This window comes from Lucilia cuprina, chromosome 2 (genome assembly GCF_022045245.1).
Source record: "Lucilia cuprina isolate Lc7/37 chromosome 2, ASM2204524v1, whole genome shotgun sequence".
Lineage (NCBI taxonomy): Eukaryota > Metazoa > Arthropoda > Insecta > Diptera > Calliphoridae > Lucilia > Lucilia cuprina.
Window position 1 is genome coordinate 25,984,696 of NC_060950.1, and position 72,089 is coordinate 26,056,784.

Here is a 72,089-nt window from a genome sequence, read left to right on the forward strand (position 1 = left end):
CGATTGCAGTAACCTTGAAGTGTTTGTAGAGATTTCAACTTTGTAATATTCAATATTGGACTTATTGAAACATATTCATAGTCTTGCCACAACTAACTAGACTAATTAGGATTACGGTGGCACTCGACTTAATACAGCTCTTCAGAAAGACTCTTGTGATTACTCAATCTTTTACTTATGGAAACGTATTGCCGCAATTAGAAATAGAACTAGTCTAATTGAAATTCTGGACTTACTCCAAATTTAATGATACTCAACCTACTACAGTTCTTTAGTATGACTGTAAGTTCTCCAGAGATCCATGAAGTGCGAGGAGTAGGACCTGGCTACAGTCGCAAGATGTGTAGTACAAAGTTTGAACTAATTAGGATTATAGTGACACTCAACAGCTCTTAGGAAGACTGCGAGATAATTACAGACCAAATCCAAGGGTCACCTACAAATGTCTGTTATGATTTAAACTTTGCGATACCTAATCTATTTTGCTTATAGAGACGTATTCGTTATTTTGTAGCAATTAAATAGTCATACTAAGTAATGCAATGTCATTAGACTTAGTATGACTGTATGGTCTTTAGAAATCCATCAAGTGCGAGGAGTACGACCTCGCGTTAGCCGCAAAAGGTGTAATACAACTTAGGAACTAATTCGGATTACAGTGACATTCGACTTAGTTAGTTAGTTTGAAAGGAGGATGTATACACATCCAATCCGAAGAAATACACCTACCTAGGCCTCTATCGGGCCTGTTGTGCGCTCCTTAATCGGTGCCACGGGTGGGAATCGAACCAACCACCTCCGGTCTACCAGGCTAGAACACTAACCACTAACCTACCGGAGGCCACATTCGACTTAATACAGATCTTTAACAAGGGTCACCTCAAAGTGCCTATAGTAATTTCAACTATGCGATTTTTACTTATAGCGACGTATTCGTACTTTTGCACAAAGGTCTAATATAGATTATGAACTAATTCCGGTTGCAGTGACACTAGACTTAACACATCATGACTATGGGATATCTATACCCAATCTTTTTTGCTTCTAGAGACATATTCGTAATTTTGCCGCAATTAAATAGTAAGTAGTCTAATTTATATTCTGGACTAATTCCGAATTCAATTCCGACACTCAGCTTACTACAGTCCTTATAACTGTGAGGACTCTAGAGATTTATCAAGTGCGAGGAGTAAGACCTCTATAACGCTCCATTTTGAACATATTCCTCTGGTTACGAACCTGCTAAAAACATACTTTTATTTATGCAAAAAAAATTCCAACCGTTAAAAAATTGCACAATTAACACAGAATCTGATTAAATAAAAACAAATAAAGTGGTTTGTAAATAAATTATATGAAAATATTAAATATATTTTTTCACAAATAACACAATTTTTTTGTAAAATTTTTTAATAAAGTTTTTTTTTCTAGCTGAATAAAAAAAAAGAATTAACAAAAATAATTAAATTTTTACAAGCATTAATTAAAAACTTAAATCTACTTAGAAAGAAAAACCCAACACCTGTTTTAAATCTCAAACTCTCAGTAACAAAAAGCAGACTGAGTAGTAAAAGTAGCCGTATAAAATCCAATCCAATCAAACCCCTTTATGCTCTTCTTTGCCATAAACAGGAAAAAAGCCTTAAGGTTTGAGAATTTCGTTGTGAACTTTTTTTATTTTTGTTTATTTTTTAGACATTCTCAAATGAACTCTTTTTTGTGTTGTAAGTTGTATGTAAATTTTTACAAATGTTCTTTTCAGCAAACATGACTACAAGTCTATCTTCTAGTCATATTTCTGGGGAATCTTCTTATTGTGTAGCCGTTTATTACCCTGTCCTTTTGTTGTTACTATTTAATTCTGAAAAGTTAAAATAATATTTTCATTAAAATTGCATTCATTTGAAAATCGTAAATTGTACTGTATGCTTTATAAACAGTGTGAGTAGGAAAGTTTTGTCAGTAAACGAGTGTTCGCTACATCAAACTATTATGAGACTACAGTTTCAGAATTTTCAATAATTCTATAAAACTTCTATTGGTAGACAATTTTTTTCGATAATATATATATTCTCGACTGGGCCTGTTTTTTTTTTGTGGAAAATGTTGGTGGAAAAACTTTGTATAAAGATAGTCCAATATCCAGAAACTCAGATGCGTAGTTCCATAAAAAGTACCTATTAGTACTGTGTATCTGATCTAATTTTTTTATAAAATAAAATTTTAATAATCCTATTCGGACACGTGGAATAATGGAAAGAAAATCATCTTGCTATCGATGAAGTTGCCCAATAGGACATCATTCCGTAGACACCATTCTAACCAGTGCTAGTGAGAAATAGTATTTCCAGAATAACATTACTTGCAAGATACTTGGATCTAATTTCGATGAATGCCTGACAATGGCAAAGAAAGGACTCCATAATTTAACTACCCTTTCCACATGCTCTACATTCGTTTGTAATCCTATGTGTCCATTCAGAATTCATCATACTTAGCTAAGATTTGCTTATTTTGAGAAGATTTCTCGTATTTCTCTTATCAGGGTCACAGCATAAGATCTTTATAGTTCTGCCCACCGTTTCATTATCCCAAAAGGTGTTCTGTCTCGTCCATTGTTATAATTCAGCTTTAGTTGCGTCGAATGGTTCGTTAGCCTAACTACATCGAGTTTCCTTCCTTTTAAAGCTGTTATATTCGTTCCTAGTTCTCATATGATGTAAATCTTATGTCTGGGAGAATATTCAGTGAAAGCTTATATTCCAATACGGTCTTAGATATCGCCCTAATTGTCTACTGGCTGTCGGTAAATATATTAAGACCTTCTGCCAGGAAGCTTGTGTTTTGATTAGGTAAACAGTGGTATATTTCTGTTTCTGACAACTGAGATAAAGTGGGCCTTTATCCCCAAATTTAGAGCCAGTCTGATATTTCGCTTGACCGAGACATTCTGACATATTCTGTGTCTGGTATCTTAAACTTCTTTTTACATACAAAATATTGAATGTAAATTATTTTCCATTTTTGAGAAATTTCTGTAAAATTTCCTTCTGATAGAAAATTTGCGTGAAATTTGCTTTTGATAGAAAATGTTCAACAAATTTCCTTGTGATAGGAAATTTTTCATAAAATACCTACTTGTTTGTAAGATGCTTACGATCAATAAGCTTTTTAAGTTTTCAGTAACATTGCTTTTTATAGGGAATTTCAAATAATTAGCTATTATAGGATATTTTCAAAAATTTATTTTTTTAGGTAATTTTCAATAGAATTCCTTTTTAAAGAAAATTTTTAAAAAATTTCTTAATTTTCAATAAATTCTTCTTAAAATTTGCTTTTTATACAAAATTTTCCATAAATTTCCTTTGTATAGGAAATTTTCCATAAATTTCTTTGTATAGAAAAATTTCAACAAATATCCTTTTTATATGAAATTTAATTTCCTTTTTATAGGGAATTTAAAATAAATTTCCTTTTAGAAAAATTTTCTTTTTTAGGAAATTTTAAATAAATTTCCTTTTTTAAGAAAATTTTTCATATATATACTTTTTAATAGGAAATTTTTCATGAATTTCCATTTTATGTGAAATTTCAATAATTTCCTTTTTATAGGAAATTTTCAATAAATTTCCATTTTATTTGAAATTTCAATAATTTCCTTTTTATAGGAAATTTTCAATAAATTTGTAGTTAATTTCTTCATTATGGGAAATTTCCCACACATTTATCTTTTATTAAAATATATATAAAGATTATCCATTAATTTTCTTTTTGTAGAAAATTTACCACATATTTTCCTTTTAAAGGGAATTTTTCATAAATTTTCCTTTTATAGAAAACTTTTAAAAAATATCCATTTTACAGTACTTTTTTGAAAAATTTCCATTTTACAGTACTTTTTTGATAAATTTCCTTTTGATAGGATATTTTTGATAAATTATCTTTTTATAGAAAATTTTTGATAAATTTCCCTTTAATAAGAAATGTTTAATAAATATTCATATTCATAAATTCCATTAAAGGAAATTTCCCACATATTTATTTTTTTATAAACATATATAATAAATTACCTTTTTATAAAAAATTTCTATAAATTTTCTTTTTACATAAGATTTTTCTTTAATTTTCTTTTTATACAAAATTTACCACATATATTCCTTTTATTGGGATTTTTTCATAAAATTTTCCTTTATAGGAAATTTTTGAAAATTTTAAATTTTATTGTACATTTTTGATAAATTTGTTTTTGATAGGATATTTTTGATAAATTTTATTTTCATAAAAAACTTTTGATAAATTTCCCTTTTAATAGAAAATTTTTGATAAATTTCTTTTTAATAGAAAATTTTTGATAAATTTCCATTTAAATAGAAAATTTTTGATAAATATTCATTTTAAAGAAAATTTCTTTTAGAAAAGTATGTATAATAAATTACCTTTTTATAAAAAATTTTCCATAAATTTCCTTTCTGCAGAAGATTTTTCGTTAATTTACCTTTAATAAAAAATTTACTACATATTTTCCTTTTATAGGAAATTTTGAAAAATTTCCATTTTATAGTACATTTTTGATAATTTTTATTTTTGATAGGACAAATTTTCCTTTTCATAGAAATATTTTTATAAATTTCCCTTTTTATAGAAAACTGTTTATAAATTTCTCTTTTATAGAAAATGTTTTTTATTGAAAATTTTTGATAAATTTTCCTTTTATAGGAAATGTTTAATAAATATCCCCTTTTGTTTTATAAATATCCTTTTTATAAAAAATTTTTTGATAAATTTTTTCTTTATAGAAAATTTAGAAATTTTTAAAATTTTTCAAAAATTTTATTTTAATAACAATTTCTTAAATTGTATTTTAATTTTCTTTTGGCAATTTTCTAATAAATTTCATATTTCTGAAAGTAATTAGAATTAGGAGCCCATTTAGTCGACCAAAACGTCACTTGTCATTTAAATCATTTCAAATGAATAATTGTTGAATGGTAGTTGAATTGAATTACCACTTAAAACTCTTAACAATTCAATATTCCTTGAACAGTACTTATATACTTCCTCTGTGTAGTTGTCTAATGTTACACAAAGTAGAAGAAATTCTTTTCTCAAAATAACAAATAAAAAGGTAAAAGTATAATTCATTTGTATCTTCTAAACTCTGCTAGTATTTTTCTATGCAAATAATGTTTTTCTTGCTTTTTTTTTTGCTCTGCTAATGCTAAAAGGAAAATTATAGACCTTCCTAACACAGACAACCCTTTAACATTTTTATTACAATTGTTGTTCTATTTTACTTTTAACCCTCTTTTACAATTACAAGTTGTAAATATAATTTTGTTTTTCTAAACTCTAAAAACGAACTTTTGCAATTGTATCTCATTGATGGCGCGCGGCAAGTCTTTTTGCATTTGTGTTGATGCCACATTAGCAATACATTAATTTATAATGATTTTTAATTGTTGTTCTAAGTTCTGTGTAAAATTTTCCACAAACTTTGGTAAGTCGATTACATAAAGAGTTGAGTTAGAATGCATGAGTCTCTGGTCCTTTTATACTTTTATTTAATTTAAGATTCATTTTTTTTATTTGGTTGTTGTAGAGTTATTGTTATTGTTTTAAAATAAAGTTTAACCAAGTGTATAATTTTCCTTAGAGATTTTCTTTTTCGAAAATCTTAAAAATAACATTAACATCAGCAAAAAAAAAAATACAGCAACAATAATACGAATATTATATAGTACTTATATAGAGAAAAGTACATTTGTTCTACATAAACTGCAAAAGTATTTAGTACCTTTTTCTTGTTGTTGTTGTTTTGGCTTAAGTGGATTTACTAATGGATTCAATAATTCATTTAAATTTATTTTCTTGTTTTCTTTATGTTTAAGCCTTTGAAATAATAGTAATAATAATTTTGATTTAAGACACTTTGAGCAAATGATGAAATGAACAGAAGTGAAATACAATTATTTCCTGGAATTATAAAGGACAGTTTGAATAAAGACTAACTATAGACTTATAGAGCATTATTTGAACTAAACACATCACCGATGTTCTAATATCATAATATGCCAAAATTGGAATTATCACTTTTATCCTTCTCAGCTGTCTATAAATATAGACCTGTCCTTATAGATGTTGGTAGAGAAATTTACGTATTCTTTAAAGTCATTCATGTAGAAATTAAAGGTTTTATTAGAAGGGGAGTTTGTATGGGGGCTACAAACGTGACCCGATCATTACGAAATTCGGTACTGTCATTTAAAGTTGTATTGACTAAATTGTTGACATAATATAACATAATTATGAGCTGAAAGGCCCTATTCAGGAGTTGTATGGACCGATTTTAACCATTTTCAATACGCTTCGTTCTTTCATCAAATTATCTTGAACCTTGAAAATTGTGACCAGTAACTTGCGCACAAGGTTTATATGCCAGACGGACGGACGGACATAGCTTAACCGACTCAGAAAACGTTTCTAATCCGATTGGTATTCTTTAAGGTGGATATAGGACGAATATTTTTGTAAGTTACAAACAGCAGCATAAACCCAATATACCCTCCCCACTAAAGTGGTGTAAGGTATAATAAGTATGAAAGTATAGTCGGGCATGGCCGACCATATGTAGTTAATTTTTACAGTAAAGCGTCTATTTCAAATTATTTATGTAAAATTTAATCGAGTTATTTTGACCTTTAAAGAAAAAGATTATCTATATTCTTTGTTTAATATATATGTAGTGTTTTTCAGTAAACAGTAACGTAACTTATTATTATTGTTGAAAGATTGGAAATGTTGAACTTCAATCCATAACTGAAAAACGCAATCATCGGTTAAAGTCCGCCTAAATTTGTTAAGAGTTTAATCTAACAGGAAGTTAAGCCTAGTTTAACTGAGTAGTATGAAACCCGCACTAAGTCATTTTCTGAATTGAAGTTTGTATGGGGGCTGTGGTCAAACGAGGGCTGATGATTAGGTTTTAATCATTTTTCATTGCGACCTGTTGCCGTTTAGTATACTTTAAGGTAGTTGTAGGCAGATGCGGTCAGATACAATATTCTCTTCCATTTCGTTTTGACAACTCCTACAAAATAATACTGCCCAATTTCCTAACATGATTGCCAATAACCCAGTTACCCATTACTACGAACGCTTAAAAACTCGAGTGTTTTTGGAAGGTAGTTTATCATAGTGGTATGATTTCCCTTTTCTCCGTGTATACGAGCCTGATCAATGTTCAGGTTATATAATTGAATTTGGACAAATGCCTTACAATAAGTAAATGCAAAGGCGTAGATTTACTTTTCACCCCCGATACCTGGCGAGTAAGTCAGCTATAAAGATACCTTAACGATTATAATTTATATAGACCGATATAGGCCCTATCCTGGAATATCTTAGCGGTACCCGGTATTCTTCGATTAACCCTGATATCCTTATTAGCACTAAGTTTGTGTTTCTTTTATAATACGTATATTATTGAGGAAATCACCATAAACTACGAGCGCTACATATGTATATTAAAATTAACATCAGATCACATGTGGTTGATCTTCGGATCTAATCAGCTAAACGGAAGTCAGTCGAATTCTGGGCGTGTATATAGTTGTGAACTCTTAAAGGCACATACTTTAAGAACTTCTGATCGGGACTTTGGCTAAAATTGGTAATTTCTGTTAAGTCCTTAAAAAATATTATAATATTTAATTTACCCCTGTATGTGGTGTGAACAGCCCACATACAGGAGTCTAAAACCCAACATTAGTTTCTAGACTTAGCCCCGTTAACTCCACCTACGGTTACCGTTTAACCGAAAGTTATTCTGTCGATTAAAATATTTTTTGTGTAAAAACTATCAATTTAATAGAGAGATAGAAAATAACCAGGCATTGTGATAATGGAGCCCATGGCCCTTACCATTATCTTAACCTCCGATTATCGTTTAACCGGTAGATATACTGCCGTTTAAAATAATGTTTGTATAAAAACTGATATCAGACATTAAGAAAATGAGGGTTACAGGTCTACAACATCTTGAGTGACAATATTTAACTAATAGTTACAATTTTGCTTTATCTTTCTCCGAAGTTATAATTATGTCCTTCTCGGAAACTTTTAGACCAAAATTCGAAACTCTTTTCACATTGTATACTGTGATCATAAATTATCCTAAAAATTCCTCAAAGTGCATATTTTATAAAACCATAAAAAAACAAAAAATTTAACTGGACATTGTTTATGGCAAAACAAGTGTTTACATATATGAAATTTTACACTCAATGAATTTTGTTAAAAATAAACCCCATTATTTATTTGAGGTTTAAATGGGTGCAGCGTCCAACAACGTGTGAGTGTGTGTCTGAGTAGAACGACCAAAAAAGGACAATTTTTATGAATCCGTATTTCTTTTTAGATCTTATTTGTACAAAAATAACAATAGACTTTCAATGAGCAAATTTGTCGTTTTTTTTTTGTGAAATTTTATTTTCATACTTCATTATTATGTGTGTTTTAATTATTTACAGTGAAATGAATTAAGTTGAACACATTTTTTTTGTTGTTGTATGAATGTGTTAAAATATATATATTTTTTTTTGCTATAAATGAGTTTGTGCAAATTTGTTTATACACATTTTCATAAATGAATGGTCAGAAAAACAATTATTCATAAGATAAATTTAAATAACCACAGGCCAAAAGGATCAGTTAATTTGCTTTAAAATACCCAAACACAGATTTATATCCACGCACACACACATAAACTTTATTTTATAGGTCAGTTACTTTAAGTGGGTGTAGTAGAGAACATTTTTTTAAAGAGTTTTTAAAGTTGGATTTTTAAATTTTTTAATATTCCGAAGTTTGAAATTTTAATTTCAGAATATTAAATGGAGTGTGTCTTATTATTTCTTTGACTCTTACCCTAATCGTTTTTCATTTAAAAACAACTTACACCCAGACAGTCTTATATTCTTCATGGCGTTCAATATGGCGTCTTCTAACTTGCAGCTATAATTGCAATTCAAAATATATTATATAAAATATTTATTCTTCTTCCTCCAGTCCACATTGCTAACATCATTATGATATTTGTAAAATACAACAACAATCATCCACATTCTCTAGTCAATATAATCAATAGTTTTCATAACAGCAACTTGCGCAAATATCATCAACAGTCAATCAAAGTTTAGCGCTTGCAAGTTCATTATTACCACCATTTTTCTTAGGATTTCGTCTTATACCTCCAGTTGTTGGTATTGTTGCTGTGGCTTCAGTGGATTCTGTGTGTCGACGTTTCTACTGCTTATTTTTCATACTTAAGGAATGTTTTGTTGTTAAAAACTTGTAACATTCTACACTACATATACATACGAACATACACATTTTTTTCCTATAGAACAGTGGAATTTACACATCAATGTCAGTAAAATATATATGGAGTCCTCTTTCGTGTACCTAGTTCAGTTCTAGTTCAGTTCTGGTTCAAATCTAGTTCAGTTCTAGTTTAGTTCTAGTTCAGTTCTAGTTCAGTTCTAGTTCAGTTTTAGTTTAGTTCTAGTTCAGTTCTAGTTCAGTTCTAGTTCAGTTCGAGTTCAGTTCGAGTTCAGTTCGAGTTCAGTTCTAGTTCAGTTCTAGTTCAGTTCTAGTTCAGGTCTAGTTCAGTTCTAGTTCTAGTTCAGTTCTAGTTCAGTTCTAGTTCAGTACTAGTTCAGTTCTAGTTCAGTTCTTGTTCAGTTCTTGTTCAGTTCTAGTTCAGTTCTAATTCAGTTCTAATTCAGTTCTAGTTCAGTTCTAGTTCAGTTCTAGTTCTGTTCTAGTTCAGTTCTAGTTTAGTGATAGTTCATTTCTAGTTCAGTTCTAGTTCAGTTCAGTTCTAGTTCAGTTCTAGTTTAGTTCTAGTTCAGTTCTAGTTCAGTTCTAGTTCAGTTCTAGTTCAGTTCTAGTTCAGTTCTAGTTCAGTTCTAGTTCAGTTCTAGTTCAGTTCTAGTTCAGTTCTAGTTCAGTTCTAGTTCAGTTCTAGTTCAGTTCTAGTTCAGTTCTAGTTCAGTTCTAGTTCAGTTCTAGTTCAGTTCTAGTTCAGTTCTAGTTCAGTTCTAGTTCAGTTCTAGTTCAGTTCTAGTTCAGTTCTAGTTCAGTTCCAGTTCAGTTCTAGTTCAGTTCTAGTTCAGTTCTAGTTCAGTTCTAGTTCAGTTATAGTTTCGTTTTAGTTCATTTCTAGTTCAGTAGGGTTTCAGAGCCTTTGAAAGATGGAATCCTTTATATTATTCCCAATTTTGGGCCACTGTAGTTGTATTAGAATAATCATACTATTCCGTGGCTTATTAGGTGTAGTTTTTGATATTTTTCTTCTTTTGCTATAGAATGCTATTATTGCAGCAGCTGTTGTTGTTGTTGTAGCTATTATTACATTTGTTGTTATTTAATATAAAAAAATAAAGTCTAGTTAAAGTATTTTCTTACTTGTGGCAAGTTGGCAGTTTATTTTGGTAGTTCAGTTGTTGTATTTTGTTTGCTGTTGTTGCAGTTGTTTTTACTCGATTTTTAGTTGGTAGCAGCAGCTTCTGTTGCTTATTTAAATAAATTGCCTTTTAGGCGTAGTTTTGCATCTACAATCCGCACATACTATATGTTATAATTTTTTCTTGTATATAAAATATTGCTGTAATTTTGTTAAAGTTACAACTTGTACAAACTTAATAATGTAGTTTAGATACAAAGAGACTGATAAGAAATAAATGCAAAATTATTACAATCAAAAGAATTGAACAATTGTTGTTCAATGAATGTGTAAGGAAAAAACTTTAGGAAATTTTTTTAAAAAAATTTTAGTTGCTACCAATTCAGGACTTTACCTGTTTAAAGTGACCACTAAGTTTGGTTTTGCTGTTGGCAATTATAAATTTAATGTTTAATGAAAAATTAATTGAATATTTAGAAGTTTATTAAAAAATACAATATACATACATATATTTTTTATAGGTAAATTCAAATTTAACTGTAAACATCATTTTCAATGTTTTTATTTTTTCTTTTCCAATTCTATTAATTTTCTAATTATAATTTTCCAAATATTTCATTTTAAAGTTTATTTAATTCCTTAGTAACTCAATAACTTCCATTAGAAGTTTCTCTTGTTATTCTGACATTTTCTAAGACCCCTTTGTATTGTTACTTGCTGGTGTGGTATTATGGACTTTGCAACACTTGTGTCTGACTCCTCTGTTCCCCACTTTGGCAAGATTTTGTTTAATTTATTTTAATAATTTAAGTTTTTCTTTCTAATGTTTTGTACAGAATAATGTGCGCGGCACGCAACATCATCTTCAGCAGCAATTGTTGTTTTCAAGTATTGTTTTCAAAGAAATAATACAGAAACCAAGACGATAAAGTATTTCTGAGTTAAGGACTCAGGTGTATTTTGTTGCAAACGGTGTTAAATAAATTTTTATCTTATGTTTTTTTCCAGTTACAACCCCATTGCTTTATAATTTTCCTCCCTTCGCACCACATTTGTAAGTAATAATTTCAATTAAGCATATTTTTTCTTAATAATTTTAATGTGGTGGTTTATGTTTTATATTTATACATTTAGACAATAAGGAAGATAATTTAAGAGATAAACAGGAAAATAATAAAAATGAAAAAAGAGCTAATGACAAAATAAATGAACTTTAAACCTTGTTGGAGCGGATGACAAAATTTTTTTATAATTTTAATATACACTGAAAACAATCAATAATTACTTTGCATTATACTAAAATATTTCGTTTATATTACGAAACAATTTCATATATATTACAAAACAATTTCGTGGTGCTAAACAACGAAGTATTAGTACAATATACGATATTGTACACATATGTTCGTTCCTGCACTTCAAAACAGATTCCATATTTGCTTAAGTAAAAATTGGATATGATGGACATTTGCAGTTTTAAGTTCCTGAGTTTTCTTGCTCCTGAATTAAGTCGCAGGACTTTGTTGCGACTTCAAACGGAAATTTTCTAAATAATAAAATACAAAAAATATAAATTTCTGTAATACTTAGCGCAAAGAATCTTCGGATTAAAAACTTTGCATATTCCCTTTACCATGTTAAAGAATAGTTGAACTCAACTTATCACGAAATTAGCTGATATCATGATAACAGAAAAAGTTAAGACACAAGACAATATGAATTCAGATTTAAAATTTTACAGCAGTGTTCTCTCCGGTTTGATACAAGGATTCCTTCTTTCTTGTTGCTTGAAATCGCAAACAGAAATTAAACTGATAGACAATATCAAAGGTGCTTGAAAAGAGCAAAAGAGTCTATAGTCTAGTCTATAGTCTAGTCTATAGTCTAGTCTATAGTCTAGTCTATAGTCTAGTCTATAGTCTAGTCTATAGTCTAGTCTATAGTCTAGTCTATAGTCTAGTCTATAGTCTAGTCTATAGTCTAGTCTATAGTCTAGTCTATAGTCTAGCCTATAGTTTAGTCTATAGTCTAGTCTATAGTCTAGCCTATAGTCTATAGTCTAGTCTATGGTCTGGTCTATAGTCTAGTCTTTAGTCTAGTCTATAGTCTAGTGTATAGTCTAGTCTTCTTTGTATCAAAATATTGACACTTTTCTGGTTCATAATCCTATTAGAACATTGTTCTTGTTATGTCTTAAATTTTTCGAATTCGACAATTTCATAGGAGCATTTGATCTAAATTCCTTTTATTTCGAGTATTCACATAGAACATCAATCATGAAGTAAACGACCACATAAGCTATGCTTTTCACGAAGAACCTAGTATTAACTATTCAGTGATTGAACAAAAAATCCTTCGAAATTTAAAGCACTTTATAATATGTATAGAATTTTAAAACGTAATATATATTGCATCGATACGCTTAAGGAATATGCATCAGTTCCTCTTTTGTATATTTACAACTCTTCTAATAAAATAAATGAAGCGAATTATAATATACGTGTATAATAACTACATATGTATCCAGTTAATTAACAAACTTCTTGTTCTTTCTATTTCTTATAAATAAACTTCTTACTACAATCACCTGCTGTGTTTTGGGTGTTTGAACATTTGTGATATTAATCTCCTTGCCACAACTACATACATATGTATTGTACTTGCAAATACTGCCATTATAATAGTAAAATGCCTTGTTCTTTATCTCGGCATAGTTTTAATTGACATTTTTCACCTTTTTCTTTACTTACACTCATATACATATGAATATGTATGTAAGTAAGTATGTATGTAGAATATACAAAACTACTTAAAGATTTATTGAACTAGTTACAAAATCTCTATGGGAATGTTTTCTTTAAAATTGTATAAAAACCAAATGAAACAAAAGTAAGATGGAAAACTATTATAGAAAATATTACGCAATATGTTGTATTTAATCTTAGAAATGAGAAAAAGGAATCAAAATCAAAAGAAAACTAACATTATAAACTACCGGCAACCATAAATCCTTAAAAAAATAATACTTCAAAATTAAGAATGACACAACAAGCAATTACACTGACAAACTACAAGTACTTGTAGGAAAAAAGAAATATACACATAAAAACAACTACAACAAATAATGGCAACCTTTTTGCAACTTCTTGCAGTGAATTGTTGTAAAGAGTAGCAACGCAATTATAAAGTTTTTAATAGAACAAAACTACGCATTCCTGGATAAGGTGGAATGTAGACACAGTGGTTTGTGTTGATTTTAAAATAATCAGAATACCTGTAAATCAAGTTTCTTCAATCAAGTTTATCGACATTTACAGTTTGAAGAAGTATCCAAGTCGACGTCCACAGTTTTTGTTATTCCTTGAGGTTTTTTGTATCCTTTTTAAGGAAATATCCATAAAAATGGACCTACATTGGAGCTTGATGTACGTTATTCAATATGGAAACTGTTATCCATGTTCTCAAATTGAATTTTCTTTACATAGATTTTTTGAAATTTTCAAATTAGTGTTTTTGAGGTATTAAATTTCTTGCTAAACATCGCAGCCATGATATATGGATCTAATTTCGAGGAAAAACTGACAGTAGTAAAAATGTATTCTACCTTTTTACTGTTCGATCAATGTTATCTACAATTTGTAGACAGCCATATGATAATCGTTCCATTGATCGCAGTCATATAGGATTCTCTTATCTCATATTTTGAATTCAGAATTAGTTCTGTTGAAGAAATAAATGTCGAGTGCTTTACGTGAACACTTGCCGGTAGTCTTTTTCGACCACAGTGTGATTCTCTATGCGACTTCCTATCACCCCATTGTGTTTCTTGCACGCCGGTGGCAATTAACGTATGTGGAAATATATTAAAAAAGAACCTACTGTAATACATGTTTAGAGTAAACTCCAACACACTCAACCATTAAGGAAAATCGTCGATAAATTAAAGATTACAACTCCACAATGTCTCAACTAACTCCACTGACACTTCAACCATTACTCTATTTTTCCTTTCGACATCCAAACAGATACAACTCACGATATTTTAACCAAGCAGCCCTTTCCAGCGAATTTGAGTTTAAACCACAGATATTACGTGGATCCCGAAGGAAAAGGTCATGACGGCTTAGTACCAGATTATCAGGAGCTTTGGTTCGATTCCATGTCAAATCATTGCAAGGAAAGACCGAGGATACATTTGACATCACCAGTTTATAGTTTCTGCAGACTAGAGGTACTGGTAGCACGTCTTTACTCCGTCATTGCAAGATGTGAGTCACTCATCAAGGAAACAGGCACCGGGGAAGTTGTGTCTAATAGTTTGCAGTGAGGTTAACTTTTTCAAATTACGTTCCCTGTATAGCAAGTATGTTAAATCTCTTATTGACGATTGTTCCAGAGTAGCCTTAAGAAGAGTGAAGAGACATGAACCAATATTTCCTTTCATCGATTTTAGGTTAAGTCAACACCCTGAAAGGACATTTACCATAACCGGGACAAAACAAAAGCCGAAAATCTTCCCTGAGTGCTGTTGGTTTCCGTGGTGCTTTGATGCGACCTCAAGTCAAATAAAGCCTTTCCTTGGAATGTCTCGGCGGACTAATGTTACTGTTACAACTGCCTTTTCCAGGATTGTAGCTATGGTCATGTTAGAGAACATACATATTTGGATACATGCCCCTTAAAAGGCCAGGTTTAAGCCCATTCTCAGTAAGAGTCCTATACTGGATATGTTTATATTTTATTTATATATATTAATTAAAAGCGTTAAAATTTCACCCTAAGGTGTATCACGATGTACCCATTTAATTGATAATATCGAAACCAATCCATATATTTCCTAACAAAAAAGATAAACAATTTTTCTTCCAAGTAATTAGCAACGAAAACCACTGTGTCTCTCAAACAATTTAAATACTGTTCATACATGTATTCATATGTGTAACCATTATCCTTTTGCAATTTTACGCTAATAATGAGTATCTGTATGTTTGTTTCAGTAATAAATAGTAGTCAGTCAAAATATAACAATAAGGATTAAATAACATCTTGTACGCATCTTGTACGAACAGGACATGTTTTTTTGTTATCTATGGCCACTAGATTCCATTACTCAAACACACACATACACAAAAGCATTAATTTCGTTGACGTCTTCTAATGGCGACGAAGCGTAAAATCATCGTTGTTTGCCTGTTGTATCTAGAATCTTTTGCTATTCAATAGAGTTTTACTTTTTCTGCAGATTTTTTTTGCAAATCCTTGAAATCTTTGAGTGCTAGTATGTATTTTGCGTATGTGTTTCTTTATATGTATATGTATGTATATATGACTGTCTATCAGTTCATTGTGTTATAGATTTCTTTTTTGCATTGTTTTCTTTTGGCTTAAGTGTGTATTGTCTATTTGATTTATATCTGTGTGACAAGTTGGTTTGTGAACACATACAGTCAAGAATCTAAATGTATTGCTATTCAACACTAGATTAGTGAAAAACAAACACAAAAATACACAAAAAATACGGCTGAGTATTTTCTTATTCCTTATTTAATTACAGCAGAGTATTTTGTATGAATTACATTTGAATGACTCTGGTATTGTTTAAATATTTCTTATAAATAATTTGGAGGCAAACACTTGTATTGTTTACGAGATAGTCGGTATTCTTGGGAAGTAAGAATATTGCCATTTGTAGAAAGCTAATGAAATGTAAACTACAGAACAACCATGGACTAGTAAGTTGATTGGTGTATGACTAGTCTACTGATTAGACTATGGACTCGTCTATACACTAGTCCATATTTAGACTAGTTTACTGTCTAGCTTATTGATTCCCCCGGGGCATGTTTCCATGATGAAATGTCCATTATGGTGTATTGCAATCCCGGGGTAAAGAGGTGCTCCAATACCTTTAGCATGAGGTCTAATCAGAGTACCATATTAACTGGCACTACGGGTGGTCAGTTGCACGCAGGACTATGTCCTGGCTGGTCAGTTGGTTGAGGTTCCTTCGGGATCCACGTAGTGGCTGTGGTTTAATACCCATAATCGCGGGGAGAGAATGTTGGTTTAAGGACTGATAAATCCTATACCTAATGGGTTGGATAATTCTCTCTTTGAACAGGCCTGTGTACAAAGCAGCATATGCTGGACTCCTAAACCCGATCAGTATCTCTTAACGTTCGTGTAGTGGGACGCCGGTATATGCTGGGGAATTGTCAGGCCATTATTCAATGGTTGTCTGTCATCCCGTGGAGCGATCTTTATGATCATGAGAATGGAACTGATGCGAAAATTGGTGAAAGATCGGGAAAGTCTCCATATATTGGAGATTAGTACTGATTTAGTATGCCTTTATACGCTTCGGGGAAGTTCTTCGGTGGTGTTGCCATCTCAACAGGAAATATTGATACATGCTGCGCGAATATTTGTCGGGGCAATTATTGAATTAATTCCAATCAATTTGGAAATTCCTATTTCCTTTGTTACATTGATCGGTTCATAAAAGAGGGATCCTGATCCATTTTGTTGGGTATTTCGGACTACCAAATATGTCTCTAGGTGCTGTTGCCAAATCAAGCAATGCCATCTCAGTAGTGTGGTTGCGCGGGCTTAAAGAGGTTAAGGAATGCACTATAATGATTCATTAGATGATGGGGATTGCATTTGCAATCTTTCATGACATCATAAGGGTGGTCACCTTCCGCTTTGTCGGAAGATTGATTTCACCTGATGTTGGGAATTGTCACCCCCTTCTATTGACTTTAGACCAGTGATTGATTTTTTCTTGTCGGGGTTCGCATATATGTAGACTAGACAACTAGACATTGACTAATCTGGTATATAGTCAATATATTGACTTTTATAGTCTATTGTCTAGTCAGTCCAGTTTATTGACAATTCAATAAACTAGTCCATTGACTATTGAGGGACTAGTCTATTAACTATATCTATATCGACTAGTATATTGACTAATTCAATGACTAGCAAATCAACCGTACAAATCTATGGACTTGCCTTAGCAATAGTTTAGTCTATTGACTAATCTGGTGTATTGATTAGTTTAACCTATTGATTTATATAGTCTACCGACTATTCTAATCAATTAACAAGTCTAGTCTATTGTTAAGTCTATTAACTAGTCTTTGGACCTTGGACTCTACTATGTATTCTACAAACTGTAGACTCGAGTATTTACTACTCTACTATGGACTTTACTATACACAAGTCTATATACTAGTCTGTTAACTACTCTAGTTCAAGTCTACGGAATAGTCATTGGACTTTGGAATTTATTAACTAGTCTATAAAGTAGTCTAGAGACTCAACAATTGACTAGCGTTTTGACTTGACTATTGACTATCCAACGGGCTAGCTTGTGAACTACTCTAGTCCTCATAATATTTGGTTAAATTTTTTGCCCATGTGTACCGTTTATTTACACATATATTCATACATCAAAATATATTTAGAACAAACTAAGTCCTTTAAATAATAAAGCATTGTCATCATTTGTATTCTTTATTCGACTTCTGTTATGTATGTAATTCTCATGACTCATAGATACATCCATTAAATTTCACACACTCAAACTAACAATCCAACCGTATAAATCTTTCTAATCTCGCAAAAAAATAGGCCAACAACTGAATTGTAAGAGTAAATAAAGGTTTTGTCTTTCTTAGTGCTAAAATTTTTGTGTATAACTAAAAAATATTGCTACTCCCCTATCACTACTAACAATGAAACTTAAGATTTGTTTTGTGTTTACATTATCCTGCCTTAGTTTCTTAATATTATCCTTCTTAACATTTAGTTGCTTTAGCAGCGGCAGCAGTGATTATTTGGGTGTCTTTTACATTTAGTTTTGTTTTGTTTAATTGTAATGAGCTTGTTAGTCAAATAGTTTGGATTTCATTTATTTGTTTTGTAAAGATCAGGTATCAGTGGGGTATGATGATGAAGTTGAAGAGCAATGAGTTAACGGGGGTATTTATGCGGAAGTTATTTTAAAGGAACTCAAACTAGGAGGAATATCTTAATGGTTTTGTAGTGTTGCTTGAAAACATTATTTTGTAGAAAGTATTTACTTTTGAATACATTGCTGGAATATGATTTAATACTGTTCCTATATCTGATTCAAATTCAGCAGTAAATGAATATATCATTGCAAGCAAGAATTGTATCACATTTAAGATTTTTAGATCATATTGCAAATCTTTTTAATCGGTGTTAAAAATGTCTAGTTCTAGTCAAATAGAGAAACATTTAAAAACACTTAGACCGAAAGTTCGTGTGATCATGGAAGGCGATATATGTTAAGTTTTAGAAGTATATCCAATTTATTATTATGTTTTTTCTTCTTCTAGAACTCAAGTCCATCATGTTAGTTGCTATGCTTAGTAAATTGCATGGCTTACTTACTTTGGCCAAACAGTTTTCGACTTTTTGGAATAATTTGTCTGACCTTTGATATAACCCATATAACACAGTACCCGAATTTTAGAAATTGCGTACTTCATAATACGACGACACACTGACGAACAGAAGTCGAGCCATTTAAGTGAACACCTGCAAAAAGATCTATTTTATGGTGCTTTATGGTGGTCCTTTTTAAACAAAGGATGAACTAGGGATGACTTACCCATTTTTCTTCTGGTCAAGGTTAGGTTAGCAGGCTGCCCCTTGCTGTTCGCATTAGGGGCACACTTGGGTCCATGTTGTGATCCCTTTGTGACTGGTCAATGTGCAAGCACTTTGACTCTAATACTTTAGTTATCTAATTGCTGTCCCGTTGCTTAACTTTCGAAATGCTTAAATTCATGCTTAAAATTAAACACTTTCTGAATCTGAACACATCCGACACGAATGTCGAGTGCCTTATTCATGGTGGTCTTTTTCATCCACTGGGTAGATTTGATAACGGTATACCACGCTCCCCTTAATCCTTCAATGAAGAACTCAGGTAGAAATTTTTATATATGGATAAGCCGGTCCATGTACAAGCACTTTGCTGAAGTACTCGAGCTATCTAACCGCAATATCAGGTAAAATCAATTTTCCGGATACATATACCGAAAGGTGACCACCCTTATATTAAATGAAAGATTGACCCATTTCAGTGCATTATTTAACCTCTTTAAGCAAGTGCAACCAAAGAACTTAGATGACACTGTTGCTTCGGCAACCGCAACTAGAGACATATTTGGTAGTCCGAAATACCCAACAAAATGGATAATGATCCACTGTTATGAATTGATTAATGTGACAAAGGATGTAGGAATTTCCCAAGGCAACTAAACCCAATAATTGCGCCGGCAATTTGTCGCGTAGGATTAATCATTATATCATGTAGAGATTAAAACAGCACCCAGAAATTTTCCGGAAGCGTAAAAACTCATACTAAATCAGTACTAATATCCATTATATGGAGATTATAAAGTGATTATAAAGAGACACTGTTGCTTCGGCAACCGCAACTAGAGACATATTTGGTAGTCCGAAATACCCAACAAAATGGATAATGATCCACTGTTATGAATTGATTAATGTGACAAAGGATGTAGGAATTTCCCAAGGCAACTAAACCCAATAATTGCGCCGGCAATTTGTCGCGTAGAATTAATCATTATATCATGTAGAAATTAAAACAGCACCCAGAAATTTTCCGGAAGCGTAAAAACTCATACTAAATCAGTACTAATATCCATTATATGGAGATTATAACGTGATTATAAAGAGAACTCTACGGCATGACAGGCAACCATTGAATGCTAACCTAACAATTCTTTAGTATATGCAGGCGTCCCACCACACTAACGGTAAGAAATACCGAACGGGTTCATGAATCCAGTATATGCTGCTGTGTACACAGACCTATTCGAAGAGAGAATTATCCACCCCATTAGGTATTGAATATATCAGTTTTTAAACCAACATTCTCCCCGATTTGGGGTATTAAATAAAGCCACTACTTGAATGCCGAAGAAACCTCAACCAACTGACCATCCAACACAAGTCCTGCGGGTAACTGGTCTGGTGCTCTGTTGTTCGCAATCTCACCAAGGTAACGTGCCCCCGGAGGACTTAGACATCCGACATTTAAGAAATATCATTTTATACTTGATTCGGTTAGTTCTTCCAGTCATTAAAACATCATTATCGGACTTTTTCAATATCTAATATGCCAGGACTCATCAGAATTAATATTTACTAGATTTAGATTCAAGTACGTCTTACATATCAGTACAATGATATGAAAAGCCACTTATTGAATTATTATTATTATGCAACAGTAAATCGGTTTCTATTCGGGATCTTTAAATGGGTAATTGTAAACGAAAATCTACCTTTAAAACTTTAAACATATAACAAATCAACCACTTTTTCTAAAAAAAACAGTTTCCTTTTGTTCTACAAATAATCAAATATTGAATTTATTATCATTAAAAAGTTGAAATGAAAAAGGACTCTCTCCCCCTAAACAAGCAAAATGAGTGAATATCAAATTATCAATTGTGGACAAAGTCATTTTGTCAAACAGAAAACGAATTAACACAAAAAAAATATTTAAAAGTAAACAAAATTATCTTCAAAAAGACACAAGGATAGCTGCGACACTACTAAGTGTAGGATGAGTGTTAAAACAATTTTAAAATACAAATGAAGGATAAAAGCTCAGGGACGACTACAGGTATCAAAGCATAAAACACAAAAATTATATAAAAAGCTAAATTTTAAAAGGGAGATTTTTTCTATAAAAATTATAAAAATATTTCACAAAAACACACATACACACACAGAAAATAAAATAAAGAAAATCTAATTTGGTATCTTAAATTTCAACACAATGATGGATGAGTGTCAGCTTCTAAATGAGCCGGTAGATGAGACAAACGAAATAGCCAGAAATAAGTAACTAGAAAAAAAACACGCTTTTAATTCATTAAAGTGGATTAAAAAGAATGGAAACAAACATTTTTTTGTGTTCATTAAATAAATAAAGAAAAAAATTCCATAGAATTTTTGAATTTTTTTCAGAAGTTTTAACAAAATTATTAAACAAATAAAATTAAGTTTCAAAAGAGATACAGGATTCTAAAAAGAGACAAGGATATAAAAAAATTTTTTCTATAATGAGAAATTATTATGGATGCTTAATTTGGTGTAAGGAAAAAGACCAGGGCATGTTTATGATGAAAAAATTTAATTAATCAAAAGAATGAATGAATGACGTTAAGATGAAAAGTAGACAAATATTTTATTATAAACATTTTGCCCACAAAATGTTATTGTTGTTTTCCAAAATATAGAAATTGATCTAAATAATTATTGTGGTACTTCAATGGGAAGGTGAAGAAAGCAAACGTCCTAAATGTTCGACAAATATTTAATATATCGATCATTTCCACTCACTTCTAATAACCTGATTGTCTCCAAGAATGAAGATATTCACCACTTTGGTGTCCCTTATGTTACCGAGTGTGGAGACAATCGTCATTTCAATGTCCCCTAGTGTAATGCAATTCGGGGATAAATAGGTGCTACCAATACCTCTAGTTTGCTGGGACTATAAACTGTCGAAGGCAAAATTGAATTAAATGATTGTGGTACTACAATGGGAAAGTGACGAATGTAAACGTGCCACCCCACTTACTTTTAATCACCTGATTGTCTCTAATTATGGTGAATAAAGATATACACTACTTCGGTGACCCCAATGTAAGCAAGTGTGTAGACAATTGTCATTTCAATGTCCACTAGTAATCTAGATAATGTTTCCTTGATGTTAGATCCCATCTTATGGAGAATGAAGGTATTCACCACTATGGTGTGCCTTATGTAAGCAAGTGTGGGGACAATCGTCACTTCAATGTCCCCTAGTAATCTAAAGAATGTTTCGTGATGTTAGTTCCGATCTTGGTTTTATTGCAATCGGGGGGTAAAGAGGTTTTACCAATACCTCTAGTGTGCCGGGACTATAATGTCAAATGCATCCTTGGGGACAATCGTCATTTCAATTACCCCCAGTAATCTAGAGAATGTTTCCTTGATGTTAGATCCCATCTTGGTGTTATTGCAATCCGCGGGTAAAGAGGTGCTACCAATACCTCTAGTGTGCTTGGACTATAATGTCAAATGTATTCTCGGCTTCGCTTTAGAATGATTTGGTTTGGGGTCTAACCAGAGCACCAAAAATCTGGTAAAACAGATGGTCAGTTGCCCGCAGTTTCTGGATGAAGCATGCAAAAATCATGTGCAATGTTGGTTTAAGAACTGATATACTTAAAGGGTTGGTCGGTGTACAAAACAGCATATTCTGGATTCCTGAACCCGATCGGTATTTCTTACCAGTCGTGTAGTGGGACACCGGTATATACTGGGGAATTGTGTGATTAGTATTCAATGGTAGCCTGTCAACCCGTAGAGTGATCTTTATGATCAAGGGAATGGAACTAATACAAAAATTAGTGAAAGATCGGAAAATTCTCCATATATTAGGGATTAGTAATGATTTAGTAAGCCTTTTAAAGTTTTGGGAAAGTTTCTCGTTACCATCACAACAGGATATATTGATTCATGCTACGCGAATAATTGTAATTCCTACATCTTTCGTCAAATTGAACAGTTTAAGAGGAATGAATACTGATCCATTTTTGTTGGGTATTTCAGACTACAAACTTTGCCTCTAGGACCATCTCACTAGTGTGGTTACGCGTTCTTTAAGAGGTTAAAGAATGCACTGGAATGGGTCAATAGATGATGGGGACGCTATATCCAAAAGATTGATTTAACCTGATGTTGGGGTAAGTCTTCCTTTCTATTGTCTTTAGACCAGTGATTGCCTTTTCTGTCGAAGTGTGCATTGGGTTCGAGCCTATGCTACATATCATTCCTCAACGGGGCTAATATGTTTTTGTACATGGAACGGACCAGCCATGTACAAAAATTGTCCACCTGAGTTCTTCATTGAGGGATTTAGGGGTGCGTAGAATAAGGCCGTCAATGCTGGGCATCTTTATTAGTTCGATAAAGAGTTATTGCACTAATGTCTAATCGCCTGGCAGGCTCTGATTAGTCGTTCGTCACAAATGTATTCTTCGTAAACGAGGGTATGGAAGGTCGTCACTTAAGTGTTTCTTTTTTAAGACAGTTGCCACTTAACTTTTATTAAATGATGTAGAGAGTGGTTTCTAGTGGTGTAGGGTATAATGAATTTCGGAATTTAATAAAGACCGAGAATATTAATGCTTTGTTGGATTCCAAATATTTTAATATATTTCAGTGCTACGCACGCAATGAAAAAGCCATTCGTAGAATACCTCAAAGTAATGCAGATCGTTTAAAATAGTTGTCTATGTACAAGTCTTTACAAAGTTATCACTAGTTAAAGTATTAACTAATTGTGAATCAGTGGGTCCAATTGGAAAATAAAGGATATTATATAGCATGGTCAGGATCACTATGTTTTCTAAACCAAAATCCCAAAGAAAAATGTATATCTAATCAGCAAAGATCGATGAGTTCTCATCGCCTATAATAGCTTCGGTATGGTTCTCTTTAGCAAACAAACCTTGACAGATAGTTTGCTGTCTATAACAGTATTCTATGGATAAGTTAACTTAATTACCTTTTTATTTTGAATTTAAAAAAAATCTCTCCAAAATTAATTTATAACGGAAGTTCTCATATATTTATTGCTTCTTGTGCTCCATCTCAAATAAATATTGGCGCCAATTGTGGTAACATGTGTTTTTATACAAATACATGTGTACGTATATTGTGAATATATTGCGGTGGTCTATATGATTGGTTTCAAATACACATGACCTTCGTTTGATGGTCTGATTTCCATAATTTTTATTTAAGAACTTACTACAACAACGGCAACAGGTTAAATACCCGTACAATAAGCAATCACCGTTATTCTTTGTTGTATGAACATTCTAGGAACAAGTGTCAAAATACTTCTTATTTTTATATCAAAGAAATATTTTATACCTTTTATACTCTACACCACTATAATGGGGAGGGTATTATGCGTTTGTGCTGTTGTTTGTAACATCCAACAATATTGGTTCTACCTTAAAGTATACTAATCGGCTGGGAATCACTTTCTGGGTCGATTTAATTATGTCCGCCTATTCGTCCGACTGTGTGTCCATGTAAAGCTTGATCGCATGCTGCATATCAATTTGAAGAAATTTGGCACATACTCTTTGGATCAAAATTGCTGAAATTGGTGCATTATTTCGCCTAGTCCCCATACAACTGTACCCCCGAATAGGGGTTTTGGGCTCATAATTATGTTTTATGTTTTAGTATGACAACAAAAATCGGAAATACTTAGTTTTCTTAAAGTCTAAATAACACTGCCGATTTTGGTAATGATCGGGCTTTGGACCCTAGCCTCTAAAGCCCGATCAAAATTCACTTTCAAACCCTAATAACACGATTAAATTCTACATAAAAAATTTTGATGAAGACGTAAATTCATTTAAGTTTATAAGGATGGACCCATATATACCCATACCCCTGTATCAGACCTGTTGTATAAAATATCTTTTATGTCAAAAATAAATAGAAATACTCCGGAATTAAGGTTAAAAAACTAAATGCTTTATTATTTTACAAATAATCTACATTTTTAACATACTCACTGGTGTAGGGTATTATATAGTCGCCCATGGCCGATTATATATTCATATATTTTCTTCTTATAGATAATAAAACACAAACAACGAAACATGAAAATGATTAAAGTCAATAAGATGGTAAAGTTAGTTAACCCTTAAACGACCATATTTATGTGACAACTAGGGCAAATCTGTCAAGCGATCTTTAAAACTTTATTTGCAAAAGGATACATACGACTTTGAAGTTACCTAGGAAATGAATTTTCTTATCCTAACACAGATCGCACAAAAACTTAAATTGACTAAACCAAAAAGGTCTTTAAAGGGTTAAACCCGAATCGGAAGAAGGATTTGTGTCGGAGATATAGTTTTGAATATTATCGATTTATGACAGCACTGGGAAGGTGATCCTTCATGGAAGGAAAGTATAGGATACTGATAGCAATGAAAACAGATGCATTTTGGTAGATAATTTTTAATAGAATTTTAAATCTAAACTAAATATGACCTATTATGTAGCGATAATATAAAAATTTCGTAATACTATAATACATGTATTAAATTTGTACATAATTTTGTCTAGAGACCAGAAGCAATCGTAGGGTGTTAAGTAAAATCAACAGTGTTAATCGTAATTTTATCAAAACCACACACTCCTGACTGGCGCCCTCAGGTTTTCTGCTCAATTTGAGTTCAAATTTATAAGTAAGTAGTAATACAAATTATACTTAGAAAACAACAGAATGAAAAAACAAAAATCTCCCCTTCTAGAATATGACACCTTTAGAATTTCAGATTCAACACATATGTATTCACACATACATACATATATCTACATATATAAAACTTGAAGTTCACGGGAATATATCATTTTTCATGTTAAGTAGGTCTTCTTAAACTTTTTTTCCTTCGAAAAAAGTGAAAAATTACTTTTAATGTTAAAGTCAATGTGATGGTTTTTTTCACTTGTTTTAGTGTCTTTTGTCTGGCCATGTGTCACCTTAACATGTTATTATTGGTTTGTTCTTTTAGAGCTTTGTTTCTCTGGTATTTGGCGCCACCTTTGGTATCCTTTTCTTTTTGGTTTGTTGTTTTTTTTTCTTTATGGCAACTCATAGAAACCCAAGACATGTGTCACTTGTTGTTTTGTCACTTATTGACTGACTGTTGCTTCGTGTAAATCAATACCAATTTAATGTGGTTCAGTGTGTATTTTTTATTATTATTTGATTTTTATTTAAATTGCTATTCAAATTGTGCCATTTAAAGATGTCTTTGTAACGGATTATTTCGAAAAAGTTTTAAAATATATTTAAAGGGTTTCTAAACCCTGCAAAATCACGAATGAGTCGGTAGCGAACTCGTTACATTCCCTTCTTTCTATTAATCGAATAACACGGTTGTCAGTGTTGGATAGTGAATGCCAATAATGATATGATATCGGAGAGTTATGGTCCCAAATTGGCACTCAACATATGTTGTTGTTGCTATGTATTAGCAGCTAAGTTTTTGTATATAAAAACTAAATACAACAAGAAGTCTTGTTGATGCGACCTAGGGTATCTGTCTTCGAACAATCGTTTTTCGTTATCCTCCTGCTGAAGTACTGAAAGCTGCCGAAGTCTTTTATGACCTGTTCGGCTATAGTAAGCGAGTTTACATTTGTTGGACTTTCTAATGTTCATCTTCAGACCAACATTAGCAGATTTTCCTTCAGGCGTTCCAGCTTTGTTATTTATATGTACGAAACTGTATACAACTAAACAGATGTTATCTGCGTCAATGGCGCCAATGAAATCGTTTACGCTCAAGCGAATATAATAAGGAACATGATTGTTTTCTGATTCTAAAGCAGAAACTAGGAGAGTAAGAAAATGGTGGACAATAGGATGCATCCTTGTTGCACACGCTCGTGAGTCCTAAAAGAGAAGGCTTTCCATTGCGTTAAAACGAACTGTAATTTCAGCATCCCTGTAAAGCTTATATATACTGGTGATGTCAAATGTATCCTTGGCTTCGCCTCGGAATGTTTTGGCATGAGGTCTAACCAGAGCACCATATAATCTGAAACTACGCGTGGCCACAGGACTGGCTGGTCAGGTTCCTTCGGGATACACGTAGTGGCTGTGGTTTAATACCCAAAATCGCGGGGAGAGAATGTAGGTTTAAGGACTGATATATCCTATACCTAATGGGTTGGAGAATTCTATCTTCGAACAGGTCTGTGCACAAAGCAGCATATGCTGGATTCCTAAACCCGATCGGTATCTCTTACCGTTTGTGTAGTGGGAAGCCAGTATATGCTGGGGAATCGTCAATTGCCTGTCATCCCGTAGATCGATCTTTATGATCATGGGAATGGAACTGATACGAAAATTGGTGAAAAATCGGGAAAGTCTCCATTGGAGATTAGTACTGATTTAGTATACCTTTTTACGCTTCGGGGAAGTTCTTCGGTGCTGTTGCCATCTCAACAGGATATATTGATACATGCTGCGCGACTATTTGTCAGAGCAATTGATCGGTTCATAAAAGAGGGATCCTGATCCATTTATTGGCTATTTCGGATTACGAAATATGTCTCTAGGTGCTGTTTCCAAAACAACAGAGCCATCTCATTTGTGTGGTTGCGCGGTCTTTAAGTGGTTAAGGAATGCACTGGATTGGGTCATTAGATGATTGAGATTGCATTTTGAATAATGCAATTCCTTCATGACATCATAAAGGTGGTCACTTCCGCATTGTCGGAAGATTGATTTCACCTGATGTTGAGACTCGTCGCCCCCTCTATTGACTTTGGACCAGTATGTGGCCTGTCATTCCGCAACGGGGCTGCTATGGCAAGAGATTAGATAGGTCGAGTACTTCAACAAAGTGCCTGTACATGGACCGGACATCCATGTACAAAAATTGCTACCTGAGTTCTTCATTGAGGAATTCAGGGGCGAATGGTAGACCGTCTTTAGTCTACCTAGTGGATGAAAAAGACCACCTTGGGATAAGGCCGTCAAGGCAGGTGCTCACGTTAAATCTTTCCACATTCATTATCCATAAGATCAGACGAATAACAGTTAGTTTTGTTAAGTTTCATTGCGATACAAATGGTTATAAGTAAATTTTAGACGTTTAAGACATTTATTGAAGGAGGGTTTGTATGGGTCAAATAAGGGCCGATCATTATGAAAATCTGCAGTGTTATTTTAACTTATATAAAACATATTTGTGTCAATTTTTAGAGAGATAATAGTAGTATATTTGGCGTAATTATGGCATAAAAAGCCTAAACCGGGAGGTACGGTTGTATGGGGGCTAGGTGAAATAATGGACCGATTTCAACCATTTCAATAGACTTCGTCTCTGGGCCAAAAACATGCTTGGAACAAATTTCATCAAATTATCTTGAAAATTGCGGCCTGTACCTTGCGTACAAGATTTACATGGACAACCAGCCAGCAAAATGATTCTGAATCGATTGGTATACTTTAAGTTGGGCATTGGACCAATATTTTTGTGTGTTACAAACATCAGCACAAACGTATAATACTCTCCACACCATGGTGGTGTAGGGTATAATGAGGTACCACTACTTCGAACAAATACTAGTCCCATCGAAGTATAAATGCGTAAGATGGAATAGTCCTGATTTGGCCACATTACGGCGCCCACATAATGATATAGCTATATCTGACTTAGACTGGAACAGCAGTTGGCAGCGTAAAGGATACATTTGGTTACGCTGTATTAAAAGAGAACTAGAAACAGTCTAAATATATTGTCCAAGATTAAAGTTAGTAGCGAGAGCTTGTCAATGCCCTATGTTCACTTTGAACCATAAATGTTGCAAATGAAGGACATACATATGTATATGACAGTGTATTAACATACATATGTATATCGATATTAATGTCAGCATCAGAAGGATTTCCGGGCTTGGTTTATTGTAGGGAATTTTGTATTGGAAATGTGCGTAAAAAACATAAAATAAACGATTAATATTTTTATTTATTTAACTATAAGTGATTTTCTGAATCAGATGAGTACCATTTTAGACTTATTAGAATCCCCAGTTTCATGAGTCATAGTATACTTAGATGAACATTTTAAATATGAAACTAGACATAAATTATATTTTTTTCAAATTTTCATAAAAAATAACGGTACATGACAGGAATATGTTGACAAAACGTAAAATAAATTACTCCTATTGTTAATAACATATTTTTGAAAAATACCCTATTTATTTCAACCACTTTTTTTTACAAACAAATAGAAACCTCAATTTATAGAAAAGGGAGTGATCTAGACATGCACATTTAAACACAACAATGACAACTACCATTAATTGAGTTAATCCATGTTTGTTAAATTTACATTAGGGTAAAACTAAAAAATTGTGCAAATATTTTCAACTGAAGGTAATTTTTTAAAGACTTTAAATAATTTCAGTAAAGCCCAAGGAAGCATTTTATAATTTTGTTTTACTAGACATTCTTCATATATTTTTAATTCACCAAATTATTTGAGCCACCCTAATAGATATTTTTTTATATTTTCATATAATTGCATTTTCTCAATTATGGCTGAAATACTTTAGGGGACATTATTTAGGGCGCCATTTTATAATTCATGTTTAAAAATTAAGGGAAAATGTATATTTTTGCTTTGAAAATAAAATAACAAGAAAATCTCCTTCAACTAACAATAAGAAGAAAAATCGTCTATTTCGAAAAATATCTAAGAAATCGTGAATCGGTTTGGGAACGGCAGTGCATCTTTATTTTCTTAATTTTCTATAGACCCTTTTCAAAACTCAACCATAACTTTATAAAACTCAAGTATGACGCCGAGCAACATGGTGTTATACTAACAAAATGAACATTTTCTTTATTAGGCCTATAGAAAAACCTGAAAAAGATTTCATGATAAACAGGAATAGATTCTAAAGAGGAAGAGTGCATGCATGGTAAATAAAACATTTTCTTTTGATTAAAAAACAAAAAAGAACAAAAATTAAAAATACAAGCATACGAGTACAAAAACATTATTATAATTTTCGCACAATAAATCAATGTGTTAAGCACGCCATGTCAGCAACTCTAGTTAAATTTCAAGTCAACATAGAATGAGAACATGGCGTCTTAAACCACGACCATAATAAATTAAACTGTTTCCAGAGATGTTCAAGTACTTGTATGGATTACACCCATTTACACATGGGTAATGTTTTTAAAATGTTGCACGTATGTTTTTTTAAGTTAAATATTCATAGTAATACTTTTTTTGTACTCCTTGGAGATTTTTGTTTTATTTCATTTAATTTATTTAAGCTTTTCTTATTGTTATTGTAAAATTGTTTACTAAATTTTAATTGTCGTCTAAAATAACTCATTTATATACATTGAGATAATTTAGTAATTAAAACCTTAATTGTTTGATGGGTATAGAGGGGGATAGTGCACTAGAACTGAACTACAACTGAACTAAAACTGAACTAGAACTGAACTAGAACTGAACTAGAACTGAACTAGAACTGAACTAGAACTGAACTAGAACTGAACTAGAACTGAACTAGAACTGAACTAGAACTAGAACTGAACTAGAACTGAACTTGAACTGAACTAGAACTAAATTAGAACTGAACTACAACTGAACTACAACTGAACTAGGACGGAACTACACCGTGACTGAAACTAAACTAGAACTGAACTAGAACTACATATATTCGATTATTCGTATTTGTTTGCATTCAGATCTCTATAATTCATCAATCATCGAATGAGAATTGAAACATTTTTTCTGGATGCTTTAATAAAGTTAACACTTTTTATTTAATTTTCATTTTAGATGACAATAATTTCGTAGCAACATTGTTGATTTTGCCGTTTTTTATAGCAATAAATTGTTGTTGTAAGTATTTAATATATAAAATATATTTATGTATGTAATTACTTTTCTTGTGTTTTTGTAACATTCTATTTATTTTGTACATTACATAAACATTTGATATACATTTTCCACTAAAGTGTAATAAATCTTTGTTTTAATTGTTATTTTCTGAAAACTATTGTTATGGGATAAATTAAAGTTGTAAATCAAATAAACTTTTTTTTTAGATATGTATAAAATAAAGATAACGTTGTACATAAATATATGGTAAATTTAAGTGTTATTTACAAAAATGTGTAATTAAAATATAAATTTTTGTTATGAAAAAAATTTTCAAAAGTTTTTAATAGATTAACAAATATATATTTTTAATTTTAATAATTCCAACATTTTACTTGGACGGAGCCTTGTCTTGCTCCGTTTTCTATTTCGAATGGTTCGCCTCTGAACCGAACTCGACAAGACGCAGTACAGGGATTGTATTATCGCTATTAGTCAATCCTGAGACATTTCCAAATAGCTTTGCGATTAAACAGAAATTAACATCGGCGAAAATTTCCTCATAAAAAAAATACCTTTCCTTTAAGTGGAATTCTTAATACTATTTTTTCAACTGCATTAAGGGTGTGATCTCGTTGCCATTATTGCCGCGTCCTGAATACTTTTTGAAAAGTTTTTCTTTCGCATCTTTTCATCTGCTCCTTGGTCCGTACAATGTTTTTATTCATATTAATAAGAGTATTTGACATTAGTTAATCCTAATTATTATCCATCCATAGTTCAACAAATTTAATTCCATCTACTTTACCCCAAAGTCTGTACCATACGATTGACAGTTTTTAGCTTTGTCGGTCTTCATACTTAAGTAACTGAAATGTAACAAGTTAGATGGCTATATGCATTTATGAGATTTTCAGGAGGCATATTTTTAAGGCATTAATGAGCGTTGCAGTCATTTTCTAAAGGGGACCTTATATGGGGGGTAGGGTCAATCATGGACCAATCCTTGTATGGTGGTTATTCGTAAACGTGGACCGATATTACGTATTTTCAATACCAAACAAACCTTTCCTATAAGAAATATTTATGTGAAATTTCAACCCACTATCTCTTTCCATTCGGACTCTATCGTGTTTTTAACAGACAGACAAACGGACAGACATGGGTAGATCGTCATAGAATTTATTGAGGACCCTGAATACTTATATTTCGATGTGTTACAAACGGAATGACAAAATCAATATAACCCTATCTTTTCTGATGGTGGTTATAAAAATTAAGTGATTTTTTGGACGGGACTTTGCATGAGAGCTATGACCAATTGGGGATCGATCGGGAATAAATCTTTCAGTAACATTTTTGTGTAGTTATATAATGCGTTATGAACGTTTAAGTGATTTCTGGAAGGGAACATTTCGGAAGGGGACTAATCGGAAAATTTTTTTTCAGTGACATATCTGTTTATAAAATCAATACATGGCCAAAATTTGTGTCGATATCTTGATGTTTTAGTGTGTCATGAGTGTTTAAGAGATTTTCGGGAGGGGACCTTTTATGGGAGTTATGAAATTTAATACATGATATTTTATTGCCCCAGGGACAAACCCTTTTGAAAATGGTTAAGATCGGTCCGTTATTTCACATAGCCCCCATACAACTGAACCTCCGAATAGAGCTTGTAAACATTTTAATCAAACTACAAGTCGCAATTTTGGAGAAAATTCAATAAAATTTGGCACATTATCTTTTATGGTACTGTGGATGAAGTCTATTGAAAATAGTTAACATCGGTCCATTATTTCACATAAGTCCCATGGGACTTTTAAGTTCATAATTGTGTTTAATATAATCGTATCTCGACAAAATGATGCAAAACGAAATTCTATACTGACCCTGATGAACTTTATAATTATAGGGCCTCATTTGATCCTAGCCCCTCTAAAAAGCCCCCATCAAAATTTTAACCGATGTTAAGCTTAGCCTATACTCCATTCTTAGGACTATATGCTATATACTATGATCATTAAAGTCTTACATAAGTACATGATTTTTTATTAAAGTAACGTTCATTAGTATTATTTAAGTTGAAACTAATTTCATAAGTCCATGGCATTCAGTAATCCTAAACGGATTGTAAACATTATAATTCAAAAACAAATTCAATACACAAAACATACATTAATAACATTGCAACTGACAACTCAATTTTAGATACAATTCACACACAATTATGATGAATGTTTTAATTTCGACCCACTCCCGAAGCTATTTAACTACAACAACCAAACATACAAACACTCCCCAATGTTATAATTCCCTGTCCTTTTTAAAGAAAGCAAACAATGAATGTGCATTGGACAAAACAGATTCGCGTAGGAAAAAAATCCTAGGCAAAATCATAAACAAAATATATACCCCGCACAGTTGCAATTGCATCTGCAACATAAAATCTTGATCTATGACTCTATTGTTCTATTTAGAGGAAAAAAGATATACTCAACTTGTAGTTGTGGTCGAACAAATATATTCAGTTCCAAACATTATTTTGCAAGTTTTCGAAAACAAATCAAGTCATAGAAGTAACAACAAACAAAAACCAGCAATGTCGAGCTGAAGAGAGGAAGATGAAAGGTAAAAATGTTATGGAAGCAGAAAGATAAGAAAACACCAAACAAATCGAAAACAGACAGAACATATGCCCACAACTGGACACAACAATAAAGGGAATCATCATCAGACAAGAGAGAAGAAACAGAGAAATAAAAATTGCATTTTTTACATAATGTCCAAACTGCCTCACATCACTGTGTTACAATAATAGAGTTTTTGTGTGAGTTGCTATGCAAATGCAGGTAGTTGCTGTTTAAATTTAAGTGCATGTACTTCTCTGTTCTCTGGAAAATAGGTTGGGGGTGGTCTGTTAACGCCTTTAGTTAATGGCATATGACTGCTGTTGAATGTGCGAATATTGTTGTTGTTGTTGTAGTTGCTGTTGTTCCAATGTTTAAGTCATCTTCTGACAATGTGCGAACAAATAATTCCATCAACAAGAACAAAAGCGCAGCAAGTGCTCGTATCTTCAAACATTGTTTTTATTTCCCTCTTACCACAAAAAAATACATTTCTCATTGCATCCATTGCGCTACATTGTGTGGAGTTTTATGAACTTTAAGTAACCATTTGTGATTTAAGAGTATAAATGTTGTTGTCTATCTTTAAATTGTTGGCAAAAATTGGGAAATATATAATGACGGTTTATGTAGGTCTAAAGTTGTAGTATAAAGCTAAATAACCTGTTTCTTTACTATCTATTTAATTGTTAACTAAAAATATTCGATATTAATTCTATGAATATTATCTATTTCACCTTTAAAAAAAAGTATCCTGCGATCATAAGAATTATTTAACGAAATTTTGTATATGATGTTATATTGTGCCATATACGAAGGCTGCTAACATCGGTTTCAGCATTTCCCATACCCATTATTCTAGCATTGAAGCCCCTGACTAAATGATCGGGCCTCTTTTTACCGTAGCCGCCACACAAAGCCACTTCCAAACAAGTAAGAAACTATAGTCGGCTTCGTCCCTGGGATAATAGAAGATCATGTACTAAATTTCATTGAAATATCTTCAAAATTTTGACCTGTGGTTTGATTACAAGGTTTATATGGACAGACGGACGAACGTAGCTAAATCGATTCATAGGTATACTTTAAGGTGGGTATATGACCAATATTATTGCGCGTTACAAACATAAGCACAAACCCAATATACCCTCCTCACTAAAGTGGTGTAGGGTATAAAAAAGACTTTATTGTCCACTCATTGCTTCAAAAGACCACAGTGCAATTCATCATTAATACATAGTCTGTAACCGCAAACATATCCACAAAGTTTTAAGAGGATCGGCTGTATTGACTAGTTTTTCAAAAACAAATTGCTAAAATATTGGATGCAATGTACAAATCAATGTTAGTGCTTTATTATAAAAACAAATCCATTTTATTAGGAAATGAATCTGACTTTAGTCTTACAAGATAGTCGACTTTTCGAATTTTTGGAATAAAAAGTCGTCTATAGAACTCTACATTGGAGCCAATCGCGTACAGAAGTGGTACTTATTGGAAAAAGTAGAATATCTTTAGTGATTAACTGGGAAACCGGCGAACTGGTTTCCGAAACCCGTAAATTTTCGGTTCGCAAACTTCTTTCAAAAAGAAGAAGTAGTTAGTTAGTTAGTTAGTTAGTTAGTTAGTTAGTTAGTTAATTAGTTAGTTAATTAATTAGTTAGTTAGTTAATTAGTTACTTAATTTGTTAGTTAGTTTGTAAGTTAGTTTGTAAGTTAATCAGTTAGTTAATTAATTAGTTAGTTAGTTAGTTAGTTAGTTAGTTAGTTAGTTAGTTAGTTAGTTAGTTAGTTAGTTAGTTAGTTAGTTAGGTAGTTAGGTAGTTAGTTATTTAGCTAGTTAGTTAGTTAGTTAGATAGTTAGTTACTTAATTTGCTAGTTAGTTTGTAAGTTAATTAGTTAGTTAGTTAGTTAGTTAGTTAGTTAGTTAGTTAGTTAGTTAGTTAGTTAGTTAGTTAGTTAGTTAGTTAGGTAGTTAGGTAGGTAGTTAGTTAATTGTTAGTTAGTTAGTTAGTTAGTTAGTTAGTTAGTTAGTTAGTTAGTTAGTTAATTAATTAGTTAGTTAGTTAATTAGTTAGTTAGTTAGTTAGTTAGTTAGTTAGTTAGTTAGTTAGTTAGTTAGTTAGTTAGTTAGTTAGTTAGTTAGTTAGTTAGTTAGCAGCCTTAGCTGGGCAGCCTTAGTTCACTTCCTATCAATATGAGGATCATTTGGTTCTAACATTATCGGGCGTTCGAATGATCGAGATATTATTCATATCATCATTCAGAAGTATACTCCAGTATGTGATTCTTGTCTTAATCGAAAATAACATAAAATAATTACATAATAACACAACATTAACTGAGCCATGCACCCTTACTTTGCTTCCCATAATTTAGTTCTAACATGATCGTCCGTTTTAATGATCAAGATAAAATTCAAATCATCGACTTTTCAAATTGATCGCATCTACACGACACGAAATACCTTTTCTCGCTGTAACCCCAAAAAATTACAAACTTTATGATGAAATTTAAAACCAATAGCGATCAATTCCCTAATAGCAACATTCATCTTATTCGGTGCAAACCCTTTAATTTCATTAGTTCCATTTTTATTTGCTTAAATCTGAATTGCTTCATGAATGCATTTCGGTTGTATCTCTGCAATTGTATCTGTAAAATCTCATATATACGTATGCCTTTGTAGCAGGATAGTCGTCACTCGTTTGTTGATTGCAAAAGTTCATCAACATACACATTCCCATACACATAATGCTCCCTCTACATATACAAATAAACATTAATGAACATGAACAGTGAAGTGTATTGTTTTATATTCATTGGATAAAGGACTTTTTGCAATAGTAATACACACATACGTACATATGCACATGTAAGACAATATTCCCTCTTTATGGGTGGAAAATTTATGAATTTCATACAGATACAGAGCAACAACCATCATTACTATCATTAAAGTATGAACGAATGCAATCAGTGTGTCCTGCGTTATTTTGCATCCAGATGTTTTTTGTGCATTTTGACAATATTTTGCATGTAAACTGAAATAAAATGTTGTCGGTCTGTGTCTGTATGTAAACACATACATATGAATATGCAATCTCCACTTGCTTTTGTATATGAGAATTTATCCAATGTTTGTATCCCTTTTCAACAAAAACAACACCAAAGTACAACTCAATTTATTGAAAGCTCATTGCATTGTATTCTCTGCTGTGTGTTTGTGCTGTGTTGTTATTTACATTGCAACTTCAACACGAATCGTTACTTGAGTATTATCATGATACTACTACTACTACTTTTGCTGTTGCTGCTTCTATTGTTGCAGTTTATGTTGATGGGTGGTATGAAATTATAGATGACATTTGAGTATGGAAATATGTAAATATGTGTTGCAATAGCATTTTGGTTGCATGCCTATATTGAAGTGTCATTCTGTGTAGATTTCTCAATTCCATTTAAAATAGTTTTTTTTTGCATCCTTTTGTTGCAAATATTTGCAATTATTTGATGTGTATCTTACAAATGAAATTTATGTTTTATGCAACGGTTATTTACAAAACAACCAATAATTTTATTTTATGCTTTTATGCAATTCCCTCAGTTTAATATCTGTTTTTGGTCAAAAGAAGATGTGATAAATGGATTTAAATTTACAATATCCATATTATTATTTAGTATACAAATTTTGTTAAATAATAAATTGGGGTTTAAGGAAATATCCGGTTATGTAAAATTTTGTTATACATATATCTTGTGATATCTGTCATATACAAATTCTGAGAAAATAATGTGGAAACATGTTTCATTCGATGCTGTTATACTTTGAATGATAAAGCGGCTAAAAGTTCTAATTTTGCAGACACTGAAGTTTGCAAACTCAAGAACTCAGTTTCTAGGTGATAGATTCACAGTGTTTCATTTCTGCAAAGTAAGCCTCAAAACTTAAAACAAGGCATTTGACTTCTAAAAGGACTAATCACTAATTTACAGACAGAAATATACAATTCGTTGATATTTGTAAAGTTCGGTTTTATATATAATTTACTTATATATACAAGGGGAATTGTAGAAAAATGTTCCCCTGCTGATGAGGCCAAGGGAATCAAAAGGGGACATTTTGGAAAGGACCGAGAGGAAACTGAGGACACCTTTTTCTGCCATTAAAATTAGATCCAAATATAATGGACTAGATATTATTCCGGATCAAACTTACCTCACGAACACTGATTAGAAAATTCCTAGTAATACGTCTAGTAAACTGAGTTTCCTTACAGAGGACTAAAATACAATCAGTGAATACCATAGTATACTAGATAACTGGTCATTTTGATATACCTCGTAATAATAAAGAAAACCTGTCGGTAAAATTTGCTCTCAATTCCCTGAAATGCCAATTTATGTGCAATTGATGTCATCCTAACATATTTCAATGGATGATGTGACTGCGCAACTAGTTCCGAGAACTGCATAGATAAAGTTGTGCGGAGATTTCTTCCGATTTCGGGAAATTGTTATGTTAACACTATGTTATTTTGTATTATTCTTGGAAGTTGCAACTGATATAAGTTGTTGAAATTTTGGGAATTTGTATTCTTTGGTGCATCCAATGTTACTTGCGTGTACTTTTTTATTTGTTATATTATGCTACGCGTGGATGAGGATTATCTTCTTCTGTCAATGCAGTTGGGGGTATCAATTACCAATATATATGATTATTTCAATTTCGTAGAGATATCACTTAAATATGGTTAAGGGATCGTGATTTATATATTAAGCGCGTCTTTTAAGGATAGTGGCGCTTCGGTATCGCTCATGATATCGTTGACCTTGGCGGTAAATCCTTACGTCTCATATACGATCACTGGAACTCTCGAGAACCCCTCTCTGTTGACTCACTTGAAAGATTGCGTTCTCTTTGTCATGTTGCCATTAATTTTTAAGCTCTTCTCTTTCTTCTTCAATAATTTCTAAGGACAGATGACAAAAAACTATTCTACGTTCAATATATTGCGAATGAATAAAATGTACTTAATGTTTATCTTCAAAGTCATTCTAGGTCGAGACTGTCACCCAGTGAACGAACGGCCTCCAATAAACCGGTGAAATATAGTACTGTGTTCGGTGTATTCTGAATGAATGAAGAAATCTCTGAGAATCCAATTGTGTTAATTGACACAGTTGTACAATATATTGTTAAATATATTCCGAAAGAATGAATCGACTCAATGTTTAAATATATTGCGAAAGAGTGATGTTAATCTAGTGGGATTCAATTTTATCAATCGACTAAGAAACTTCCGAATAGAGTGAGAGAATGGTAAAAATGTTAATGGGAAATTTATTTAAATTATTTTATTACAAAATTATACCCTTATGCAAATGTCATTGATCTATTTAAAATTGATCTAACAGGTTTTGTAAATCAAGTGTCTTTCCTTTTTGTTCATGCACCATTTATATTACAGAGCATTTTCTAAAGGAGGAGTTTTCAAATATGTAATTAAGTTTATAAAATTTATGGGATACTGTCAACATATATTTTCCCATTTTCGAACATGTTCTCCTTATTTTTATTCATGCTGGTAATTTTGTAAGAGAAACAACAAAATATGATGATGACCAATAAATGTATTGCACTGGTCGTCGGTTTGGTAGTTGTACTCCATTATTGTATTCATATTTATGAATGATTTGCCAACAATTTATGAATAATAACATTTTAAGCCATATAAAATTTGAATTAAGAAAAAAAAAAACGAAACAAAAAGCAAAACAAAATTGAGCAACATCAGCAGAAGGAGCTGCAGGAGTAGACACAGAGTAACATGTAGTAGACATGTACTCATTTGCATAATACCGCGAATATGAAGTAAAAAAAAACGAAAAAAATTATTCAAAAATAACAGTCGCCTGATTTTGTTTTTGGGCAAAAAATATGCAGACAAAAATGTATTTGAAATAAACAAATTGGTAATAAATGTAAAATATTGTAAACATGCTAAAAATAATAGCAACAACAACAACAACGAAATACTTAAAAAGAAAACTACTTAAAATTCATTCATTGTATACCGTCAAGGCTTAAAAATGCTCGTAAAGAAAAACCTCAAGCACTAAAATATGAGTTAAAAATGAATTTAGTATTAAAACTTAATAAAATGGCTGAATTCTTTTCAAAAGTAAAGAAAACGTGTATAAAACAAAAAATTAAATGTAATTTACATAATTGTTCTCATCAATTGACACGGGCATAAAACATTTACCAAAACCCAAAAGCGTCACAATGAATATTGTCAGTTGTTGTTTCTCTTAATTCATAACCAAATTTCCTCACCCATTCCACCCCAATCCACCAACAACAACAATGCTCATCTTCATTGTCAATCCACTGATTATAAATTCACGTACGTGTTTTTGTAAATGTGTCAAAAAAATATTTTATTTTTATGTGTAAAATATGACAGCAAATTTAATTGATTTATATTTATTTCATTTATCGAATGCATTTACCGAATAAATTGTTTGTGGCATTTTAATTCTTGTCGGTTTTGGGAAAAAGGGGTGGTAAAGTAGTTATATAAATTTTTTGTAGTTGTCTCCCTTATATGAAAATATAGTATGAAAAGTCGAAAAACCGATTAGATATCATAGTAACGCCATTATGAACAAATTGTGAATTTTTCTCCAAAGTCTATTGTAAAACATTACAGAAAACCTAACGCTATGTCTGAGAGAATGAGGAAATGACATCCAGAGTTAAGCATGATATCTTAAAGAATTTCATAAGGAAATTCTAAAGAAATTGTTTACATGTCCGACTGATATGGGACCTTTAATGATAACTGTCACAATTGCAATGGCAGAGGAAAAAAATGAAAGATCTACTACATATTTTGTTAACTTCCTGGCTTATCCGTCAAGAGAATGAAAACCTGCAGTGTTGGCCTTATTTTACGGTTGTCTTTTTCAACCAACGGGTGAGCTTCTGCGACGACTCTGCACCAACCCATTGTGCTACTGACACGTCGGTGGAAAATGGCATATGTGGAATATTTGGTCCAGTATACATGCAATTTGCCCAAGAAATTGAGCTATCTCTCTGGCCTCTGACCTTTGCTGCTTACTTGCTTAACTTCCGAGATGCGAAAACATCACTTTCGTTTACAACCACGCAGCTGAAACGGCCTTTGCTGAGTCGGCAACAGCACTAAGAGACGTAATTGGTAGACCGAAGTACGAGTTTATCAAATAAGCCTTACTCACAAAAAATACTCTGTTAATCTGGCTCTCTCTCTGGTTTCTCTGGTTTCTCTCAACATACCTGAACAAGAAAGGAAAATTAAATGGAATCCAGCAAACTTCTGATTCATCCGACACACTAATTGAGAACAACACCCGACAAACTCATTCAAGTTATACAGATTGTATACCCCTGTATTATATACATTTATCATTTCTAACGCTTAGTCCCACACTCACTCCTCCTTGAAATTTCTGTTGTCATCGGCTACAGAACCGAAGTTATCCGGATTAATAGACTTTGCCGTGTTGTCATTTAACCACAACTCACTCTTCCCGCGAATTTGGGTTCAAACCGTAGCCACTATGTGAATCCCGAAGGAACCTCAAACAACTGACAGCCAAGACATGGTCCTGCGGGCAACTAGCCACCCGTAGTACCAGATTATGTAGTTCTCCGGTTCGAACCAATGTCAAATCAATCAAAAGAATATCCAAGCAGTCAAATGACATTATCAGTTCATGGTCCCAGCAGACTAGAGGTAGGGGTAGCACTTTTTTTATCCGGGATTGCAATTTCATCAAGGTAATAACGTCATCAAACACCCAGTAACAATTTCTCCGGTTTATTCATGTTTATATGGCCTCGATGTCCTAGAGAGCACATTATTGCTCCAATGTAGATTATAATCTAGGATGTATTTAGCGCTTTTAATATCTTTAAACTTCCCTGTTCAGTTGAGGGAGAAAAAATCCATGAGAAAATGATGTTTATTGCTTATTTCAACCTTTGTCATAAGGCTCTCGATAACATCCATAATGGATCTATCAAGCCATGTTTGAGATAGAGATTAACAGATGTTGGTAAAAGACTTCAACGTCAAGAAAAAGCGACTGATTGTTAAGAAACGTTTTCCATAACTGTCTCAGTAAGTACCTATCATTAGCCTGGTCTCTTGATACTATACAAAACCGCATATGTATTCGTTCGCAAAAAGAATTGATATATGTTTCAGAACAAAGAACACTTGCAGAATATCTATAATGATTTAGCCCTTGACTTCCTATAAGCAAACCAACTGGCCGCTGTCAATATGTCTGAATAAATGTCAATGCAAGGCGCTTTCGCCATTCCAACAGCTTCAAAGTAAGTGGTTATAGTCGGGCGAGGCCGACCATATAATATCCAACACCAGTATACGAATAAAATGTGATTTAGTTTTCATAATAAATCACAAAGTTGAATTGTACCTTGCATCAAATATACAACAGCCATTGTTTAATAAAACTGTGGATATTTAAGTAAAATTTTCATGGGAGCTTTTTAAAGGGTCAAGGGTCCAATCAGGCCTTATAATTATAAAGTTCATGAGGGTCACCAAGGCTAGTCTAGAACTTGGTTTTACAGCTTTTTGTCGAGATAAAAGAATATTAAACATAATTATGAATTTAAAAGCCCTATTTGGGGGCTAGGTAAAATAATGGACCGATGTTAACTATTTTCTATAGGTTTCGTCTACGGTCGACTCAGGAAATGATTCTGAGCCGATTGGTATATTTTAAGGTGGGAATAGGACCAATATTATTACAAACACCAGCACAAACCCATCCCTACTAAAGTGGTGTAGGGTATAATAAAAGAAATTCATCAACTTTTTCAAAGCTTATTGTAGCGTTTCTATAATCATAATTGCTAATTCATCTTAATTTCTTTAAAACAATTCATAACTTTAGTTTTAAATAGCAGTTTCTAATAAAAATGTTAAATATGAAATGAGGCAACAATAATAATCAAAGAGTACAAACTAACAAGAATGCATTTATTTATTTATATTTTTTTTTTTAAGTAATGTACATAATCTACACCAATTTCATGTATGATATTTATCAAATTTAGTCGACAATTAAAAATATATTACGGCTACATGAACAATGTTTTTCAGATGTTGTTGCTACTGCTGCTGGTTGCTAGTTTATTAATGCTGTTGTTACTGTTAATGTGTCTGTTAATATTTTGTTGTGTTTTTAATTTTATTATTTTATTTAATTTTTTCCATTATTTTATTTCATAATTTTCTCATTTAAAAGTAATAAAAATTTCAACTGGGTGCGATTAATTGCTAAAAAATGCGTGTTTATTTTTGCAATTAAAACAACATGTTAAGGGAATTTAACCAGAGGCTAAAACCCTTGCAACAACATTAGCAGTAACAGCATAAAACATCATTGGCAATAATGTAACAGCAACAATATTGTCACGTGAATCTAGTAGTTTTTGCTGTTTTATGATTTAGTTTAGCGTTTTTTATACATTTAGTTTTATTTCCTTTCTTTTTGCGATTTTTGGATCACTTTGTCGTCCAAGCCATCAGCCTTTGGATCCTGTGTTGTATTTTTAACAAAATACTAAAAATATATTTATCTTTGGACAACCATCTAAGACTCCATTTGTATATGCAGGCCAACGCCATAAAACAGCCATTGTTCGTGTTGATTAATTTAAATTGTAATTATTTCATGTTTAGTTTTTCCTTCTGAAAAATAAAACACAAATAAATAATTTTCATAAGAAACGCATTTACTGTTCGGCTGCAGGTCAGTTATTTAAAGGAATGTTATCAACTAATCTGTATATGCTCCATTGTAGTAGTCAGAATGATACGAACTATTGTTGGGTGTGATGTATCAATTGAGGAGGGAAAACTGTGCAGTTATAACAGGTCCGTACAATCGGAATTGAAGAAGTAAATACTGTATCCTCGTAAAAGGTTTAGGTTTGAAGATGCGTTAAATTTGCTTGTTCTTTAGTTAGCTAGTCAGTTGGTTAGTTAATTGGTTAGTCAGTTGGTTAGTTAGTTGGTTAGTTAGTAAGTTAGTTAGTAATTAAGTTATTTAGTTAGATAGTTAGTTAGTGAGTTAGTTAGTTAGGTAGTTAGTTAGTTAGTTAGTTAGTTAGTTAGTTAGTTAGTTAGTTAGTTAGTTAGTTAGTTAGATAAATAGATAGATAGATAGATAGATAGATAGATAGATAGATAGATAGATAGATAGATAGATAGATAGATAGATAGATAGATAGATAGATAGATAGATAGATAGATAGATAGATAGATAGATAGATAGATAGATAGATAGATAGATAGATAGATAGATAGATAGATAGATAGATAGATAGATAGATAGATAGATAGATAGATAGATAGATAGATAGATAGATAGATAGATAGATATGGTTCGGATCCACTTACTTCGCCATCCAACCATTGTGCATATTCAGTTGATCTATTAGGCAATATTAAACACACAAAATTCCCACAACGACAACTCATTTCATTCCTTCAAATCTCGTTTGCAGTACAAAATACTCTGTAGGGTTAATTTGTTGTTTAGTATAATGTGATGTGTTCCTACACTTTTTCCTAGACCTGGAGGCAGGTCTTACAAATACAGTAGACTTACTAAAAGGTTAATAAATGGAGTTTATTTACATGTATGTATTATTTAAAATTATTTCATTTATATACATTTTATTTTTAGTTCCCAAAAAATTAAGTTGGTATTAAGGGTTCTAATAAGGTTTTCTTGTTGCATGTTTATAGAAAATTAAGTTGTCCAAAGTGTTGTGTTGGTCGTTTATATTCAAGTACTCAATTCTGTTGTTGTTGATACCGCTGATGTTTTTGTTGTTCTTTTCTGGTTGTTCATGTTGTTTGTAATGTCGGAAACGCGTTCTAGATATGAATGCAATTTCCTTCTCATGTATTTACAAAATTTGTTTTTCTCTTCTTTTTTTCTATGTTTGTATGAGCCTATGAAAAATTAGTTTATTTTAATTCATTTTGCAACGACAATGTGTAAAATAGACGGTTGCTAATAATCGAATTAGCCAATGGCGTCATAGTATATGATGAACAACAACAAAAAAAGTAAAAAATGGCGGTTGCATTTGTGTTTAGAGAACTATTACTATAATAATCCAATTCTGACTGTGATCGAAATAAATTGTTTATGAATCTGATCTATGATCTGGTACATTTTAAATTTAAAACAGCGATCGGTTTTATAATATGTATATTTTGGATATAATCAATACGGATTATTTGATAACCACTTACCATTATGTTCAACAACTTGTAGTACCAGAAAGTCTGCAAAATGTTTTGAAAATGATCAACCCAAAACACATTCACTTAACACAGACAGACATTTCAATTACCCACAGAAAGGGAAATTTAATGGTATCATTTGTACAAAAAATCGTACATTCATTACCATCCAACCTAGCTCACTTCCGATGTATCTGACATACTCTATGGTGGAACCGTATACTTTATCATTCATTCTATATCTCATTCATCTAACACCAGTCCTCTGAAGTATATTTCCTGCCTTTTTGGCAATAGTACCGAACATATCCTGAACTACATATTTCACTGCGCATCAGTCTTTTAACAAACAACAAGACAAAGTTCGAAACTACCGCTTAATGTGGTATCATATCTGATGGGTTCTATAGTTCAACCCCAACTCAAATTATTCCATAAGACACCACCAGTTTATAGTGCCAGCAGACAAGATGTCTTGCTACCAACTCATTGCTACCTCATCAAAATACGGAAAGTTCATCAAGGTAACATGACCTGAGGGAATATAGCATAGTAAAATGCATTAGTAATATTAGCCTCTGATATATAGGGTACATAGCACATCTGTTGATGTCCCACTCACTCCTTGCCGATTTAACCTAGCATATTAATAATCTTACCATGCTCACAATCCACATGTGGAAGAAATTTCGTTATCTCAATCATCACGACGCACAGATATTCGACCTTAAAGCCGGAGATCCACATTACGCGTCAAAGCATTACTACTGGCGATTTCTGATGAATTTCTCGATTAGGCCTCTGATTATTTGCAAGTCATGAGCATTACTTATAGTTCTCGTTTAAATACACATTAGTTATGTCACAGTAATACTCAAGCTTCGCGTTGACATCTGTTACTGCAGAACCATGATCCAAGATTTGATTTTAGAATTTATAGTATAAATCTGGGAGATGGCCTATTTAGATGTAATTCCAACTGTACATGTGTTTAGAGTGCAACAACTTAATTTTGCCCAAAACCATTATAGCAATTGTATTTTCTAAACTTTAGCTTTCTCATCTACAGTAAGCGTTTTAGAAAATTATGTCTAAAAATTTTGCGCATTTTCCATTATTACTTTTGTTGTTACCAAATAGACAAATTTTACGGTAGATTAAGTGATCGTTCAATTTAATATTTACGTTTTATTTTATATCTTTTTTTGCTAGATTTTTTTTACTGCAATTCTTTCTTCATTTGTAATCAACCCATTTGGCCTTTTGATTACTATTAAAAATACATCAATAATCTGTACATGCACTCGTATTCATGAGGTCATAATCATTTTAATAGTTTCTTAAAACATCACATACTCGTACTCATTTTACCACAACTCTTCACTTACTCACTTGTTTCATGGTACAAACAATAATTCGGACAGCTCACTGTTCACACCGTTTTTCTTTTTTTCCAGTTATTGAAAAACATCTTCTGAAGATCCCGCTTATGCACTGAGAGAATCTAAATTAAGACTTTTAATTTTAAACAAATCAAGTCCGAAGCTTATTTATGAGGCCATTGGAGTTATAATATGAAAATATTTGCCTATTTGTGTTATGGTTTAAAATTTTTCTTAGTGTACAATATAAGGCATCTTTTTATACCCTACACCTCTGTATTGGGGAGAGAATAAAAGGTTTGTGTTGATGTTTGTAACGCACAATAATATTGGTCCCATACCTTAAAGCATACAAATTGGCTCAAAATCCTTTTCTGAGTTGAACATTTCTGAACGTCCTTTTGGCCGTTCATATAAAATTTGTAATCAAACAGGTCGCAATTTTGAAGATAATTCAATGAAATTCGGTACATAATCTTCTATTGTCCCATGGACAATCTCCCCGGGGGCATGTTACCTTGATGAAGCTTCCACCTTGGTGTTATTGCAATCCCGAGATATAAAGAGGTGGCCAATACCTCTAGTCTGGCTGGGACTAAAAAATGTTACAGTCTACAGTTTGGCTTAGTCCTTGCACAGATTGAAAGAGGTCAGACCAGAGCACCGTATAGTCTGGTACTATGGGTGGACAGTTGCGCGCAGGAATATGTCCTGGCTGGCCAGTTGGTTTAGGTTCCTTCGGGATCCACGTAGTGGATGTGGTTTAAACCCAAATTCGTTGGGAGAGTAAGTGGCGGTTAAAAGACTGATGTAAGGTAACGTCAATATTTCTGGATAAGTTCAGTGCTGTTGCCGAAACAACAGATACCCCCGTCTACCTATAATAGATGTGTCGTATGTTTTTCTCTTGTGAATGTTTCATATGAATGAGATGTGTGCTGGGTTGTATGATGATGAATGAAAGGTATCATATACAAATGATACCATTGAATTTTCCTTTCTTGTCCAGATATGTTCAGAGTATACTCTGTTCATATCGGAATTACCACAGTCTGTCCCTTGGGTCCACCGGTTACGTCTCTATGTGCTGCTGCCGAATCAACTGAGGCCATCCAATGGTCAGAGTTTAGATAGCTCGAGTACTTCAGCAAAGTACTTGTGCATGGACCGTTCAAAGACAATGTACACAAATTACCACCTGAATTCTTCATTGAAGATTAAAGGGGCGATGGCAGACCGTTCTCAATTCTAGCTAAAGGATGAAAAAGACCACCGTGAAATCAGGCTGTCAATGGAGGTGTTCACGTTAAAACTCTCGACATTCATGTCCTATGGACGAAGAATATTTAAAATGGTTAAGATTGGTCAATTATTTCATCTAGCCCCCATATACTTATCCTCCGAATAGAGGTCGAATTTTTTAATGATATTTGGCACATGATCATCCATGGTACCGTAGACGAAGTTTATTGAAATTGGTTAAGATCGGTCCATTATTTCACCTAGCCCCCAAACAACTGAACCCGCCGAATGTGGCTTTTAAGTTCATAATTATGTGTGATCTACTTACATCTCGACAAATAGCTGCAAAACCAAGCTTTATACTAGCCTTAATGACCCTTATGAACTTAGTAATTATAGGGCCATTTTGACCATAGACCCTATAATAAGCCTCTTCAAAATTTGACTTAAATATCCTCAATTCTATTCAACTATCAATAACTTAAGAATATCTGGGGCTGGTAAAATTCAACTTAAATGCTTTATTTTGAAAACTAAATCACATTTTATTTTTGTAGCAGTTATAGTTTCGGCGTCGCCCGACTATAACTTCTTAATTGTTTTACTATCATATGTCTATTATCGTCTGTCCAACCTACTGTACAAGTATGACTGTATGACGAAGTCAAGCTTAATATTGATTGATCTTTTTCATCATGTGTGTGTGTATGAATAATTTGATATAAAATATTTCTACTTACTTCACTAAATGTCTGTCCATCCATCAATATCCTTCGAAAAATTTCATGCACAATAAAACTTTTTGAAAATTGAGAAAAGAAGAAAACCAAACCAATAAAACTTAATTTTATTTTTGGCTGTTGTTTTTTCATCATTCAATACGCAGGTCCATCAAATTTAAAAGAAATAATTTTTTCTTCGAGTTTCTTTGTGGCATACAAAAAAGCGACCGGTGGGTTACACCTTCCTAAATACCTGCAAACCATCCACACAAATACCAAAATGATGATGATGATGATGATGTCGAAATAAACATTTTATAAAATAATATTATTAAAGAAAATTATTTTTTTTTTTGCGATATTATTACCTTTATTTTTGTATTTCTTTTCAAAAATTGTTCCTGGACAAAATTCTTGTCACGTACATAAACTTTTAATTGAACACATTTTAAAATAATTTTTTTAAAGAAATTTTTTCTTATTTTTCTTTTATTTTAATGTGGGCGTTTACTCAAAAATTGGGGTAATAAATATAAAATAACATGTTTATGTAGAAATTTAAAATAACTAAATATAAAATTCATAAACACTTAATAAATATTTATAGCTGAAAAATTAAAATTTAAAATTTGTTTATTTTATTTTTTTTCAGAAACATGAGAAATTTTTAAATTGAGTGAAATTTGTTCATTACAAAAAAGGCAACACAATTGAAAAATATAGTTCCTTAGGTTCATGTCCTTAATAAAAATCACTTATAAAATTGTCTCTGTACTCAATTGCGCTCTTCCTTCTTTGTGCAGAATACTAAGCAGAAAAAGTTGCCAAAAGTAATCAAACATGGTGAACCAACCCGTAATAGCAATATAGGCTTCGTCCTTCAGTCAAATAAATTTCAAAATTATTCATCCAATTATCTTGAAAATAGCTACCTGTACCTTGCGCACAAGTTTACATGGACAGGCAGCCAGTCTGACGGACGGACGGACATAGCTTAATCGACTCAGAAAACGATTCTAAGCCGATTGGTATACTTTAAGGTAGGCCTAGGACGAATATTTTTGTATGTTACAAACATCAGCACAAATCCAATATACCCTCCCCACTAAAGTGGTGTAGGGTATAATTGATCCCTTTTGACAGAAAGGAATATGGAACGACATCTTTTATGGATATATAGGGTCCTATCAACAACTTTGCAGTGATAACTGTGAGTAACTTAAAAAATAGAAGGGGGCTTATTATAGGGTCAAATGAGGCCCTGCAATTATAAAATTCATGGGGGTCACCAAGGCTAGCATAGAACTTGGTTTTGAAGCTTTTTGTCGAGATTCGAATATTTTAAACATAATATGAACTTATTCGGTGGGTTCAGTTGAATGAGGATTAGATGAAATAATGGACCGATCTTAACCATTTTCAATAGGCTTCGTCCCTAGAAAATATAAGATCACGTACCAAATTTCATTGAACTATCTTCAAAATTACAACCTGCAGTTTGATCACAAGGTTTACATGGACGGACAGACAGACAGATGGATATAGCTTTATCGATTCAGAAAACGACTCTAAGCTGATTGTTATATTTTAAGGTGGGTATAGGACCAAAATTATTGTATGTTACAAATATCAGCATAATCCCAATGTACCCTTCCCACTAAAGTAAAGGGTATAATTGGACGTGAAATATGCTGAAAAACGGGGAGTTTCCTTTCAGTTTCTGTACAAGTATAGATCATATTTTCTCCTTAATGGCACGTGGTTTCAATGGTGACTACATTTTACAAAATAAAATATAGATTCACACAATATCTATTTATAAAAAAACGTTCGAAATGAAATGGGTTCCTTAACTTTGAATTGCATAAGTACTACTGTTTGGCTTGAGGGGTTGAATACCTCTGTTAACATAGTACAAGATCTTGCTGTTATAGGCGTTTTGAGCTGAACATCTCAAAATCGTTCTTACACTCAAAGAGTCACTTACAATTCAAATTTAAAGTAACAGAGCAAAACCTGAATGATCATTCAAATCAGAATACCGATAAGACAAGTTTAAACAGCAAACACTTTTCTTCGGAACGGATTGTGAAATTTTTTTCGATAAACTTGTCTTAATCTTTATCAGATTGTCATTTTAGAATTCAGTGATAAGATATATTCTGAGTTGTAACTCAAGAGTTTCGATATAGGGGGTTAAAACCCAATCACATCTGTCTAGTATACGGTCTTGCGGCTTTGGGTAAATGCCCAAGCAATACTATATATACCTATCATCGATAATGCATTTCTGCAAATGCAGTACGATAAATTATAGCATTGATGATTTTTCGATAATAATATAAGTTACAGAACTGATTCAAAAGTACTTTGCTGGAGTACTCGAGCTATCTAATCTCTTGACCATTGGATGTCCTTTGTTGATTCGGCAACAGCACCTAGAGACGTAACCGGTAGACCGAAGTACGATCATCAATAAGTCGTATACTTGTTCTTACTCACAGGGACACACTGTGGTAATTCTGATATGAACAGAGTAAATCCTGAACATGCAATGGTATCAAATGTATATGATACTTTTCATCGATCATCATTCAACCTAGCACACATCTCATTCATACGCCACATTCATAAGAGAAAAACATACGACACATTCATTAGGTAGACGGGCGCCGAACCTCACATTCATCCCGTACCATATACAATTAATACCAACTCCTTTCCAACGCTTAGACCCACAGTCACTCGACTGCGGGGTGTGTGTTGTTCTCGGCAACAGCACCGAACTTATCCGTAAATATTGACTATTATCATGCACCAGTCTTTTAAACATCACTTACTTACTTACTCTCCCCATGAATTTTGTTTAAAACACAGCCACTACGTGGATCCCGAAGGAACCTCAACCAACTGACCTGCCAGGACATAGACCTGCTGGCAACTGGCCACCCGTAGTACAAGATTTTTCGGTGCACTGGTCTGACCTCTGGCAATCTATGCAAGGACTAAGCCAAGCAGTAGACTGAGACACCAATTTTTCAATCCCGGTCAGATTGGAGGTATTGGCCACCTCTTTATACCCCGGGCTTGCAATAACACCAAGGCGGAGGTCTTGCCCCGGGGGAATCTACACTGACAGTTTAAAAACTTGTTATGGATATCGATTGTTAAATTTTCTCCCATCAACTGGGTCTTACGATCTTCATCTGATTGCCTAATGGCGGCAGAGTCTTTAAATGTGAAAAACATAAATAAATCTCAGGACTTCGATTGTAAGTATCTACATAGACTATCTTGCATCTAACATTTAACGTGATAAAGTCCAAAGATATTACCCCAACTTGGAGAAAATTATGTTCAATTATTTTGGAATTAAGAGATCATTTGGGGAAATTACCTAAATTTCCAAAGAATGCGTAAATATACTTCATTTTTGGTAGTAACCATTCTTCGATCACGATCGGCGACAGAAATAACGGAACTTAAGCTGTCCTTTATAAATAAAATAAAACTCTGGAAAATGTTTAATATCCAGACTAAGAAAAGGTAAACCACATACTCTATATTCGTCTAAATCCACTTGTCTAATACAGTTGTTCCCGTAATCCTGTATGTCTTCTTAAAATACGATATACTTGCTTATTCTGAAAACGTTTTTCATTCTCTTCTCGTTAGAGTTACCCAATACAATATCGGTTGTTCTACGCACATACTGTCGATTGTTTTAACGTGAGCACCTGCCGAGTCGGCCTTATCCCACGGTGGTCTTTTTCATCCACAGGGTAGACTTGAGAACGGTCTACCATCGCCCCTTTGTCCTCAATGAAGACTCAGGTGGCAATTTTTGCACATTGGCTATAACCGGTCCATGCGCAAGTACTTTGCTGGAGTACTCGAGCTATCTAATCTCTTGCCAAAGTAGTCACGTTGAAAGACAACCACACTACTATGGCTCTGTTGATTTGGCAACATCACCTAGAGACGTAACCGGTGGACCGAAGCACGATCCATCAATAAGCCGTAAACATTGTTCTTACTCACAGTGACACGCTGTGGCAAGTCTGATATGAACAGAGTAAACTCTGAACATATCTGAACAAGGAAGGAAAATTAATCGGTATTACTTGTATATGATACCTTTCATCCATCATCATTCAACCCAGCACACATCTCATTTATTCGACACATTCATAGAGAAAAACATAAGACACACTCATTTAGATATACGGGTGGATAAGGCCCGCATACCTCTACATTCATTCATATACAATTGACTCCAACAGCACCGAACTTATCCCGAAATATTGACTATTATCATGCATTAGTCTTTTAACCGCCACATATACTCTTCCCGCGAATTTGGGTTCAACCAACAGCCACTACGTGGATCCCGAAGGAACCTCAACCAACTGACCAGCCAGGACATAGTCCTGCGGGCAACTGGCCACCCGTAGGTGCTCTGGTCAATCTATGCAAAGACTAAGCCAAACAGTAGACTGAAACAACCAATTTTTCAGTCCCGGTCAGACCGGAGGTATTGGGAACCTCTTTATACCCCGGGATTGCAATAACACCAAGGCAGAGGTCTCGCCAAGGTAACATGCCCCCGGGGGGTGTTCTACGCACAATTTGTTACCGCTTTTTTCGACATACGATATTAGATTTAATTTTAAACACTGTTATCGTCCAAGTTATTTTAAAACTGTTTGCGCCAAATTTATTCTAATCCAATATATACATTCCCATATTACACGGACTTCACGCCTGGAAGCTAATTTTGTGATTAGTTAAATGGTATTACATATATTTCTGTTACTGAATTTTCAATACAGAACCCAATTTGTATGTTATCTGTTTCTGTAACAGTTTGATATATTATGTTTGACCATGATATTACATATATCTGGGATCAGTGTTCCGACTTATTGTACAGTACGCGATCGGTAACGCCCCAGATTTATGTATAGCCTTCTAAAGTGTATCGTGATAAGTTGGCCGCCTTTAGTTAGTTCCTATCTGTTTATGTTTTTAATGGGCTTTTGACTAATATAAGCTTAGTATTGGTAATGCAATATGCTGTGTTCAGTGTTCTTGGAATTTAAAGCAAGATAAAACGAAGCGGATATACATACTTAGGGTGTATAAATCTAATAATAAACTTTCAATGTTGAGTATATATATTTTTTCATCTGCAAGCACACTAAATTTTATCCAGGGAATTGCAAAAGTATTTTTTTTTTTTAGAAATGATAAATTATGTATTTCCGAAATTATTGTCATAAACGTATGTTGAAATGATATCATAAATAAACATTTCATATTCATATGTGTAAAAATATTCAAAATCAAATAATATTTTCAATGATTTTTATGTCTCTGTATGTTTTTACAAATCATTAGACAATTGATAAATGTCACCCACCATCCATAAAAATTCACACACACACACACACACACTCGTTGGCGAAAAACGTTTTCGCACATAATAAATGTCAAGTAACGCGATAAATGGTTGTATGTGCTTTGCAACCCCTAAAATTTTCGACAAAAAAATGCCAATAAAAAAGTTAAGAAAAATCTTGGTAAAAAGAACGATGAAAATAAGAAACAACTGAATGTTTTATTTTGGGGAAAAATTGTATTTGTATTTTTCGAATGTCTAGAAAGTTTTTTTATCGTCATATTAAGAGAGATCTAACCGCACATTTACCACATGTGGGTATGAGTGTGAGTGATATTGGTTGTGATTGCGATTGCGGTAACACAAGTGAGATGTCAATAAAGATAAGAAAATTTCCTAAAAACTACAACAAAAGGGGGTATTGTTTTTTGCGCATAAGTTGTTGCTAAAAAAAACAACAAAAAACTCGAACTGTTATCTGGGGTAGAAAGTAAGAAATTGGATGCCTGCGTTTTTTGCTTATCGTTCGAGAGATGTAAATCATCTTACAGGAGTTAATGGCATATAAGGTGCACATTAACGCCTTCAGAATACATTTAGTAAACTTAAGTCAATTTAGAGAAAAATATGGCAGTAAAGGAAAACTTTTATAAACTGTTGGGAAAGGACCTTAAAAACGGCGATTATGGCTATTGACTTAAAAGTACTAACCAACTAACTAACTATCTAACTAACTAACTATTTATCTATCTATCTATCTATCTATCTATCTATCTATCTATCTATCTATCTATCTATCTATCTATCTATCTATCTATCTATCTATCTATCTATCTATCTATCTATCTATCTATCTATCTATCTATCTATCTATCTATCTATCTATCTATCTATCTATCTATCTATCTATCTATCTATCTATCTATCTATCTATCTATCTATCTATCTATCTATCTATCTATCTATCTATCTATCTAATATCTATCTATCTATCTATCTATCTATCTATCTATCTATCTATCTATCTATCTATCGTGTTTTTTGCTAATTTTGACTTTGAAAATTTAAATAATAACACAATGCGTGGAACGTGACTACTGCGGTAGTCTTTGTAGTGTTTTCTTTGTAGTGTTTTCATAAAAAACTTCAAAAATTTTTTTACATTCTACTTTCTAAATAAGTCGGGAAAATATATACAAATTTTATTATCCAAGAATGTGGAACCATTAAAGACTAACCGCCTTATACAAAAACGATTATTAAGTTAACAATGGTTATTGAAATCTATTTTTATAGGGAAAAGGTATGTAATAAACCATTGTTAACTTTAACAATCGTTTTTGCATAAAGCCCTAAAATATTTTTTTTCATACACTCTACTACAATAAAACTTCTACTATTTCTTTTATAGTAATTTGACATGTTTTTATAAAATTCTATTCACATTTTTTTCCTGAAGTTTGACATCCAAAAAAACAATTAACATAAATTTAATTTTATAATTATTTTCTAGTTTTCTATTTTACCTTTATAGTTCTTCACATAAATTGCTTTTAACAATGAGACTTTGTCCATATCCAGAACATGTAAAGTGGAGAGAAAGAAAAATTAATACTTCGAAAAAATATGTGTAAAACTTTATTAAAATAAAGTTTATTTTTCTTTTTGCAAATTTATTTTGTAATGTTTGTAAATTGTTTGAAATGAAGGCTTCAACATTCAACATGTTGAACACTCCTTTAGACTTTAATTGAATTGAAATGTCTTTTTGACATGAATTGTTTAACAGTGAATGAAGTTTAATGCAAAAAAAAATAAATAAATTAAACAACCAAACAAACATTGACTTTTATGAGTAATAAATAGGAAAAAAATAAGAACCCGACAAAGACAAGATATTTCCATTGAATTTTTTAGGGCTTAAAGTACAAAAATTACGATTTATTTTTTTCATTATATTTATTAAATTCAATGATCATTCAATGCACAAGTATTGGGTTTTACTGTAGTTACTACTTCATCGTTTGCATATTATGCGTTTATTAATTAATATATTTTTTTATTTGCAAAAAGTAAATGAATTAATATTTTTTTATATTTAATATCATCATAAAACGCAAATGAAACAACCATCAACTCAACACTTGTTAAACATATAAATAGCTTTGTAATTGAACAATTCTACATAGATACAGCGCATCAAATAATTAAAAGGTAAATGGGTTTGAGTTTGAGGTCAACAGTTTTAGACCTCTCAATACCAATAAACAGACAATAGAAATTTAAAAGATGATGGTATGTGTCTGTTCCTTCATATTTAGCAGAATACCAGAAAGGAACGTTTTTGGCTCAGCAAACATTAGCAAGTTCTACATCATCTACACCCTGAATGTTGTTATCACGCCATAAAAAGAGTACGTATCTGATCAAACAGGTTAATATGGAGTTATTGGAGTCTAGATTTGACTATTTGCGTGAGGTGAACTCCCAAGGTAACCTAGTGAGTAGTGGTTTAGGATTAGGCAAGGGATCCATCATTGTTTGCCTATATCGTGTGTTATTGTCCGAAAGATTGCATTTGCGTCTCCGCCCACTTTTTGTCTGCGTTCCCGGACTTTCGGAGTAGTAACCTCTTAAACCACTGAACCACGAAAAGTGATATCAACAAGATTATAAAATTTTTTATTTGAAGCCTAAGCTATGAAGTTGTTAATATATAAAAGTTGACTAAAAGCAGCCTATATTCTGACCTATATAGTATAATTAAGTCTCAATTATACTGTAGACTACAGTCTGAACTATTGACCAGTCTATAGTCTGAACTACAGACTATGCTAGTATGAATTAGTCTCAACAATAGACCAATTATAGTCGTAACTCTAAATGGTCTATAAAGCAGTCTACAATCTGAACTATATAGTATGAACTACTTCCAGCTATACAGCAGTCTATAGTCTGAACTATAGACCAGTCTATAGTCTGAACTATAGACCAGTACATAGTCTGAACTAAAGACCAGTCTATAGTCTGAACTAAAGACCAGTCTATAGTCTGAACTATAAATCAGTCTATAGTCTAAACTATAGACCAGTCTATAGTCTGAACTATAGACCAGTCTATAGTCTGAACTATAGACCAGTCTATAGTCTGAACTATAGACCAGTCTATAGTCTGAACTATAGACCAGTCTATAGTCTGAATTATAGACCAGTCTATAGTCTGAACTATAGACCAGTCTATAGTATGAACTATAGACCAGTCTATAGTCTGAACTATAGACCAGTCTATAGTCTGAACTATAGACCAGTCTATAGTCTGAACTATAGACCAGTCTATATTCTGAATTATAAATCAGTCTATAGTCTCAACTATAGACCAGTCTATAGTCTCAACTAAAGACCAGTGTTATAGTCAGAACTATAGACCAGTCTATAGTCTGAATTATAGATAGGCCAGTCTATAGCCAGAACTATAGACCAGCTTATATTCTGAACTATAGACCAGTCTATAGTCTGAACTGTAGACCAATGTATACTTAGCCTGACCTATAGACCAATCTATAATCTGCACTATATAGTATGAACTAGTCCCAACTATAAGCTATAGACCAGTCAACTGTACAGCAGTTTATAGTCTAAACTATAGACTAAGCAATAGTCTGAATCTTGAGTCGCGCAGTCTATAGGCTTAGCTACAAATATTCTTATCATAAGTATGTGGACCTAAAATTATATAACCGACTTTAATATAAACTATTTGAAAAGGCCGATGTAAATAAATATTAATACAATTTTACTCACAAGTAAGTAATAGCCTCGTATTTCACATTTGAAAGGGCTGTTAATCGTAAAGTCTCCTTATGAGTTTGAAAAACGAACTTGGTGTTTTGTTAAAATTGCTGACGATGTTGCAGTTACTGTAGCTGGTATTGCCATTGGTATTGCTAAAGTTTGATGATATTGCTGCAACAAACGCAAACAATTAAACTGCTCAACAACTTATGCAGTCATTTTGTATAGTTATAATGCTAAAGTAGAAGAAAAAGTTAACAAAAATAATGTGCTATTTATAAAATAATAATTTTTCTTCTTTTTTTTCAAATTATAATTTGTTTTGAAAAATGAACGATTGCACTCGTACTCACCTGTACATGTGTTTATTTCATTTAATTTTTCCATTTAGTTTTGCAAAAATGGCCAAAACTAATGAAATCAAATTGTTAATTTGCATGTTATTTTGTTATTAAGAATATTTTTTTTTTCTATATTTAAATATTAGTTAGTTTATTTTTTTCTCTTTCTATAGTTTTCTTTTCCAACTTAGTTTGTGTATAGTTTTTAATATTTAATACAAATTCAGTTGGAAAACATTTTTTTTCATAATTACTGTATTTTTTCCATTAATGTGGGTTTTCTCAATTAGTTTTGTTGTTTAATTTTTCTATTTTTATTTAAAAATTTTTAATTTTCTTATTGAAAATAATTATTTAATTAAATGTAATTATAAAATAAATTATAGTTTTAATATTGCGGTTGTTGTTTAACACCTTACTTTCACACTTTTTTCTATTTATTGAAATACATACATATTCAAATATTTATTAAATATTTTTTCGTTTTATAAATTACAACTAATTATAGGTTTTTGTTGGGCGAATAATGCTGTAAAGATGATTTTTGTTTCCGGTCTGCTATGTTGCGAAAAGGAATGCTTTGAAGGCAAGCAATCTATAAACTGTACACAATATGATTTTTCCTGAAAGAAAGATTATGAAAGATTTTAATAATCTAATAGTTTCCCATCCCCCCATTGAAATCCGCCCATTATTTTCTAAATGTTCAACTAAATGTCAACTTTCTTCATTTAAAACTTGAACATTTTCCACTTCAAAAGTGGCACTTTAACTTCGGTGGATGTGATGTTTGTTGACATCCAAAGAAACGAAGAGAATCCATGTTTTTTTTTTAATTTAAGGTATATTTGTTTTGTTCTGAAATCTTATGAATTAAACCAATTTTATTTTGAAATTAATTGTTAAATGCGTTTAACTTATGCATTTATGTTAATATTATTTCAGTAAAAGTCGTCGTATTCTATAATACACTTCAATTTCACTTCCTAATAACTTCTAAAAAAAATAACATAAAAATTACTTCCTAAGAATGACTTCGGATGTAGTAAATTTGGAATCAACTAAAAAGGATATTCCTTTTATGACAAGTCTGTTTTAAAATCGTAACTTCTTTAGGTCTTTTTCAGTGCATTTCATGAAGTAAATTCTACCCTTTTTTCGCTTCTTTGCAAGTTGTGTTTTTGCTGGGATAACAAAATCGACTCAGAAAGTGATTTCGTTGCGATTGAATTTTACAAACATCAGTGAAAACGCGTAACAACATTTCTACTATAATTATACCATACACCACTTCAGTAAGGAGGGTATATTGGGTTTGTGCAGATGTTTGTAACGCACAATATTATTGGTCCTATACCCACCTTAAAGTATACCAAATCGGTTCAGAATTATGTTCTCGATTTAGCTTTGTCCGTCCGTCCATGTAAACCTTGTAATCAAACTACAGGTCGCAATTTTGAATATGACTCAATTAAATTTGACACATAATCTTCTATGATATGCTATTGCCTATTGCATATGGTTAACATCGGTCCATTATTTCATACTTGTTTTAACATGTACTTGTCCTACGGGGAAGTCAATTGTCACCCCAAATATTAAGAAAAGATAAAAAGTATAAGTTTGTTTTTCAAGTGTCCACTCTCTTGCATACATAGGAGATACTAAAGTAACGATTGTCTTCACTCTCGTTTACAAAGAGTACATACTATTGCTATTTTAAAATCCTCTTAAATCAAAACAAATATCAGATTAAGAAGACTACTTAGCATAACACATATATTCTTAATTTTCTACATTCACGCCTCTAGTGGTTGTGGTCAAAGATTTAGTATAATTTCGAACAAAAGATAAAAGATAAAATCTTATCACATTTCCATACATTTAGCTAATAATCTCTTTTCACACTCAAGATCCTGATCTACCTATAGAAAAGATAGGGAAATGTTAACAAAAAATTAACACTTACAACAATAATGTATAACAAATAGAAATCGGGTTTGTTAATGTTACACTAATAGAGACATATTCAGATACATTCTATGTACATCTATGCAGATTAAAATTATTTAATCTTTTATTTAATTGTCAACAGAAAATACACACACACACACAAATAATACATGAAAAAACAAATGAGGCATGCCGCTTATGACTTATGAAGCATTTGTGGTATTAAACCATAGGCTGTCTAGAGTCCTTTTTTTGTTACTCTCCGGCTGTTTGACATAACAAACTTCTCTTTGTTTATAGAGTTTTCTTTTGTTGTGCAACAATGAGTGCGTGTGTGTATATGTGTTTTTGTATGCTGTGGTGTTTGCCCAGTAATTAGGAGGCTGATCAATCATAATTCATCATCACTTGGCGCTAAAATAATTTTCCTTTTTTGTCATTTTATATTTCATCTCTCTCTCTATGACTGAGTGATTTGCCTGTGTATGACATTGTCTGGGGATTTTTTTTTGTGGATTTCTTTTTGTTCCTACTTTTTTGAATTGTATTGTTTTTGCATATGCTTAGGCGTGTGCGTTATGCAACATTTGTTGCATATCTAATGAGCGTAAGTTTTAAACAAATGTTTGTTTTTATCATTGTATTTTATTCAAATTGTGGCTTTCCACTTATTATTTGGAAAGACAAAAGGGTGACAAAATTATAATAAAATACAATTTGTTTTTTTTTCTGTCTTCTTTCTTTCTAACGATTTCTGAAAATGATGAATTACTTTTGATTTTTTTTTTTGAAAAGACATTAAATACATTTTTTTTAAATTTGTTTAATCGATCAAAAACTTAAATTAACAAACGGTTTTTGTAAGTTCGAAACAACATTTTCATTCTTATAAAAAAATTTAAAACAAAAATTTAAATTTTGATAATTAAAGTTTTCTATAAAAATTCTCACCTTATCTTCCACGTAAGGGAAAACTACAATTTAATTGGCTTAGAACATAAATATCTATAACTTTCTTTAATTTTGACAATTGTCTGCAACAGTTAATTCCACACACAAACTAAAACATTATTAAATAATTTATGGACTTAATAAAAGAATACAATTAAAACACAATCAAATACCAGAACATTAACTTAAATCCAACAGAAATTCATTTTGTATATATTTTTTTCACACATAAATTAACCAACAAAAATATACGCCAAAATACACAAACTCACACGCACAAACACATACACATACACACACATCCACCCAAATCACACTTATCATATACTCTAGCCCTATCATATAATAAATATACTTTCGCCTTGATGTCAGGACGCATTAATAGACATGGAAAACAATTCCAAAAAGGAAAAAAACAGAGAAAAGCCACATTCAAACATAGCAAAAGAAAAAAAAAACAAAACACATTTGAAGGAAAAATCCCTTTTAAACGCCTCTAAGCTAAATGGACACCAAACAAAAGTTTTTACCATATGAATATAAATACTGACCAAAGGAGCATGGACAAATATATAAATATATACATACATACAAAATATTTACACATACAAAGGAACACCAACAGGAAAGGAGAAAAGAAAAATCCGAAATAAATGAACGTTGTAACGACAGATGTATGAATGTTTGGATGAATGATTGTAGAGATATTTTTTTTATTTTTTGCTTGGTGGCCCACGATACGTTATCCCAACGATACAACCTGTCCATGTATATGTATTGATGTATGTGAATCTCTGTATCCATGTTTAGACAATAAATACGTGTATGAAGTGAAATAAATAAATTGCTGGCAATTACTGCGTTAACAAGTTTTATTGACTCTTAAATGTTATTTTTTCGTCATGTCTATTAATGTCTGCTATAAAATAAAATTCGAAAAAATAACCAAATAAAATATCCATTCATACATACATGGATGGGCGTCTGCGAGGGTACATGAGGATAAAGACCCCCCAAAAAAAGTAGAAATAATATACAACATTTACTAACTGAAAACGTGTAGAATGGAAATGGATGAAATATGAGGATATATATTGACTGTAAAAATGGACAAATGTGGAATAAACAGTGAAGTGCAATAGTAATTGCTTTAAGAAAATCGTTTGCTCGTCTCACCAATATTAGAGACTTACGAACATATCTACTAACCTAATAACTAACTAACTAACTAACTAACTGGCTAACTAACTAACTAACTAACTAACTAACTAACTAACTAACTAACTAACTAACTAACTAACTAACTTACTTACTAACTAACTAACTAACTAACTAACTAACTACCTAACTAACTACCTACCTAACTAACTAACTAACTTACTAACTAACTAACTATTCCCACGAATTAAACGCGAATAACTGGCTGCAAAATATGACTATAGCGATGAAGATCGTTATTAGTACCTTATGAGACAAAATCTATTTATAAAACTTTGGGGCGATCGGTACATATTTTATCCCACCACTTATATAAGATCCGCCTCATGTCTTTGATACTCATTTTGAAATTCGCGCCGAACACAATGTCCTCTTTAGAATCCCCCCGGGGCATATTTCCATGATGAAATCTACTTCATGGTGTATTGCAATCCCGGGGTAAAGGGGTGCTACCAATACCTCTAGTCTGCCGGGACTATAAACTGGTGATGAAAATGTATCCTTGGCTTCGCCTCGGAATGATTTGGCATGAGGTCTAACCAGAGCACCATATAAACTGGCACTACGGGTGGCCAGTTGCCCGCTGGCTGGTAAGTTGGTTGAGGTTCCTTCGAGATCCACGTAGTGGCTGTGGTTTAATAAAAAAACCTAAAATCGCGGGGAGAGAATGATATATCCTACATCTAACAGGTCTGTGTACAAATCAGCATATGCTGGATTCTTAAACCCGATCGGTATATCTTACCGTTCGTGTAGTGCGACGCCGATATATGCTGGGGAATTGTCAGGTCAGTATTCAATGGTTGCCTGTCATCCCGTAGAGCGATCTTTATGATCATGGGAATGGAATTGATGCTAAAATTGGTGAACGATCGGAAAAGTCTCCATATATTGGAGATTAGTACTGATTTAGTATGCCTTTTTACGCTTCGGGGAAGTTCTTCTGCGCTGTTGCCATATCAACAGGATATATTGATACTTTGGAAATTCCTATTTCCTTTGTTAAGTTGATCGGTTCATAAAATAGGGATCCTGATCCATTTTGTTAGGTATTTCGGACTACCAAATATGTCTCTAGGTGCTGTTGCCAAAACAAAAGATCCATCTCAGTAGTGTGTTTGTGCGGGCTTTAAGATGTTAAGGAATGTACTGGAATGGGTCATTAGATGATGGAGATCGTATTTTGAATAATGTAATTCTTTCATGACATCATAAAGGGTGGTCACTTCCGCATTGTCGGAAGATTGATTTCACCTGATATTGGGACTTGTCACCCCCTTCTATTGACTTTAGACCAGTGATTGCTTTTTCCTTGTAGGGGTACGCATTAGGGATTTGATCCTATGCGGCCTGTTATTATGCAACGGGGCTGCTATGACAAGAGATAGCTCCATTAAACATATATTCAATTTTGATTTTTCTAACAAATTGTTATAAGTCATTGCAATTACGAACATTGTATCAAAATTATATTAAAACATCCGTTTTTTTGCCATTCACTGTAAGATATCTATACGACCAGTCACTCTAAGTAAAAACAATAACAAAGTGTAAGCAACTGTGAAAGGGAAAAAAATTAAACGCGATATTTTATTTGTTTACAGTCAATGAAGTACTACAAAATGATTTTGTAATATGGACACATGTTACCCAGTATACAAAAACATGTACTACACTCACTCAAACATACTATACATAGCTTCATAAATAATTTAAATAAAAGAGCACTAGAACTCCTATCGTTGATAGACCGACTCCCCAAGTTTGGGAGGTACATGCATATGGGCGAAGTTATGTTGAATTAAAAGTGCACAGTACTATTTTTGTAGAATTTTGCTTTGACTAAATAATCTCCCAGAGGTAAGGTTTACATCATAAGGTCACTCGGAAGTAGTCGTCAATGAAACGGCGAATGTATTAACTTTAAAGGGAGGGAATTCAAAGTTCTCAAAACCATCCGACGTAGCGAAAGCTGAATTGAAAATATAGGTAAGAAAGTCCTATAAGGCCTTTTGGAATAAAGCCGCAAAGATCCTATGGGATGACCCTAATGAAAGCAACACAGGAAATCTCCTCAATATGAACAAGTCTGCGGTTTGTATTCTAAGCAAACATACAGGCTAACTAACAGCACAGCTATACGAAATTGGATTCAGACGAAGGTAGAACATGTGGAGTGGACAGTGAACCACTGTCGGGCATTCGTCGAAGTTAAATCCAAGTATATTGGGAGTGATGTTATTCCAGAAACAACATTCCTTCACGAACACAGAAATTACTTTCAGAAACTGAGTTCACACAGACACAGCTAAACGAAATTTTACGTGCGGATTCAGACGAATTTAGAGCATGTACAGAAGACAGCGATACGCTGGAGACCGAAATACGAATACATCAAATAAGCCGAAGACTCTGTTCTTACTTAGTTAGAACACACTGTGGCAAATGAACAGAGTGTTCTCTGAACATACCATCACAAGGAAGAAAAACTTTAATCCATCGTCATTCAACCCTGAACACTTCTCATTCATCCGACACACTCATTCTAGGTATACATCCTGTATCATATACATTTAACATCATCTCATTTTCAGCGCTTAGCTCCGAGTCACTCTTCTGTGTGGTATCTGTTATCATCAGCAACAGCTTCTAACTGTTAACCGCAACTCATTCTTTCCGTGAATTTTTAAACCACAGCCACAACGTGGATTCCGATGGAACCTCAACCAACTGACCAGCTAGGATATAGTCCTGAGGGCCACTGACCATCGTAGTATCAGATTATATGGTTCTCTGGTTCGACCCCATGTCAAGTCAATCCAAGTAATATCCGAGGAGTCCAATAACAGCAATATGGGTTAACAACTCCTTTGGGGTGTACCCCAGGGAAGTATACTCGAGGTATAAAAGCATCTTCAGCTAAGAATAGATTCCAATCGACATTTACATTGGGGAATTCGAGAAATAGTTTTCCAAATGGAAAATTAATGTTACTGCTATAAAAATTATATTTACTGTAAGATGTGCATACGTTCCTGATTTACCGATAAACAACTTCCAGAACATATCCGTATATTAGTATCAATCTTAGACCCACCACACCGAAGCCAAGGCTACACAAAATTAATAATGCTATATATCAATTGAAAGGAAAACTTAAAACATATAAGAATTCTTTCAAAATTGCTAAACCAATTCAGAAAATGATTCTGAACCGATTGGTAGACTTTAAGGTGGATATAGGAACAATATTATTGTGAGTTACAAACATCAGCAAAAACCCCATATACCCTTCAGACTAAAGTGCTCTAGGGTATAAAAAGTATCTAAAAACAGATATATTCGACTAGGACGAATATTGCGATCTGTAGTTTAATTACAAGGTTTACATAGATGGACGGCCTAACTCGGCTAAATCCACTCAGAAAATGATTCACCTTCCCATTAAAGTGGTGTGGGGTATAAAAAGTACCTAAAAATAGATATATATTCGACTATGCCGAATATTATACACCTCCCCCAACCCTTCCCTTTAAACAGTAAGTTTGTATTTGAAAAAGGGCTTAAGTCAAAATCTAAATATTTAAAACAAAATATTTTTGTCCAACTTTAAAACTATTGTAATTGGAATTTCAATGCTAAACTCTTATTTTGAAGCCAGTAATGGGTATTCACGTCATTTTTGGAGGGGAACTTATATCAGGGGCAGGGTTAATTATGGAGCAATTGTCATAGAATTTGGCAGAGATAATTATAACTTATATAATACTCATTTATATAGAATTTCATCGCTATACTCACTATATTGGCTAAATCGTCTTAGAATTTTTAGAGTGCTAAAAGCTAGTATTAAGAAAAAAATAAATCTGACAGGCCGTCCCCCCTCTGGAACTGTTCTGTGGCTTGTAAAACTATGTCATGCTAACTTTTTTGCTGATCGAATAACGTTAACAGGTGACGCAACGGCTCTACAGTTTCCAAGTGCATTTACAAGGGGGAAATTTTTTTCAGTTTTTACTTAAATTTGGTCATTTAGTAATAAATTTTGAACTTTATTGTAACGGAATGTCAATGTACACAGAATAAGCATTTCAGAAAGTTTTAAAACACGAAAATTGCTTGAAAACTTTTAAAGTTATTGCAAATTCCCCAGGCCAGTAACTTGTCTCACAGCACATAACTTCGAAATGTAACAAAAAAATTTCCTAATTTTAAGATACATTCTAAAAAACATTTTCTTACTTTAAATATATTTATAATTATTCGAATAATAGTTTTTGTTCTTATATGATAACGCGTACTTGTTGTCAGCTATGGTCGGCCGTTTTTTCAACGGCCGTTTCAAATCTCCAATTTCAGTTTTTTTAAAACTTTGTTAAACTAATTTCAAAATTTTCAAAAAAATCTCCTGGGAATTTATGGGCAACAGATAAGTGAATAAAATGGTGAAAAATTTAGATCAATAATTCTTACAGTTTAGCTGTACCTACGATTTGAACTCTGCGGAGTTCGGAAAAATCGTTTTTTTTTTTTAATTTATTCTTTAAGTATTAATTCTTTACTGTTGCGTACTTTAAATAAAGTATTTTTTGAGAGTGTTTAACACCAGATAATATAAAATATTCGTTCCAAATTTTATTCTAATCGGACACTCTTAACCCATAAAATGTGGAGGTCAAAGGTCAAATTTTGCAAAATTTATGAACTCTCAGTATACCATGTCGAAATATTATTTATTTGTCTGTTCAGATTTTTTATTTATATAGAGGACTCATAGAGATCTATATAGTCATATTTGCAAAATATGTAAATTACATAGCAATTTGTATATATTTCACTACAAAATCAGTGTATACATATATATCGGATTTAGAAGTGGTGAAATTTTTTGAAAACGTTTCCCCTTTTTTGTCTTAATGACAAATTTTTCTGATGTAAATTTATTGTTTTCCAATGACTGTGATTGAATATACACACGGAAAGAATGACCGACGGAAAGACTGTAAGGTTGTGCAACAACGGGGTTTATGAATGATGAGGTGGTCAAAAAATCTATACATATGAGTTTGTATATTTGCAATATATTGTCTGTTTTTAACGTTTTACGTTGTTTTTTCTTCTTTTTTTGACAATTTGACAACAATAAGCCTTTTTGTTTTTACTAAACGGACTTTGTTACCAAAAAACAAAAAAAAAACGTTTGTCTCCTTTTGGGTGGGAGTTTAAGTGGAAATGTTGTATGTTGCCTGCTATTATGGTTTTAGCTTTAGAGCTTAGGTTTTTCAGTTTTGTTGTTGTTGCTGGTGTCGCTATCTGTGGCAAAACAATGAATAACAACAATACTACTCACTGAACCTGAAATCATTTGTTTTGATTGTTCAGTTTAGTACGGTTCGTTCGGTTTTTATGCTGTTTGTAGGATTTTTTTTTCTCGTCGGCTTTCAAGTTGTTTCCAATTGAAGGATTAACATGGATTTGTAGGGGTTATTTTGTTTTTGTATTTGTTGTTGTCTTGTTATTTTATTTCTTCTTTTGGACTGGTTGTAAGGTTTCGTTACATATTTTCTGGTTTATTGGTAGCTATTTTTAGATTTCAAGTAATGTTTGTTAAATATTGTGAAAGATTAGCAAAGTTTTATGAGTGTGTGTGTGTTTAAACTTAGCCTTAAAGTAGGCTGTAATAATTTATTAAATATTTAAGCCTTATTGATGAAATTTTGTAACGAAAAATTTGAGGATGAATGATCTCTTGATAAATTTTGAGCTGGATGTGATTGTTCTTATATATAAAGTTTATTGGTTTAATTAATGTTCTGTAACATGATATTTATATCATCCACTTTTTGCCTAAACCTAGCTAAAGTTTTATTTAATGAAACACCCAAAAGTATGCAACAATTTTTGTATTTAACACCATTCTAATAATATGCATCATTTGTCAAAAACACTTTTTGCTCAACACATAGTTTGTTTTCATAAAAAAAAACATATTTTTCAACAATTACAAAAAATGTTTAGCAACATTTTTGCTAATTACCATTTAAAGACAAGTAAAAAACAATTACGAAAGTACTGGTCGTTTATGGCCGACTAGATGAAACTCTACACCATGAGTGTATTTTACAAATTATTATTTTTCATTAAGAAGCTTTTATCTTCAATTTTAACATAATTCACCAGAACTCCCTTTTCTTGGGCATGTTTCCTTGATGAATAGCTCTCTTCTTGGTGCATTGAAATCCCGGTGTAAAGAGGTCCTACCAGTACCTTTAGTCTACTGGAACTTATTAGTGGTGATGTCAATTCACTCATCGGACTTTTCTTAAAATGATTTGTCATGGAGTCGAACCAGAGAACCACATAATCTAGTATTACGGGTGGCCAGTTGCCCGCAGGGGAAGGTTCCCTCGGGATCCACGTGGTTTAAAATTAAATTCGCGGAAAGAGTGATTTACGCTTTAAATTTCTATATTTCGAATTGTCGAATACAACAGATACCCCAAAGAGAAGTAATCGTGGAACTAAGCGTTAGAAATGAGTCGGTGTTAAATGATACAGAGTATCTACAGTGATTATGTCGTATGCTTTTGTTGGATGGATGAGAAGTGTGCACAGTTGAATGGTATTGACTAAAAGGTATCTTATACATGTCATCAATTTAATCAATTTACTGATTAGTAACTTCTAGTCTTCGTCCCTATTCTGAAAAACACGTTTAGTCCGCATTTTACTAAAATTTGTTGAATATTGCGCCACAGCCAGTCAGAATAGGCGGATGGACGGACATGTTTTAATTGACTCAGAAAGTGATATTAGCCAATAATTTTGTGCGTTACAAACATCAGCACAAACTTTTAATACCCTCTTCAATAAAGTGGTATAGGGTACAACAATATTTTTTTTTTTTACCCAACAACATCATCCATCATATAAAATGTCAAAACCTTTTGTCTGTTCACTAAGGGTACCAACACCTCAAAGAAAAAACAAACTCCATATGGAAACATTAACATTTTAAAATTTCTTTAACATTTTAATATGTAAATATTTTTAAACTTTTTGTCAGTAAAAAAAAATAAATTTTTTCTATAATACGCAAAAAATTCCTAATATTACCTTCAACATAATGGTTGGACATTTTCACATTTTTGTTTTTTATGAATTTAGGAAACTATAAAAAACCAAACACACACACACACACATAAACACGTATCTTAAACTAATATAAAATATTTTATACAATATTGTTACAAAAAGATAACTTTATTTCACATTTATTCTTTCTATTCGTTTTCTATAGGAAAACATTAAAAAATATTATCGACAAAATTTATGTCCAGGTTAAGTACTATTTCGTATTCTTTATGGTTACAGGACGAGTACAAAAAGTGAATATATGTAATTTTGTGCAGGAAAATAAGAATTCTTTTATATGGTTGTAATGCATAAATTGAAAAATCGTATGTTATAAAACTAAAAAATATATTTCTTTTTTGTTGCTACCGTTTCTATAATGTAGATTATAACATGTGTCATTTACAATTTCAATAAAGGTAAAATTTTAAAATCAAATACACACATACACACACAAAAAAAAAGCCAAGAATATTTGACTCTTGAATTATGGTCAAATTTTCACATAAAATATTTTTGTGATACTAAAACAGGATGGTTATTAAAAAAGTGAGTTATTTTCTCCTCTTTTTTGTGGCTAACAAAAGAAAAAATCTTAAATAAAAATGTAAAAAAGAAAATATGAGACTTTTTTTAACTTAAAGGGTATTTTAAAATGTTATGTTTCCTTTTAGGTTTGAATATTTTACTAAAATTTGATGTTCGTTTAAGTTGATATTTACAACATTATTTATATGTTTTACAATCTACCTCCATCCGTTAGATTGACTTTTTTTTTTAAAAATCTATTTATTAACAATAAAATCGTCAAAATATTTGGAGTATAATATTACAGTTCAGTTGGATGGTTCTAGTTGTATAGACAGAAAATACAAACATCCATTACGCTAAGGCAGCTTTTTATTTTCTTAACCATTTACGCAAAAAACTAAACCGCTGGAATTTTTATGGATTTAACTTCACCACGTACTTTATTTGACGTATATCGATCATTTTTGATGACAAATGGAGAAAGTATTTTCAAAGGATATCGCAGGATAAATTCTTATTTGGCAAGTAGCGACATTTAATTTTTAAATAATAACATATTTTTCTTTGGAAATAACCATTTATTGTAGCTATGAACTCAAAATAACGCTCTTAGTAGAGAACAAGTTAGAAGTTATAGTCAGGCGAGGCCGACCATATAACAAGCTACACCTGTATACAAAAAAATGTGATTTAGTTTTCATAATAAATCAAAGAATTTTAATTGTATCTTGCCTCAGATATACTGAAGCCATTTAATGTTTAATAAAACTGTGGATATTTAAGTTTAATCTTGAAGGGGACTTTTTATAGGGGCTAGAGTCATATGAGGTCCTATAATTATAAAGTTCATGAGGGTCATCAAGGCTGCTTTTTTTTGAAATGCGAGTATATTAAACATAATTATCAACTTAAAAGCCCTATTCGGCGGATTCAGTTGTATGGGGGTTAGGTGAAACAATGGACCGATGGTAACTATTTTCAATACCATAATAGATCACGTCAAATTTTCATTGAATTGAATCTCCAAAATTGCGAAATGTAGTTTGATTACAAGGTTTACAAGCTCTTTTTGGGGGTTCAGTTGTATGGGGGCTAAGAGAAATAATGGACCGATCTTAACCATTTTCAATAGACTTCATCCCTGGGTTAATAGAATGGTGAAAAATTAAATAGATCGTATCAAATTTCATTGAATTATCTTTAAAATTGCGACCTGTAGTTTGAGTACAAGGTTTACATGAACGGACAGACAGACGGATGGAAATAGCTAAATGATTCTGAGCCGAAAAAGACTTTTGACCTCATAATTGTGTTAAATGTTCTAGTATCTCTATACAAATTGGCAAAAACTCAGTTTATGCAACTGTAAATGACAATTTTCATAATATATATTTACATATGTAATTCCGATTAATAAATTTTAAAAGGATTGGCCCAATTTTTGCCTGGACTTTCGGATTTAAACCTATTTACATTTATATAAGCATAAATAACACTGGCAATGTTTGTAATAACAACAGTTAATTTGGCCCTAACCTCCAAACAAAGTTCCCTTTAAAATTTGGCATAACTTATAGAACTTCCTAAGAATCAAAAAACGTACTCCGTTAAATGAATTTTTCTCTGTAATGTGTTGTGCGGTTCACAGGCCAATCGACTACAAAGTGGATGTGGTCTTGAAGACAGTTGTGTGATACGTAAAAATATATAAAATTAGTAATTAGTTCTATTCTTTTATATGGACAACTTTGGCATAGATGTGTATACTTTTGTACAATATTTGAATTAAATTTCAAGAATTAAATACGAAAATTCGTACATAACTTTGTATATCTGTGACACCATTAGAACTAGAATTCCCAAACTTTACACGGGTAACATTAAAATCCATATGAACAATTTGGAGAGAAATCGTAAAACTAAAAAGAAGGGGCGTGGCACCTACCATATGAATTTAAGACAACATTTCGTATATCTGAAAACGTAGAGCTAGAATCCTCAAATTTTGTACGAAGAACATTGACATGAAGGTAAATATTTGGATAATAAGCAAATAACTTTGCATATGGGCAATTCCATGAAAAGGTAAACTACGACTTAAAAAATAAAACCCTTATATCTACTGCATTTTTGAAGATAATTCAACATATATATTGTATATGATCTTTTGAAGCATCAATTTTTAAAATCGGTCTATTTTTACAACTTGCCGCCAACCGCCAACCGAACCCGAAAATATCACTGTCACATACGATATTTTAAAAGGTTCATTATAAAATTATATAAATTTTTGTTTTTTATTTAAAAATTATGGTTTACTAATGAAATAGTAAAGTGTTTTTAGTAAAATAGTAGAGTGTTTTTAATGTACATACTTTAAAAACACTTCTGTTTTTTTTTGTCACGTATGATATCGCCATATTTTGATGCATATTTTGGAAAACAAGCTTCCGAATGGGA